The sequence below is a fragment of the Eleginops maclovinus genome, chromosome 15 (assembly GCF_036324505.1).
Source record: "Eleginops maclovinus isolate JMC-PN-2008 ecotype Puerto Natales chromosome 15, JC_Emac_rtc_rv5, whole genome shotgun sequence".
In the NCBI taxonomy this organism is placed as follows: Eukaryota; Metazoa; Chordata; class Actinopteri; order Perciformes; family Eleginopidae; genus Eleginops; species Eleginops maclovinus.
This window is the reverse complement of record NC_086363.1, coordinates 19,686,367-19,758,455: the sequence shown is the minus strand read 5'-3', so window position 1 is coordinate 19,758,455 and position 72,089 is coordinate 19,686,367. Positions and strand designations below refer to the sequence as shown.

Here is a 72,089-nt window from a genome sequence, read left to right as displayed (position 1 = left end):
CAAGATTTTATTCATTCATGGCAGATTTCCACTGCTTGATACGGCACAGCTCTAATCAACTTTTTGTTTACATGTTACAACTACAGTACGACCGAGGATGTATAGGAGCTGACGCAATACCAGAAGGTAGAGAGCTTCAACACTTCATAACAGAGAATAGTCAGTAATGCAATGCACGACATCCTCCACAATCATTCAAACAATCACTTTTTTTAAATGTTGGCCAGTTGCTGTTGTGCCACATGTATCATTCACATGTATGTTTACTTTTTTTGTTTGTTTTACACCATGTCAACATACCTTGGCAAAACTATGTTTTTGATATGGTCATGCCAATGAAGCTCCTTTGAAATTCAGTGACAATGTTGAAGTGTGGGGGGCGGGTAAGACCACAGCACAGGCTCAAATCAGCAAGGACTGAGCACCCAGCAGGTGGGCCCTACCCACTGCAGGGACTGGGCTATGTAATGTCTTGTCTGGTGACACGGTTTAAGGGATCTGACCTCATTGGACTGAATATAATTCCGCTCTGGAAGACCTGTGCTCTAAACATAGTCTGTAGAGGTAAGAGATCCACACAGTGACACAATTCTCTGTCACCTGGTGCTGATTTGACCATCAATACTGCACTATCCAATATGAGCAGCGCCCCCTCTCACAGCAGGAGGTAAATTGAATTTGTTTAATCTGGTAGGAAATCAATGTAAAAGCCAACGTGGCATTAAGGGTGCCGGTGTTGCTGTACTGAGTTTGATTTAATAAGGGAATTACGATGGTGATTGAGGTCATCTTACTCGTCCTCTTCTTTGAAACCTGCTCTGACATCCAAGTGCAATCCCAATCCCACACACTAATGCTGACATCTTCATTTGCTTCTGCAGTGCAGGTTTAGTGCTCTGAAATCCTTTCCAAGAGGATTATGCACATGCCTATTTTATTCAAATCCAATTCCAATAGAAATATTTTAGCTAGTGGCAAAAAAGAGAACTCTTATTTCTTTGAGTTTACCTCCCACATAAGGTGTGCTCATCCTTGAAAATAGAGACCAGACACAGGGGAGAGCTTCCTGATAATTGCTTTTTTTACACATTTATTTTCCTGCGCCGTATTTACACGCAGGCTAAAGGAAAGAGAAAAGGAATCCACAAGTGAAGTTATTACACACAGGTCACAGCCGCTGCCTTCTAACTATGACAGGAACTCTGCCTCATCATTCTTTTTATTCATCTGCATGCCGCTCCTGCTTTCTGCAGACGCACTGAGCCGGCAAGTTACTGCTGCACCGGAGCATTCGTAAGGTGAAGTACCTGACTGCTCTCCGGCGGGGGGGGGGCATGATTGAGCAACTTTCCGAGTTCTCTAAAACAACAAGCGCTGGAGCGAGGATGTGCCGGACTCTCAACTCCTGTCTCATCACAAAGAGAGGCTGCTCCAAAAGTGATGAGCGAGCGTTCCTGGCTCATTATTTTTTCAGCTAGACACAGGTTGTCACTTTGGCTCTGCAGAGTCAAAAATAAAATTCCACACTTTTTTTCCTCCAGACTCTCATAGTTTGAGCTCTCACCAGACATCTTTATTACCTTTCCAGTGTCGGCTTTGCTGCACACACTGTTCCTGTTTTGGACAGTCGAAAGACATCTTTGTTATTCTGTGTGAATAGGGACAACAGAAACCATCGCAAGGATCCAACATTTAATCGTTGAATTAAGCTGATTAAACATGTTGAGGTCCATTGTTGTGTCAGGATAGGTCATTGATGTCATTGTAAAAGACACCTATCATCCCCTATATACAGTGGGCGAGCTGAATCCCCTCCGCAGCACCTCTGTGTGTCTGTGTGTTCAGCAGGATGTCTGCAGGAGGGACTTAGAGTTGTTGTTTATATAATACATATAATGTCTCTGTTCTAGTGGTAAACCCTGAGAAGTGTTTCAGAAATAATGCTGGATGTGGTTTGGAACATCATATGGCGTTTAATCACGGCAGCGTTTAGCTGAGTTTCTCCCGGTAGAAAACTCTCTTTAGAGGAGAGATCATGACGCTCCAAAGGGGTGTGGCCAGCAGCAGCTCCAAAGGGGCGTGGCCAGAAGCAGCTCTTCAGGAACAGGGCTGAAATAGAGGGGGATGAGGCATGCTACAATGGGGGATCTGTTTGTTATTTTGAGCAAAACACTTCAGACATGTTTTGTATAGATATGAGACCTAAAATATATTGTTGAAATTTAGTGTAATAGGAGACCTTTAATATCAGACCCAATTAAACCCATGATTAAATAGTAGTATCATATCTTAGTACAAAGCATCTCTAGTATGGCAGAAAATAATTTAACAAACATATCTATCCCTTAATTAGCCACCCAGAGGCGAGGATTAGACACCTGGCAGTTGAGTTGAGTTGAGTTGAGTTGAGTTGAGTTGAGTTGAGTTGAGTTGTACCCATTTAACTTGAATTGCAGACCAGCATGAAAGTAGTAGACTGGAATAACTGAAATAAACCCATATTTTAACCGCAGCAGCACAGTGGTGGGTCGAATACGCTTCCCTTGTTAATTGCATGAGTGCTGTGTAAATGTCTCTGAATTTACCATGTGAACTACGTGAGAGTGTACAGCTTGGTGTTTTTCACCCTGATTCTGCCATTATTTGTCCAGACACCCTGTTTATATCCAAAGCTCAAAGTTAATGCTACTTATTCTGCAAAGTATCTATATTTTTTTATACAACTACGACAGAGGATTTAGGGGAGCTGAGGGGAGAGAGCTTCAACACTGCAGACCAGGGATTGGTCAGAGAGAACCTTCAGTAATGCTATGCAGGACATCCTCCGCAATCACACTCTTTAAAAAAAGTCAGGGTTTTGTCAGTGCAAACTGCAATGCTTTATTCACTTAACCCCAATGTTGAGTAATAGCAGCCCGCAAAACCATCAGGGCAAACACAGAGTTGCCAAATTCCAAAAACTTAGATTTTCTCTTTATCGTGTTGGATGCACACGTTTAAAAGAACAGGGTTTTTTTTTATTATACTGATCATTTTTAAAGCTTTTTTGGGCCAGTTGCGGTTGTGCCACATATATAATTCACATGTATGTTTACTTTTATTTGTTCTGTTTTGTGTTTCAAAGAATTCCAAACCTTTAATGAAGACCAAATTGTAGGGGAGGCATCCAACCTTCATCAAAGGTCTACTGAAAGTAAATTACAGCATCAAAGCAGGTTATTTCTATCCAAAATGCATCTCGATCAGTCCACTATTACTTCATCTTGCAGGCTTTCAGCGTTTTACTAGCATACCCTAGTTAAAGGGTCATTTCAGAAATATTTTTTATTTAGTGCCTATACTGGGACATGTCTCCATGCTTTAATGTTTAAAAAGCTCTTTATTTTTCTCATACTGCCTGTGCTTCAGCACCTCTTTTCACCCTCTGTCTGAAACCAGAGACCAGTCCGCTCTTATTGGTTAGAGATCCGGCTCTGTTGTGATTCGGCAACCGCTTGGAGATGTCCCGCCCCTATTACGTACAATGTGTAGATGCGCTAGTCAATACTGCAAATGTTACATAGTGATTATGTTATTTACAGTGCAATACAGCACTGGCATCTGTTATTAATAATAACAGAAACATAACCTTAGCATAGTCCAATAATATCAATATATGCAAACCATGCAAAAGTCTTCCCAACATAAACATTTTCCGAGACATACTGTAGTTATGTGCTTAAGTGGCTCTCGTATTACCCATTAACAAAGTGTACGAGGCCCTGCTCTTCTAATTAGCCTTTCAATAAGATGCTATCTACTGGAATTGGTGCTTTTTGCAGGTGAGCAAGCTCAGGGAGGATCTCCATTAGGTCTCTTGACAGAAGAGATATTTTAATTAGCATTTCATGCAGTGTGGGTCACCAACATAGAAATCCATCTGAGACTGTTCAATATTTAATTAAATGGCTCTTGCTTTACACCTTTGTTCACCTCAGATCACAATTCCCTGCAACACCTTTTATTCAGCCTCCCAATTAATCACTGCAAAACACTTAATGAGAAACAGCTGTCACAGCAAACACTCAATAAATCCCGCTAGCATCAGTTTGCTGTCCTCTTAAGTAATGTTGGCTATTTCAAGTGATTTACGGAGGCTTTGGAGATTTGATATTATTTTGCACTGAAAAGAATTAGCGTTGTCAAATGCTGAAGTTTGCAGTTGTGCAAAAGGGGGGAGGGGTTACCTCATTACTATCTCCCATAAGCTAATTTATTATCCCACAAAATAGATGCAGGTCGTGTTCTCTCAGGAAGTAAGTAACACAACTATCTAAACCCATTCTTTTTAGATGTTTAGTGCAACGGCAAGGTATTATAGCAAAACAATCTGCTACAGGTGTCTGTGTGGTTTTTTTTTGGGGGGGGGGGGCATATTGGATATATTGGACAGGTCAAACAAATACAGCTCTTCATGCAGGGGACCAGCGCTCATGTCCCTGCGAATTCAAAAGTTGAGTCATTTTACTGAGGATGTTGTTCATTATTGTAATCGTAGCCATGATCTTATTTCTATCCCTAACATTCCACAACCTTAATGCAACTGTTTCACAACGTTTATCAGATGTTACAACATAAACCTTGTATGAAGCATCTGCCTACGATACACTTAATTTTTTCTTTGTGGGGGTGGCTCAGGTGCTTAATGAGTGTCTACCTATCAGAGGGTCAGTGGATCAATCCCCATCCCCTGCAGCGAACATGCAAACTGTCCATGAGCAAGATACTTAACCACAAATTACTCATAGGAATGTCTAAGGTATTGAAGTGCATGTAAATTGCTCTCAATAAAAGCAATGTGTGACTTTATTGAACAAAATATGATTTCATCATAAGAATCATGTTCAGTTTAGAGTGATGCAGGAATGGGACCAGAAATTAGTTAGCATTTTATCATTGGCGGTTCCCTTGTCTCCCCTTCCCTTGATAAACACTAACAAATTAACACAAAATGTCAAGTTGTTGTTCGACATACAATATGTCAATAAATATCCCACTTGTAAAAAGTCGGGAGCTTTGATGTGTCATAAAAATTGCTGTTGCTAACAAGTGTCTTAATGAGACTGCTAGCGTCATCATGCCAAACATTAGCCGTCCTTAGCTGAGCGGTGGGGATGCACAGACATTTCACCGTGATGCAGTTTCATTATAGCCTAACATTAGCTATTAACTTCCTTATTTATGCCTTAAAAATCATAAAAAGTGGTGTTAATGTGGAGATAATCTTCCTGATCAAAACGAATCATGAACATTTGTTTGCCACAGAGATTTATTTTCTGCAATATTCCAAATTCCAGGGAGAAATCCCATTTATTTATATCGAGGCAGCCTTGCTAACTTCCAGGTCGGCCTACAAAAGCATCTCAATCATTCCAAATGTTTTGTGTCTCTTTGTTTAGTTTGATCTCAGTGTGTCCTCTCGCCTGTTTGATTGCAGGGATTATATGAAGGTTTACTCTTTTAAGTCCCGTTTCATTTTGCCCGTCTATCTTGTTAGCATTTAAATGGCTTTTTGTAATTTATCGGCAAAGCTTATTTTCTCTCTTCATTCCCTCCTTGTTGTTAACCTTCATTCAGTCTTGATAAACAGAAACAGAAAATCCTCAGCATCCCTGTCAGGAATTTGCTTCACTTCAGAATTCTTTGCAAAAGAAAACCCTTTGAATTTTATTTGCCCCCTATATGGAGGATACATTCACCAATTATTCACACATGCTGCTAGTGAGCTCGCAGAGCAGATCTTTGAACATGTCTCTGTGTGTGCGTGTGTGTACATGTTTGTGAGGACAGTATAAGGATGCCTCAGATGTCCTGCGGTTAAAGTCCTTATCTTGCTTTTACACATAATGACTTCTGGCAGGGCATGACTTCATGTTTAATCTTTAGCCTCTATCCCAATATGATTAAATCCAAAACAGGGACCTATAGAAGGAAGTGTGGCCAGAACATCCAGCAGCTCTCCACAGATACACTTCACTCGAGGGAAGATCAAAATCAAAGCTAAAGCAGAACCCACTCTAACCCTGAAATTAAAAAAAACTTAGTTTAGTGGCACTTGGTCCGTTGGGAATCATTTTGAAGAATAAATATACAATAGCCACATAAGTATCATTATCTAATGATACGTAGACGTGCACTGAAACACATTGATTTTAATGAAATACATTATGTCAACACATTACACATAACTATATTAGGTTAGTCGAAAGCAATAATATACATTTTAAGTAAAAATGATACAACTTAATATTATTGCTTTCAACTAATCTAATAATATTTTATGAATGTGTTGACATAATACATTTAACTCAAATGACAAAAAAGTCAACGTTCCAGGTATTTCAGTGCACATACCTATTGAGAACACTTTGCTGCAAGTAGGAACATTTCTTTTTAAATGCAAGATATTTTCATAAACTGTCCCAGTCGTGATAAGTCAGTGGATTAATGTAGAATCAAGCACTTAAAAAAAACATGTCTGCATCCAACTGATAAGCAGGCAGCATGAAAATAAAGTTATATCATTAATGCAGCTTCTACCATTGGGAGGGAAAGATTTGTGACAGAATTGATAAAACATTAAAGAGAAAATACGTATAAAAATGTGGCTCAGACAGCTGAGATTACATGTAATGTGATTAGAGATGTGATTACGATGCTAACACATGGGAACATCAACACAGTTAATGCGAGTGGAGCATAAAAAAGGCTTATAAACAAATGTATTGATTCCTCTGAAGGTGGTGAATTGCAGCAGTGAGGCATGAACATGATAACAACACAAGAAATTAAAGGGAATACTTAAGAAACCAAGTAGAAATGAGGTTGACCTATCCAGATGTTCCATTGTCTGATGCATTATAGTCAACGCATCTATCCACCTTTTCACTGTGTAAAAACAGGACGATGCACAATTCTGTGTCTGCTATATGAGTGGTTTGATTTATCTAGTGTGCATGGAAGGAAAGCAGCAGCTACCAGAATACTTTTGGCTTTTTAAACATGCTAATTATTTTTCGTCACTCAGCTGTTTGGCTCTACTTGTCAGTGAACTTTGGTTAACTTCAAACAGAACCACCTGAGCAGGTCTGTAATGAGCGACTCTGCCTCCAGGTGCGGATAATAGAAGGTTGATGAATCAGCGCTGTCATGGAGGTGTTAAAAAAGGTCTCCATCACTTACCACCTGTGGGCACGAACTATTATTACCATGCAGCTGATTTACATTTCTGCAGTTTATTATGAAATGATAATTAACAAACTACACAAATGACTGTTCTCTGTTTGGCCAGAGCTGGTAACTGGATGGTGTTTTTTTGGCACTGAGATGTAAAATAGAGGTAGTTGAGTCAGATTTAAATCACAAAGCTAAAGTCATACAGAATAAATACCGTTATGTAAACGACTTGGTCTTAGCTATGTCAAAACATAAATGTTTTAACATTTGAATGGTCCCTCAGCATTCAACAAGACTGGAGGCCTGAATATTTGTGAGTTGACTTGAAGAAGTTGACTTAGAAAGACTTGACTGGAACATGTCACAGTTAACCTTAAGTCGCCTTTACATTGTACGCAGTAAAACGGCTCTGTGCTAGCGTTCCTGTTGTGTTTCCATGGAGTGAACGGTGCTGCCCGATTTGATGGAAGCACTACCCTAGGCATCAAACAGCGTTAAAAGGATTTCAACTTTTACCTAGTTAATGCTGCCATTCAACGCACAACCAATCAGATGACAGCTGTATGTAGCGGTGCAAGCTAGCAGATGAGGTTACCATAAAAAGGAAACTTAACTGGATATTTTCACAGCAAGGCTCTGTGCCCAACATCGCAGTGAGTAAAGAGCAATCTGTTCATGTCTCAAGCTGCATTCATGTGGATTATACACGGTTCAGTGTGTAGTGAAATGCTATTTTGCCTAGCTATGCCTGAGACATGACTTTGAGTTTTCTGGATTTATTTACTTGGGTAAGACTTTTTGAGTTCTTGAGACAGTCTTTAGTCTCAGTTGACTCAAGACGTGTGCTAATGGACTTTAGGCAGATCTCAAAGATGTCATGATTTAGGATTGATCTGAATTTTTCTTGATTTGACATGAGATTCGATTTGAAATGTTTCTGATTGAGTTGAGATTCAACTTGGTCTTGTCTCATTTAACTTAACACCATAGAACGTATATAAGTAGTGGACGATGTGATCCTGACGGGAGGAATGAAGGGTTGTAGGGATGGAGGGAAATTGGGATTTAGTGATGAAGGGATGAGGGAGAGGAGATATGAAGAAATGTCGGGATGCCTGTATAGAGGTGAAGGATAAGACATGTTGGCAGGAAGGGGTGAGGGAAGGGAGGGATGTAGGAATGAAGGGATTGGTGAATGACGGGATGTAAGGATTGAGGGATGTATGGATGTAGGGAGGAATCGAAGAAGGGGGTCAATGGGTGGAGGGATGAAGGTGTTTGGCTAAGTATGAGGTAGGAAAGGATAAGTTAAAAAGAAAGGAGAGGGAGGGTTGGTTGAGAGAATGGATACAATCGATGGCTGGATGTGTTTAGAGATGGGGTTTAGGCATGGCCATACTGAACCTAAGTTAACAAATTAACTTAATTTCTCTGCTTTTTGTACATTCTAACTTATTTTTGCAACCAGTGGTGTCTCCACTCTTGGCCATGTGAAGAATGCAGGAGTTAGGCACTTTTGCATTGGATTCCCTTTTCAGACCCTTTAACTTGACCTTGTCTGTACTGACATAGGTTTATGGCATGTCTTTGACTCAACAGACAGAAGATATAGTTTGAACTTGATACGACTCAGTAAAGACTTGTTTAGATCGACTTGATGTTTGACTGTAATGCACAAATGTTGATTACTCTGATCATTAGTGTTCCAGCTGGGTTCCACCCTTATACAGTCACAACTCAGAAATACTATAATTAATGATTGTGCTCCATAAAAAAGAAGAATTCAAAATGTGTGGAAGTGGAGAGCTATGCAAGGAGTTCATTATCACTGTTATCATCTCTACAAGGAGACTGTATGAAACCGTAGGCCTCAGTGGATTTAATCAATCTCATGCCTACATTTTTTACAACTATTACCATCAAATTAATCCAGCCTGTCCTCATTTGATAATTCCCCAAGTGACTCACTATATGTTGCCTGTCTGTAGCATTGTCTGGGTCTCTCTCCCGAGCAGTTCACTCACCTCCCAGTGAATTAAATAGTTCCAAATAAAGAGCTGCCAGCAGCTATTCACTGAGTGCACTCCTCCTCCTCCTCCTCCTCCTCCTCTCCTCCTCCTCCTCCTCCCTCCCTCTTCAACATCTCTAACAAAACACAAAGGTGACCTATGAGCCTTGTGTTTACCTCCAATCAAACGGAACTGCAAGAAAAAAAAACCTGTCAAGGACTTTCGCTGATGTTTCAAGTATCCTATGTTTGGATAAAATGAAAAAATAAAAAAAACTGCTCTCTGGTTCTTTATGATTTATTATCACTATCATACTGTCAGAGCTTAATTGTTGAAGGCTGCTGGTTACAAATAATGACATTGACTTTGTATTCATCACTGAAATTACTGAGTATGATCATAATACATGTGATTAAGCAACATGGCTGGTAACCACAGTGAGCCAATGAGACTCTTGGTGTTTGAATGGGCTGAGGTTACAAAATGGAATCTGATAAAATATTAACTGCTCAACAGTTATGAGACGGGAATAAATGGTCAAATACATATTCTCTGGACAATATATTGGTGCAACAAAAACACTGAATATATTTCAGTACTTATTCACAACTGACTAGCTTGTATGTGTCACATCCAACTGTGGTCATGTTTGGCAGCTAATGACCTCACTTGTCGATTAGAAAATGTAGTACAGGATCAAGTCAATCTATTTGCATTCACTCAAGGCTGATAATATGAAAGGGCCCTTACCATCCGCTCATTTAGCCTTTTTCAACAAAAAAGCTTCAATAAGAATCAAATTAGAACCAGATATTTTCTCAGAACATTGTGAGTCTAAAACAAGAGAATCCTATATAATAATGTAGAAACAAAAACACTCCAAATGTAAACATTTACCTGCTTGTTAAGTACAGTTTGCTAACATGTTTGACAAATCAAGTTCTTTAACCATAATGTGTCCAATTCATCAATGAGAAGTACCTATTGAGATAAATAAAGTTAATTCTCATTATAACAATTGTACCCTATATCTCTACTCCAAATAGTTGAAATGATTTTACTTTGAAGTGTGATGAGTTAAAGAGGCCCTATTACGCTACTGTCATGTGGTCTTTGTGTCTTATGATCCCTGAGTTTCTCTCCCACAACAAAATACAATTATAAAACCTGAAAATGAACATAATAGGACTCCTTTAAGTATTTTTAATCACACTAGATATAACACTTGGCTAAAAGCTAAATAGTAAGATATTTCTAGCATGGAAAAAAATTAATGCAGATTTAAATCCTGTGGTTGAAATGTGTGTGTGACTATAGCTCCTTTTGTAGGAAAATAAGACATCAGTAATCACTGGGGCATCCTTCGTGTTGCTTTCAGAGTAACTGTCTTTTTCTAATAAACAACCGTTATTTAGATATTTTCAAATAATACAGAAGTTGTCACGATCGGTCTGGGGTTGCGGTTGAATAGTCAGTTTAGCTTAGGTAGGTTCCTAACAGAGCGAAATGACCCGGAAGTACCTCAGTGGCCGTCATGATAAGAGCTGTTCGAATTTTCTAGATCAGGGGTCTTCAACGTTTTTCAGGCCAGGGACCCCCAAACTGATGGAGAGTTGGAGCAGGGACCCCCTACTATTAATATGGCATACAATTGTGTTTTATATTAAACGGGGCCTAGTGCAGTGTGTAAACATAGATACTGTTATTGTACATTCAATACTAAGCTATTCAAATAATACACAGGTTAATATATTCATGTTTTTATTTTAAACAAGTGCAAGGTACAGTGTGGCCGTACCACTGCCATTTATGAACATATATCTTGCACACAACACAGGGCTATTAAAATAAATCACAATAAAAGTTTGAACTTTAAACAAGTGCAAGGTGCAGAGTGGCTGTGCCACTGTCATTTATAAACAAACACTGAGCTATGAGATTTTAACACTAAACATGCATGTAGATGGGACAATGAATCCTCAAACCATCTGTGGATGGCACACGTACTCTCACATCAGTGAGATGTCTGACCCTGATGAGCAGCACACAGCTGATCCAGCCTTGGACGGATGGAGGTTGTCAGGCAGAGGGTCATATCAGCCTCAGGCTGCAGCCTTGACCTGTATTTGTTTTTCAAGTAAGTCAGTGAGGAAAATCCACTTTCGCAAAGATAGGTTGTGGCAAAGGGCAAAAGGCTCATCGTGGCTTTTCCTGCCAATTGCGGAAAGTCTTTCTGGCAAGAGATCCAGAACTGGGTGAGTGGTTTTGTGTCATATATGTGTCTGAACGTACTGTCAGTGGATAGTTCGATTAGCTGATCCTCCTCCGTCACTGTCAGGTGTGTGCCGTCTGCTGCGTTGTCTGTGAATGGAAACAGTATCCATGTCTTGTCCCTGCGCCAGGAGTCAGCCTCAGAAAAGTAGTGCCCAAATTGTCCCTCGAGCGCCTCCAAATGCGCAAGAATTGCGCGTGTAATGGGGGGCGAGAGCACAGCAGAATCTCCCAGCTCATCCACTGATGGAAACATGGAAAATATTTCCTCCCCGATGCGCTCCCTCCACCTTTTGATTTTTTTTAGAAAGCCTTCCATTTTGTCATACAGTTGAATGGCATGGGTATTGCGGCCTTGCATTGAACTGTTCAGTTTGTTCAGCTCAGCGAAAACATCAGCAAGATAGGCAAGTTTGGTGACCCAAACATTGTCACTGAAAGGTGCAGCCAGCTCTGTGCGCTTTTGGAGAAGTAAAAACTCCCGAATAGACTTGCGCAATTCCAGCACACGTGACAACACTGTTCCACGTGAAAGCCACCGAACCTCGGAATGGTAGAGTAGCGCAGTGTGTTCTTCTCCCTCAGCAGCACAGAGATTCGAGAAGAGACGTGTTTGCAATGCGCTCTTCTTGACTAGGTTGACTACTTTCACTACCGAGTCCATGACATCTGCCAATTCAGCGCTCATATCTTTGGCAACAAGTGACTCCCTGTGTAGCATGCAGTGCGTCCAAATCACTTGCGGAGACACATCCCTTACAAGCGCGATTAGTCCACTTTTTAAACCAGCCATGGCTCTTGCACCGTCAGTGCACAGCGCAATACATTTTGTCCACGGAATGTTATTCTCTCTGAAAAAAACATCGATCACTTTGAAGATTTCAGAACTAGTTGTGCGTTGAGGGAGGCACTTACAAAACAAAAATTCCTCCTGCATTTCCTTATCATCGACAAAGCGCACAAACGCCAGAAGCTGGGCGTCCTTCGACACATCTGTTGACTCGTCTAATTGTAACGCAAATGCATCTGCCAACCTCAGCTTCTCTATCAGTTGCATCCTCACATCAGATGCCATCTCGTCTATACGGCGAGCTATGGTTGTGTCCGGCACTGGAATGGTTTTCAGTTTATTAATGTCAATATCATTTCCATACATGGTTTTACACATATCGGTTGCTGAAGGCAATATTAAATCCTCTGCAAGTGTGTATGGCTGTTTCTTCTGGGCAATCCGAAGAGCAATTTGATAAGAGCATTTCAAAGCTAGCTCCCCAACTTTGGCTGATTTTCTGATCAATGTCTGTTGACCTTGGAGGGATTTGAGGCTAGCTTGGAAGTATTCAACAGGTTTGTCTTTTAAGTGGCTGTGTGTTGTCTCCAAGTGACGCTGCAGCTTTGATGGCTTCATAGATTCATTTGAAAGAACAGTAGAGCAAATGACACACATTGGAAACTCAATGCCATCTGTTTCCTTAAAGGTAAACCCGAACTTCAGATAATGATCTGAATATTTTCGTGTCTTCTCCCTTTTGCGCTTACCCTTATTAGCTGCAACATCTGCAGGCGCAGCAGGTTCTGCCTCGTCACTTGCATGTTCACTGGTGGATGGTATCTCGCTTGTGCTTGTTGATTTTTTCGCTCGAGTTACAAAACGATCCATTTTATATGTATGGTCTTCTCAATAATGTCGCTGCGTGCATCCCTGTGTCTGGGTCTTCAGTAAACTGGGGCCTGAATAGGCTCTCGTCCAATCACGGGGAACCTGACAGAGCCAGCGCATAGACATAATATTATGTCTATGAGCCAGCGTGTGTCACACGGCCTCGTGATTGGCACATCTGCCTCCATTTTTCCGTTCGCTATAATATTTTGGATTTGTGTTGTGCATTTAAAGACATTGCAATTTGTGGGAAAAAACGGTTTGTAAAAAAAATATATATATATAAAAAATTGTCTAATCAACCAAAGATTTCGCGACCCCCCTGCAGTACCTCTGCGGACCCCCTGGGGGTCGCGACCCCCCTGTTGAAGACCTCTGTTCTAGATGATAGGAAAGGAGCTTTGAAACTTTCTTCATAACCTCCTTTAGTTTAGGAAACACTGGACCTTCCTTTACGAAAGGAAAGGAGAGAATGCTGTCCCACAATGCATTGCGGCCGCAACATTTTCCATGACACAACATTCGGCTGTTCAAGGAAACAGCCGATAGTGACGGAGAAATGCGTTTCATGAAAGTTACGGTGCTCATTAAGCAGTTTAAAACGTCTGCCGTAACTTGCTTAAGTGATATTTTTTTAACATTCAGCTCTTTATTAATCAAAAGGACAAATATGAACATTACCTTTTTATTGAAATGATCAAATGAAGTCCACATTTCAGTGTTTACTGAGCTGTGTGGGGTTTCTTAAACGTTTTAAAACATGTTTGAATTGTGATATTCAAAGTGATAGGTTAAGGCATAAAAAGTTTATAATAAATACATTTGTTTTTATTATGAAATATTTCATATAATCGTACGTATTGGGATTCATGTGTGACGTTTCACGCCAAGGTCAAGGAATAGTAGATAGGAATAGACAATAGGAGCTGATTGTTTGACATTTCGACCGTACCCTGGGTTTTGTCTGGGTTTTATTTTGAAAGGTGCTCACCCCCCGTCTTGAATTTCCTTCCTGTGCGGGGTGACAATACCCTTTTTTAGTTAGCTTACCACCCAATAACTGCCTATTAAAGAAGGACCTATTTTGCTCATTTCCAGGTTCATTTACTGTATGTATGTTGTGCCTCCACTGGGACATGAAACCAGAGCCCAGTCTGCTTTGATTGGTTAGCTGACTGACTCTGCTGTGATTGGTGAACTGTTAAGAGATGCCCGTAACCTATCACGTACAATGTGTTGGAGCCAATAGAAGTTTGAATGTTTCTTAGTGTGGGAGAGAAACTCCCTCTGGAGCGAACACAGGGATTTTAGTCTTTGCAGACCATTGACATGAACTAAAACCTATACAACATACTACAGGAAAGAGAAAAACCCAAATAGCATAATAAGGATTCTTAAATCAATAATATTAACAATCAGAAAATAGTCAACATAGTTTTTCCTGACAGTTCCACTAGTGATGTTGCAGCTGGTCGTACAGCGGGACCGGGCCCTTCAGCTTTCTCCTATGCAAGGACGTCCTTCAGTATTTGCAGTGGAATGCTCCCAGACTGCTGCATGCTACAAGTTAGGCCAAAAAGGAGTGACAGCGACAAGGAGAGAAGTGTTGTCGCCTCATACTCAATCACTGTGAATTCATTTGGGGGCAATGGAGGAAGTCTAATCAGTCTCGCAGGATCACCCGTGGATCCTGTTCTATTCACATCAGCGGCATCTGCTCCAGCTGCATGAAGCATGGCACTCTGCAGCGGCGCTCACGCTCTCAGGGCGGAATGACGAACGCTATCCGTGTCCTCTTTTCCTCTCACTCCTGTCAAAACACGATGTAATTATGTTGAAATTTCAAATTTAAGGGAAGAGGCCCATTCTTTCTCTCTCTCAAGTCCCAGCTGCTCTCTGCTAATGCCTCGTAAAACTTGTGAATTACAACCACAAATAAATCTTTAAATGAGGCTTTACAAAGCACAATAGACTGAACCTTTAACAACGGATGTAGACTCATGTCCAGTTTGGTCTCTAATAGGAAATGTTCTTTGAGAGATTTGCGTTTATCATATTATGTATTTCATTTTTTGTTTCCTTCTCGTTCTGTCATCTCTGATATTCAAGGTCAAAATAAAATATTTTGGCATTTTCTACATATAAATCTTTGCAGAAAGAGTGGTGGAAGTGGAATGCAACCTCTTGTATAATAAAGCATCATGGTATGTGTTGTCATTTATTAAAATATGAATTTGAAAAGTAAATTGTAACAATAAATGTATAAAAAAAACACCACTTGGAGCAGAACTTTGGCAGAACTTATGTGTACTGTGGCTTTATGTTGATTTGAATGCTAAAGGACTGTTGCTGTTCAGTCCACATCCAGCAGACACCGAGCCACATTCACATTTCTTGTGTTGGCTATCTGAGGAATGTAAGTCTAGTATTTACTCATCTTTTAGCTGTGTTAGTTCTCCTAGGAAGAACAACTTGCTCTTTAGCTCCACTTGACCAGCTAGCTCACAAACAACAACTGAACTCGAAACAACAATGACAGGAGAGATGAGAACAAACCAACGCAGTAAAGGTTCAGTGTGTTAACCAAAACAATGATCTAAAAGAGGATAAAACGCTCTGAGCTGAGGGGGACTGCAGAGTGATCATTCTGTGTGGGTTCAACACTTCAAGGTCACACGCAGTCTTTTTTAAATTATATTAATTAGTGCATCTTAAAGTTAGTCTAATTTGGTGAAGGCCACAAAAAAAATGAAGCATCATTTAAAAGGCCTAACTGAGAAAGTCGGAACAACATATTTTAAAAAGCGTACTACTCCCCTCACAGATATTTAAGGAAAGCTCTTGTATTGTATTACATTTCAATCTGGAATTAATTTCTTTTTTTTGGTATAAATATATTGATGCAGAGGTGTGAAGTAGCATGCTCTTGTAATGCACAGGTAAATACTTTAGAACTGCATTATAGTACAGTTATAAGTAAATGCACCTAAATAACTTTCCCCCACTCTTCAGAAAATGTTGTGTGCTAAATTAAAGCCAAAGTCATAACCTGGACCCTATTTGCTGATGTGCAGTAGTCATTGAGGCACAAAGCTTTGTACACACAAATAAAAAAAAAAACACTCATATCAGAAAAGTATTACCCGTTGTAATATACACGACTGAAGCGTTCCTTTTCTGCACCTCGTCTAAAAAAAGTTATTTCAAGTTGTTTTCTGGGAAATGGATGTAAGGAGAAACTTCCTCAGTCTGCCTCAAACCGCCAAGTTGGGTGAGTAGATTTCTGCCAGAAAAAAAATGGCAATCATCTGGTGTGTGCCCATGTTATTTTTCACAGAGATAGTGTTTTGATTGCCTGGGGGGAAGAAATGGTATTATTTACTCCAAAATTGCCTTGCTTGATCCGCATTGGGTGAACTAGCAAGCTGAGACTAAATATGTCTTATCTCCTCTGCGTCTCACAGGCTGCCTTTCTGCCGAGCTGAGGAGTGAGACGGCAGTCTTAACAGCTGAAGAAGTGAAGTCTTCCAGTTTTCAGCGAGATGCCTGTGTCAAAGGGCTGAGTGGAAATACTTGAACGCAGCATGGCCCACACAACATGTCTCCTCAAATGAGTTTTCTCCAGGATGAGATGGATTTCAGTGGTTTAATGCCTCTTGTGAGTGACCACCAATAAGAAAAAGAAGAACAAATCTGTCTACTTAGATCCTCTCCTCCATGGTATTCACCAGCAAGAAAAAAGGGATGCTGTTTTGATCAAACGCCTGCGCTCCTCACTGGCACCAACAGGCGGCTGTGCTCGTGTCTAAATGTGGGCTAAGTGTAAAAAAAGATTCAGTCGGATAGCAGGTGCGAGATGAATCACGCCGGGTTTTAAAGGCATTGAGGGAATAAAATGAACGTATTACACATTTCCTGGAATGGATCATTTGGCATATGCAGCAGTCTGGAGGATAAACCTAAAACAGAAAAGGCCTCACTGAAAAAACTGACTTTAATTAAATGTATTATGCCAACAGATTTCACATAACTACAAGGTTATTCAATGACATTAAGTTGAACAAATTTGTTGACATTATACATTTAATTAAAGTCAGCGTTTCAATTTGTTCATTCCTTGAAGCTAGTTCTTGTGTCATCGCAGCAACCATGGCAAAAATATCCCAAGAATGGATACAACTTGCTGTATTTTATTTTGATTTCAACTGAATTTCACTTAAAGTGTCATCCTCATGGGAGTGAGACATCATAATTCAGCAACAGAGCACGCTCCATGAGGCGGTGGAGCCACCTCCGTCAGCTCAATCACTGTGGTAATCAATGGCAATAAGCTGGGGGCATAGCGGGAACAACCCTCCTCATTTACACTTAACCTTACATATCAAATGGCAATTAATTTCTAATATGCGTCAGAAATTGTCTAATTACCACATATGCCCGATACTCTGAGTCGCCATTTGGTTGAAAGGGGATGAGTGAGCTGTTAATGATGCTCCGCTCAGAGCGTGCTCTCCACAGTCTGCTGCGACCCAGACTCTGCTCCTAATTACAGCCATACTGTACACGCCTTCATCATTACTGCTGCAGGGTGAGGAGCGCCGCCATCGTCAGGTCTGTACTTTCCGTACACTGCATCCAATTTTTATAATTGTATTTTACACTCCAAAATATGATTTGCATTATGTGTCATATTGACAGAGCTGGGTTAACCTGCTGGGGTCTCTGGCGCAAAGATGATCAATTGGATGTTGCTACCATGACTTTTACTATTTGGTTAACAGAGCAGTTCTCTCTGAACCAGAAGTGACATAAGCGGTCCAGTTTTATATATCCAAAGGCTGAAAAATACATTTTAAAGGGGCCCAATTGTTGAAACGTTCACTTAAAGGTCTCCTATTATGCTCTGTTATGGCCTATGTTATAGGTCTCATATATATGAAAAAAACATGTCTCTGATGTTTTGCTCAAAATACCAAACAGATCATGCATTTTAGCATGTCCGCTATCCCTCTGTTTCAGGCCCGTTTTTGAAAGTGCTGATTCTGTGACTTTCCCTTTCATGCAAATGAGCTGAAGCTGGCCACGCCACTTTGGAGCACAGCTCTCTGTCTGAACAGAGAAGTTTCTAACTCAGCTAAACGCTGCCGTGATTAAACGCCATATGATGTTCCAAACCACATGCAGCATTATTTCTGAAACACTTCTCAGTGTTTACCACTAGAACAGAGACATTATATATTATATAAACAACAACTCTAAGTCCCTCCTGCAGACATCCTGCACAGAGTAACAGAGGTGCACGAGGGGATTCAGCTCGCGACTGTATATTGCGGCCGATAGGTTGGGACGCGTCACATGTGGGGGACATTGCCAGGAGTTCAATGTAAAGCCAGCCCACATTTCCGATATGACGTCATAGCCAAAGCAAATCTGGATCAGCTCGTTTGTACCCCTGTTTTTAGAGATGTGGGTAAGGAGGAAAAGAGAGAGGGTTGTATTTTCTGACACTTGGTGAGTCTCCTTACACACTGGGGACACATATTTATATAAAGACACCAAAAAGTGCATTTTGCATAATAGGGGACCTTTAATGAACTTTTCAGTAGCATGAACCCATCAACTATCATTTAAAGATTTGATAAATGGGCAAGAATGACATTCGTTGGTCTCGGAGGAAGCACAGTCCAGGCAGAGGGAGACTTAGAGGTTACAGGTTCCGTCTCCCGTCCCATTTCCAATCGAGTGGATTTTTGGGTCCCCCAGACATACCTAGTGAGACAAGAGAGGAGTATGCACAAGTTGAAAAGGAAGGGATGATAGGAAATGGGTAAAGAGGATGAAGGGATGATGGGATATAGGGATGGAAGGATGTGCGATGTAAGGATACATGGTTCATTGGGTGGAGGGATTGAGGGATGTAGATAAGGATGAAAGGAATTGGACCTCTTTTTACAACCTGTGGTGTCAAGATAAAGTTTATAAATCACAAGGACTCAGATAAGATAAGAGGTACTTTATTAATCCCAAACTGGGAAATGTTTGCATTGCAGCAGCATAAAACCAAACAAGGCATTCCACATAATTTGAAATGGAAAGAGTAAATAAACAGTTCTAAAAATATATAAACATCGCCAAATAAAAAAAAGGAATAAAGCAGCATTAGAGAGTAAAAAATATTATATACGTTTGAGTGCAAGGAGTGGAATATTAAATGAAATATAAATGTAAAACGTACAGTTAGAAGTTATAAGTCCAGTAAACAAAGGGAAACTATGGAGCTCTTTGTTTACTGGACTTATCTCAGTGTACATTTTACATAGAAATTAGAATTTTACTAGAGTTTTAAGATTCAAGAATCCGTCATAAAAACATCCTCCATCTTTAAAGGACTGAATCTCACTGACAACAGGAGGTGATAAGCACTTAATATTATTTTATTCATGAGGATTTGCTCCCTTGTGATATAATTTCTGTCAGGGTTCGGGAAATAGGACCCAAGTGAAGTAAATCAAGGGGAGGCAGGTAAGGGTCCAAACAAAAAGCGAGCTTTATTCAACACGAATCAAGGGGAACACAGGACATGAAAAACACATAGCTTCAGACATGAAGGGCGACAGGAACAGGCATGTATCATGGACAAGATCAGGGAAGAAATGACGACGACCAAACAAGAGACAAAAGAGAAACAGGGACTAAATACACATGGGTAATCACAAGACAAGAGACAGCTGGAAGGGGGAGGAGAAACACAGGGGCAACAGGTGAACACAATGACACAATCAGGCACAGGAGGGAAACGCAGACAGGAAGTGAAGCTTAACGAGTGACACAAGAGGGAAACATTTCAAAATAAAACACAACACAAGGACATGAAAGACACACACAAGGATCATGACAGAACCCCCCTCTCAAAGGGCGGATTCCAGACATCCCAACAAAGACCAAAAAAATCCAACAGGGTGGGTGGAGGAGGGACACATGACCAAGGCCAAAAGAGTGGGTGGAGGGGGTCCGGAGGCGGGATTCGGGAAGGCAGCCCGGGGGCAAGACAGAGGACGAGGAGGGTTTTTCGGGCGGACGACCCGGGGGAAAGGCAGAGGACGAGAAGGGTGTCTCGGCAGACGATCCGGGGGCAAGGCAAAGGATGAGACAGAACATGGACAGGGCCTGTGGCAGGGGAACTCCGGGGGCCTGAGACAGGGGCGTAGACCATGGCGAGGGAATTCCGGAGGCTGGAGACAGGGGCGGGGACATGGGCGGAGGTAGGGGCGTAGACCGTGGCGAAGGAACTCTGGAAGGCGACCTGGAGGACAGTGGAATAGCTCCGGAGGACGACCTGGAGGACGGTGGAATAGCTCCGGAGGGCGGCGAGACAGTTTCGGAGGACTACGAGAGAGCTCCGGGGGCGGCCTGGAAGTCGGCGAGATGCCTCTGGAGGACGGGCTGTAGGACGGACTTGAGGACGACGAGACGCCTCTGGACTACAGGCTGTAGGATGGCGTGACGCCTCTGAAGGACGGGCTGTAGGACGGCGAGACGCCTCTGAAGGACGGGCTGTAGGACGGCGAGACGCCTCTGAAGGACGGGCTGGAGGCCGGCGGGACCGCTCCGGAGGAAAGTAAGGAGCACCTGGAGCAGGAGGCGGCAGGGCCATCGAGGAGATAGGAGCACCAGTCGGCGGGACCCCCCGACGGGACATGAGCTGTTGTCGGCGGGACCCCAGTTGGTACTGGCATCTGTGGGACCCCCGAATAGGCAGAAGATGGCGTCGGCGGGACCCCTGAAGAGGCAGGTGCAGGGACTGGCAGCACCACCAACGCGACATGAACTAGAGTCGGCGGGACATGAGCTTGAGTCGGCGGGGCCCCCGACTGGACAGGGACATGGATTGGTGGGACCACCAACCGAACAGGTGTCGGAGGGACCACCGACTTGACTGGGTGAGGAGTTGGCGGGACCCCCGGCGGAACAGGTGACGGCGGGACCCCAAACGAAGCAGGTGTTGGCGGGACCCCAATCGGAACAGGAACAGATGTTGGCGGGACCCCCATCGGAACAGTTGACGGCAGGACCCCCAACAGAGCAGGTGCAAGTGTTGGCGGGACCCCCCTCGGAGCAGGTGCAGCCGGGACCCCCATTGGAACAGGTGTCTGGAGTCGGGACTGGAGTCGGGGCTGGAGTCGAGGCTGGAGTCGACTGGACAGGCGAGGCTGGAGTCGACTGGACAGGCGAGACTGGAAAGGCGGGACTGGAGTAGCTGGAGTGGGCCCGACTGCAGCTGGGAGCATGGCGGCCAGGGCTTGGCCGGGAACGCGGCTGCTAGGGCTAAAACTTGAACCGGAAGCGGACAGGGTGCAGGCTTTCTGGGGAAGTGACAAATGTCCTTAAATAGTCCGGCAGTGAGCTCTCGAACAAAGGCTTATCTGCCAACTCCCGGCGTGCATTAAGGAGAGCTGCATCCTGAGCCTCTTTAGAATCTGCTCTCCTCCACTCTCCATAGATACATAAAATGTGGTAGGAAAATTCCACAAGAGCATCCTCAAGAAGTACTGCTGGGTCCATCGGTGGTTTGGTCGTTCTCTCAGGGTTGGGGAAACAGGACTCAAATGCAGTAAATCAAGGGGAGGAAGGTAAGGGTCCAAACAAAAAGCAAACTTTATTCAAAAGCTGTTGACGAAAACACAAAGCAAGGGGAACACAGGACATGAAAAACACTTAGCTTCAGGCATGAAGGGCGACAGGAACAGGCAGGTATCATCAATAAGATCAGGGAAGAAATGACGACGACCGAACAACAGACAAAAGGGAAACAGGGACTAAATACACATGGGTAATCACAAGACGAGAGACAGCTGGAAGGGGGAGGAGAAACACAGGGGCAACAGGTGAACACAATGACACAATCAGGCACAGGAGGGAAACGCAGACAGGAAGTGAAGCTAAACGAGTGACACAAGAGGGGAAAACATTTCAAAATAAAACACAACATAAAGACATGACAGACACGAAACAAGGATCATGACAATTTCCACTCATCATTTATGAGAAAGAAAAGCTTAATTTCCTTCCAGAACACCGGCCAAAGATTACTTTGAAATGTGGCCCTACCAGGGGGGTTTCCTCAGCGCTGTCACTCACTGATGTTCTCATTAAAATGAAAATGGATTTTGAGCGAGACATTGCATGCAGGTCGCATCATAGGGCCGTTTCAAGTGAGTGTGAGGTCATGTTTGTGTTCCTTTCATGTCCTGATACCAGAGGAGAACACTCTGTCTCTGTCCCACTGCTCTCCTGTCACTACCTTTGTAGCTGCATAATGAAAAGTCTCTTCTCACTGGGAAATTTGAAACGTTACACACAAAATCTCTTTTCCTGGTGCTGTTTCTGCCAGCTGAAAGGCAAAACAAAGGATGCATTACCTTTCTGACAACTATTTAAACAGCAGTGCTCTCAGTTATTTTATGTAATCCTTTGTTTGAGTTTCTGTCTCGGTCACAGGAAAGCAATTCTTTTTAGGCAAACAGTAAGATGCTCTGATTTTATCTAGCCATTCTGTGGATCATCTAATGCATTCTTCTTTCTGAGTGGATAACTTTTGAGAAAATGATTAATGGTTCTGTGGATGGACTTAACCGACAATAAGAATGCTTTCATATTTACACTGGAAAAACTGAAAGTTGACTTTAATTAACTGTATTAGGTTAGTTGAAAGCAATACTATTAGTTTTAAATATGTTCAACTTAGTATTATTGCTGTCAACTAACCTAATACAGTTATATTACATTTGTTTACATAATACCTTTAATCAAAGTCAACGTTTCAGTTTTTCAGTGTCTTCAATGACAATCACTCCCCTGTGAGTCCCTCTGTGTTTGCTACACACTCTGCATGCATCCATTTTGGACCGCAAATTTAATACAATCTGAAGACATGAAGAATCCCAAGGACAGATTGATTTATTTTAACCTGCAAATACATTCCCAGTGTGAAGCGGAGAGATGAATGAAATGAGTCTGAGGTTCAAAGTTTTCGCTCAGGCTTGTCGCATGCTAAGGCACCAGTGGGAGATCTCTGCTATTGCTTATCAGTGAAGGAATCACAATTCCTTTCCAGCGATATGCTGTTTATTATATTCCAGCACAGGAGAGGTATGTGTTTATGGCATGTTAAGAGGAAAGATAAGCGCTTGTTGGTCATGCCTATCTGCGCTCATGATCATGTTATCAAGAAAATACACACGCTGACACGATGTGCTCACTTCCATTCTGAGTCTAGGAGGCAGAAGGCCTATAGAGACTGTGTCGTCAAACAGGCAGAAACCCCTCCATCCTTGTAGAAAACACAGATACAACAGCAAATCAGCATACACATGCAGTATGTTACATTCAGGGAATTGCGAAACACAAGCCCTGTAATAATTAGAGCAAATATTTTCCGTGCACACACATCTTTACAGCTCCTTGAAAACACAAGTGCTGCTGCCTGGAATCGCACATGCAAGAAGGAAAATTTGATGCAGCTAGCAGGGAATTGATGTGCAAATATGTAGAGTTTTAGTTACTTGTATATACTAATGGTTCTTTGTGCCTTGAACATATTCTACACAGTGTGATCAGGCTCCAGATGATATGGTTCACAACAACATATTAGGATAAGTGGAATGTGTTGTTCCACTGACCAGAGCCTTTTTTGTTATCTAATTCATGTTATATACGTTATATGTTATATAAGTAATACGCTATATAAACATTATGATAATTGTTTTAATATTAATATCAATCTCGTGTTAAAGCTGCGTTAACAACATATTGTTTGGGTAAAATCTCAAAACTAGCCTGTCAGCACATTGTGATTCAAGTGATTGGAGAGAGTATACTAAATCTTCGCTCAGCTCAGTTCATCTTTGGAAAAGCTATCCTATGACTGGAGACTTTGGGCAGGTTATTTTAGAGAAAGCGTTTAGTACTGGCTGTTCCAAAATTTCGAGGCAAATCCCTCCTGTGGTGAATGTCTTGCAGGAAAGTTACTTCTCAAGCATTGGCAAACAACTGTCCACATGGATAAAGCAACCTAAAACAAAAGGGGAGGATAGACCTATCAAAACCGAGTTGGACAATAACAGTGAAGTCTTTTTGGAATGTAAAGGTAATGCTCACAGCTGTGGTTAGTAGTCATGAGCTCACATTGGCCACAAGGTTTAGATAATGTCACTATGTCTGAACGGTAAGCAGAAAGCTAAACTTAGCAAAATGTTCTCTTTAGAGTTTTCTGTATTAGTAGCCTTCTTTGTGACCTCACCGCTGCAGCACACCATGACAGCTGAGTGGCTATAGGCTAAAGGACAGCAACATGTTCTCTATATCTCTGAAACGCTTTGCAGATATTGTAGCAAGCCTTGAATCACAGTACGTAATCTCAAGAAGCTTAACAGGCCAATATGTTTGCAAAAAACAACAGATAACTAGTTTACCATGTGATCGATGATATATGACATAAAAGACTAGTACTCGTGAAGGTCAATGTAGGAATGCTTGCCTGGATGGAGGAGCTGAAGACAGAGAGGAAAGCTGCAGGAGCAGAGGATCTGTTTCAAACTGGCAGTTTTTGGCCATTTTCAGAGAACAAAATACATTGGATTCACTTGAGTTACAATATGCTAACAGGTTATGATGGAATTTCTGCCAAATAATGCCAAGAATTGCTCAGTTTGTTTTGTTGATAAATTATCATCATCTGGTATAGTTAGAACATCCAACATACAAAAACTGTATCTTAAAAATGTGGCTAAATATTGGATGAAAGTACATTCATGAGACCGATGCACAAAAGAGGTGAGGAGTACCAGAGTGTAAAAATACTCTGTTACAGTAAAAGTCCTATATTCAAAGGGTTTCTCAAGTAAAAGTACAAAAGTATTAGCATCAAAATGTACTCAAAGTATCAAAAGTTAAACTACTCATGTGCAGATTGGTCCATTTCAGAATCATACAGTACAGGACTTGAGTAAATCTACTTAGTTGTTTCCCACCTCTGGGTTTAAACCGTTTTCTTCCAATATCTGGTATTATGTAAGCACAGACGTTAATAACTAGATAATTCATATCTAGTTTGTTTTTGTTATATTAACACAGACAAGTTACACATTATATCTTCAACTACAGAGCTTAAGATGCTTGCCAATTTTGAAATATACATATATATAAATATACATATATACACATATATATATATATATATATATATATATATATATATGTATTTAAGCCAAGCACAGCACTTTATTGTTTCTTGTACAGTGCTCAGCCACTCCCGTTGCATACTGTAGTAGATTATTGTTTTCAATAATACAGTAAAACTGCTTTTTCTTGCAAAATATTCACATTATGAAAGAAAATTGGAATTTGTTCTCTAGATCACTTGAAAGTTGTCCAGGTTCATCTATGTGATTGAATCAGGTGAAATGAAAAATCGATTAAAGCTGTGGAGAATTTAGGTATAGTGTAAGGCAAAAGTTTTCATTTCATTTTTCATACTAGCTAGACATGCAGGAAATGAAAAAGGAGAATGAAAATGCTGACTCAAACATCGGAGGGAAATACAAAGGAAAACTGTAACTCGCTTATGTTCTTCCTTTGGAGTATAAAATATATATTGACTTAATCAGAGCAATCATATGAGGCCGACTGTGGCACCAAACGGAGACGTGGATAAAAAACAATGATAGTTGTGCCCAATGATCCAAGAGGAGTCACTCTGAAGAGTAAATTAAGCCTCGTTCAGCTCATCAGGGAGGAGAGGATGGAGCGTTGGGGTTTTGGAAATTACTTTCGAAAAATCTGTAAATTACCAAATGACTAAAAACTTCACTTGAAAAACACATTGTTACTTCTCCCAGGGCAGTACAATTTTTCAAAGTAACACTGCTTTAAAAAGCTAATTAAGCTGCCTCCTTGGTGGGGAAGGGGTGTTAAAGGGTCATAAACGGTATTATAGCTTTCACCTTCCTTCAGTACAGCAAAAAGTCCTGGACACAGCTGATTGATGGTGGGATTGCTGCAGTGTAAGCCTATTAAAACCCAATGAGCCTATAGGGTGTATGACATATACTCAACTGCTTGGTCTTTGGTATAAACACGGCCGTTGTAAACAACAGATTGGTGTAATGACCTGAATGGTAAGCACACAAAAAGTGAGATGGCACTGAATGAATATAGTAGAATAAAAGTTTAAAAAATGTGCGTTGACTGGATCATGAGTAATCATAGACTGAAATAATGGCCATGGAGACAATAGTATGTTCCTGCAATAGCTGAGGCTGCGGTTTCAGGACCCCAACCGTAGGAGCTCATCGCTACGACCCTACTTTTTTGCAACATCGCCGTCTAGGGAATTGGATGCCCGCAAAAGTACAACCAGCGAGTATTGAGTGTACTATACAGCGAGTCTGTTTAGACATTGAGATGCTTGTTATTATCCATCTAAAAATGCATGTTCTAATAATTATTCTTTAGATCTGTTATGAAGCGTGGCAGACCATAAGCCATCTCAGCATCACTCTGAAGAAGAATATAAAGGTGTTGGAGTCATGGTTGCATCAATCTGAACTTTAAGTAAATTAGAATAGTAAGCACAGTCCAGACGCAGTCAGCCATTGGTATTGTTGTGAGGGATATTCGAGCTAACGTTCCCGAAAAGCAGTCCTGGCGGGACTCCTCTATGGTTTTTAATTGATTAGCTTGTTGAACCAACTAAGATCCAAACTACTGTAGCATCAGCATGGAACTAGAATGAAAGTATTTCAGTGGAAAATGGGTATTTCTTGCTAGGTTAGGGACTTTTTGAGCTAGTGCTGCTAGCTACCTTCATTGGAAAAGCGATGACACTGGGAATATTTTTCGGTTGGGTAATTAAAAAAGCTGGTTACTCTTGCTGGCAACTGTTTAAATATGTATAAACTATGTTCATTCAACTGAACAACGTTTACCTTGTTGTTCTAATATCTTGTTTTAACAGTACTTTTTTTATGTTATTATCCTTATGTGAACTCCTATCTGTACTGCCCTGTATTTCCCTCCTACTATGATGCTGCTTTAACTCCTGATTTCCCTAGGGGGATCAATAAATGTCCATCTTACCTTATCCTACTCCAGTGTTCCCCACCAAAGCTTTAGGCAGACATAGAAAGTAACAGTATGAAAAGCTACAGGATTAATCAATTACAACACATAAATACTGTCCATTCTGTACATGTGAAGAAACAACTTCTTTTTTGAGGCATACAAAAGTGATTGATGTCTTGCCCAACATCAGAGGGATGATTCTATGTGTGGCCGTTCAGTTCTTTCACTAAACTCAATAGCAGCAAGCCCTGACCAGCTCTGTTAAAAGCGCTGATCTATTGCTTTTTCATAGGAAGAGATGTCTGTTGCTGGCCACAAAGAACACCTCTTCCTGTTGGAGCTGAAAATAAGCAATTTTCTACTTGGCTTAGGGCCCCCTCATAGGATGCATAAAGTACGTGACCTCTGTTTGACAGTTTTGCTGATGTGCCTGCTGAGGCCGGCATGTATAAATGAATCTCAATTTCCTTTATTAATTTCAAACGTCACTATACATTTGCCTCTAAGTGGATCTGACCTAAGATTTCAGCTCACTACGACACAAAAGGTAGGTGACTCCCATCAAAGCCACACACACTACATTTTGCAGATGACATTGAAAGTCACCTTTGACCTCCTTCTAGTTGAATAAAGAATGCATAGGAAAATATGCGATTAACTGTAATTGTCACTACGCACAGCAGAGGGGCTGTAAGGCTAAGCATTTACATACGTCTAGGGCTTGGAGATACATGATTTCATCTTATTTATAAAGCACATTTCATACAAACAAAGAAAATATAGTATGCTTTATCTCAAAATGTAGAATGAACCCTGAATCAGGCTTCTATTCAAGTCACCCAGTGGTGGAAATAAGGATCAGATCTTTACTTAATGTGAAAATACTGGAACACAAGTAAGTATTATAAGCAAGAAATTCTAAAGTGACCGTACAACTTTTTTTATATTAATGTATTTCCACAAAGCCTAAATTAATTTAGCTGTTAGCTCGTTAGGGGGATTTTTGTTTGTTAAATATTGAATATAATATCATTATGCCTATTTGGGCCTTTAATATTCTTTAAACCACTCCATCCTGAAAGACCAGGGACATGTCCTGTCCATAGAGAAACCTACCAACTCATAAAACACATGAAACATGGCAAGGGATCCCATACTGTTTTTTACAGTGTTGTCAACAAAGAGGTTGAAACAGGAAGTAGCATAAAAAAGAAATACTCAGTTAGTCAAGCGCAATAACCTTACAAGTATACTTAAGTCGAGTTCTGTATGACAGTGAAGTGCCGTCAGGGCAACATTTCTGAGATGAGAGTTAATGTTCGATGCACAGAATGCTGCTGAGTTGCCCTTGTATGGCCGTGAATCTGTGTCGTGATTCTGCTCTCCTTGGCTCAGCTGTTTCCAGGAAACCAAGTCATGATGTACTTTTTTCCTGACTTGCCTCACTATAGTGCATTAATGCAGTAAAATACAAAATTGGCGTACGAATTGAGGTGTTCTCTTATTACAGAAAAGTTGTTTATTGCTAAGTTTTATACAGATGGATACATTAATGATGTACTGATTAAAAACATTATTAGAGTGAGCTTTAACATAGCAGACTAACCTTTAAACCAGTGGGAAATGTAGCTTTTCAATTAAGGCTAACAAAACTCCAGCCAAGACTGATTCCCATTGTTGTCTGAATCAACACAATCTGGCTTTCAATCTGACGTTGGCCTGATTCATCACCGGGCAGTGGGCCAAGGCAAGACTGAAGGCCAGATTCTGCATTGCATTTTCTGTGATGCTATATGTGTAGAGGCACATTTTCACACGTGTAGGTAGGGCCAAGATATTTGCTTCTACCCCTCTGCTTAGACAGAAATAATCTCAGAATAACCCACCATGTGACAGCCCCCGGCACATGGAGCCTGCCAGAGCTGCTCCGGCCCCGGCAGAGCAGGGGAATAACTTTATCTGAAATATGATGGCATCTGTCTCTCAAGCAACAGACTCCTCATTACAGGCAGTTTCTTTGACTGGTTGTTCAGACATCAGCTGTCACTGTTCATCAGCCATGCCAAGGTAGGGGCAAAATAAGCAGCTGCCACAAGTCTCCTCTGCTGCAAAGGAGCCATGTGGAGATAAATGCGGGGCCACAGAGCTCTGGAAATACTCCAAACTTTCAGTCACTCTGATGTCTGTGAAGTCCAACACACCATTTCATTTGAATTCACGTCTGCAAATTGGCTTTTTCACACATAACACAGTTACAGGAAAGTGCAGAGTGCAAATGCAGGTGCTGTAAAACACAAAAAGACAATGACTAAAATGTAAGAAGACGATTTTAGTAATAATAATACAAAATAAATACAAAAATGTACCTTGAAAGTTCTCGTCACGTAATCTTTGATCTTTTGTACTTATTCATATTCTCTTATTTTTGTGATTACAATAATTAACACTGAAGGTCAGACCCTAAACTAAAAGTAGTCTTGCATGTTTAATTATTACCTTATCAGTTTCCAAACATCTGGCAAAAGGCTGAAAAATAGCCAACTTACAGATGTGTTGATTTAAGTGTGTCGTGATAAGGCCTCTTCAATAGTACAATTGAGAGAAACGTACCTTCTTCTGTGCAGAAAGTGAATTTTCTCCTGCATACCTGTCGCATGAACTCTCCCGGGTGAGCACAGATGCTGGGGTCGGGAAAGTCAGTGGTCAGGCAGAGAGATACTGCTGGGCTACCCATAATCCCCCTGAATCCCTGAAGGTTGTACACCTGACCCAGTGGCACTGACAAGAGATGAGTTCCTCACACTCTAACCATTTCTTATGTGGCTTCTGGGTTGAGAAGGAGTTGCTTTAAAATGCTGTCCACTTTTTCCTGCTGTTTTTCATCCTCCTTCAGAAGCAGTCCTGCACATACTCGGAGGAATAATCACAAATAACAAGAATGCCCTTGATCCCTGTCTGACCCCCCCGCCCCCCCTCTGGAGACTACCACACTCTGCTCCTCTGTGTTCCCGCCTTGACACTCCGCATGCTCAAGGGTACGGACATTACCTTATCCCACTCCTCCAGGCGTTTTGATGCACAACAGTGATGTGATGCTGCCCTGGCCTCTCCTTGGCAAAGGGATCTGTCTTTATCACAGCTGCAGACTCTTGACTCTGAGTAGCAAAGGGGAAGATGCAAGGAATAACTGATTGTATTAACTTGTCTCTGAAGTGGAAAGCAGCTGTATGTGTAGAATAAAAAGAGCTGAAGAACAAATCTTATCTTTCAACACTCCCTTTTGGATGAACTGCAGAGAACAAAGCCAGGTGAAGCAGAGTTGATAAATGTGTTTTCTGTGTGAGCACTAGTAACTTCATTTCATGACTTGGCTAGCAGACAATCTTTGAGAGGATGTCACGAGCTATACGAGCCCTGTGATAACCCTGTGTGTTTGCAACAAAAACACCAAGCTTCTAAATGAGTGTAAACCACTTCAGCTCTGAACCACTGTGTCCCAGTGATTTGTTTCCATAATCATAGCCTCCAAAGCTAAAACAAATCTGCAGACAGGCCTGTCAGGCTGGTGGCTCCGCATGAAATGTAGTGTTTACTGAGATGGATCCCATGGGAGCTCTTTGCAGAACTAATCTACAACTCTTGATACCATCCAACAGTTTTGCAATTTGTTTAAATATGATTGATTCCCTTGGAAAATATATAGTGGTGCACTGAGCTAAATGTAAAAAACAAACAAAACCTTTTAAGGAGGAAATTGGCTGATGGCACAATGTGCTCACATTCTTCAGCTTCAGACACATATGAAACTGAATGCTAGACATTTAGAAAGCTTATTTAAGCTGTTTGTTTGATAGCAGTCTGGGTGGATGGAGCATAAAAGTCCCTGAGAAAGTAAATATAAGTTAACTGTTTTTGTTTTGAAAGCTACTAAATTGAACATAATTTAAATGTCTGGAACAATATTCCAAAATAAATGACATCCAAAGACTTAGTTGCTTAAAACCAACTAAACGTATATAATATGGTACGATTCGGCAACACTCCAAAATAATGTCAAGATTTTTCATGCCCACTACCAGGGTTGGAAGAAGTACTCAGATCCTTTACCCAAGTTAAAAGTGCAAATACCATTGTCTTAAATACTCAATTATAGGTAAAACTCCTGATTTTAAATTGTTACAAAATTAAAAGTACACTGGAGAAACTGCATTTGCATAACTGTATCAGGTTAGATGAAAGCAATAATATTAAGTTTAAATAAGTTCAACTTAATATTATTGCTTTCATCTAACCTGATACAGTTATTTGAAATCTGTTGACATAATACATTTGATTAAAGTCAACGTTTCAGTTTTTCCAGTGTACAAAATTACTAGCATCAACATCCACATGTACTTATTCTGCAAAATGGCCCCTTTCAGAATAATATAAAGAACAGAAGTGTTATCAACTGAATGTACTTTAAGTTTTGAAAGTACTCATCATGCAGAATGAATATTCTTCTTCACAGTATTACATTATTATGGTTATGATGTGATCCTGTTTTTATCCCTCACATAGAAGAGCATTTTAGTACTGTACTGTGGACCAAATTGATATACTAGAAATACTGTGTAGAGTACTGCATTATACCATATCAGCATGTCATGTGATTTTATATAAAGTAAGTGTGAGTGTTAAATAAATGTAGTGGAGTAAAATGTACATATTTGCTTCTGAAATGCCTTATTGTAGAAGTACAAATTAGCATAAATGGGAATACTTAAATAAACATGTCAAAAAAGTGGTATACATGGGTAAATGTACTTTTTGCTTTCCACCACTGCTAAGGTGTTTACGGTAAGGAAAAGTTTGAGAAAGTCAGATGCTAAATGAACACTGTCAAAACTGAAATGTTGCCTTTAATTAAATGTATTATGTATAAGGTCTTGAATGCAAACTCTGCATGAACGTTGAAGATGCAAAACCCTTCAGACATATAGGCAAGCAAAAAACAATAACACCTCTAGCAGCACATCCACTGTGTCACAGAAACAGCTGCATTAAATATGTACCCTTATGAAACAGGAAACAACATCAAATAAAATGTAAACAGATTACCTTTCATGACTTTATTTCAGCACTGATATTATTTTCCTACAATCTAATATGGTCGGTTCTCTTGCGGAATGAAGGAAGTTTAGACTGTGTGTTGCCACTGATGCTATGATTGACAGTTGAGTAGAGTAATGTCACTGTGCAGATTGTCATGTAGTGTGTCCAGGGCCTTCAGAACATCATTCAGGGTGGGGGGAAATGTCACTGAGGCTCAACTTTGTGTGCATCAGGTTTCCTTATCTGGTCCTTGGCTGGAGTTAAGTGGCTGTTCCAATCCGTCCGTTCATTTTATTCCTCATGTTAACTTTGTGACAAACAGTTGTTTCACTGTTATTTAAACTTTATATACCTCTGCTACGCTGCTGTGAGCAGTGACAGAGAGTGAGGGATACGGAATCTGTCAGAATCTCAGCCACCTGGCAGGTGTTTTGTCCAACGAGAAGGCTCAAAAATCATCCTAAAGGTAGTATTAGTTTTGAAAATGAAAAGGTCAGTCACCCCTCAGTGGATAAATAAACCCACATGAGCAACAGGGAAGGGTTCATCACACAGGCTTAGTGGGATGGGATTGTAGGAGAGGGGAAAGCTGACAGCAGCGTGGACCCCAGCACCCTCCACACTTATCAACACGCTGATGCATTCCAGTCTTGGTGGAACAATACGGAAAGGTCACTCTCGGTCGGTACACCTCCACACCCCCGCCAAGCATTCAGCCCGTACAGCCACCTCCAGCTGTGATGGACTGGAGCTGCTTTGTCACTTGGTGAGCAGGAGGAGAGGAAGGTTGGGGGGGGGGCAATCTGATTCAAATCAGCTCTTCAAGTGAGAACAGAGAGGCAAATAATGGCTTCATTTCTACATGGGCTTTGAACCTGCCTCGGCTGTAATAGTCCCAGCGCTGCAGTCTTTGCAAAGCCTTCTGTAGGATTTAAGCCACTCTTTCAGGTGCAGCTCATTGATTCCCGCTGTGACTCTATTGGGTATTCAGCCGTGTGCATGCTGCAGAAACACTTCCTCAGACTAATACTAATTAGCCTATGGGATTATTTTTCAGGTGATGTATTTCCTCTGTCCAATAAATTCAGTGTAAGTGAACGGGGCATTTAGATAAAGTAAAAATGATTTTGCAAAATGACTGCAGAGGTTCCCAGTGTCTGCGGTGTTTACTTATCGGTGTGCAGCGGTGGGAGTTGCTCCACTTATACAAAATGATTTGGGTGAATATTTGCAAACAGTGGTCTTTTTTACCTCCACTCTAATTAAACAATGTAAGTGTTATCGGGGACAGGGATATCCATAACGCCAACCTGGAGCGCTTGTGCCACTTAAAAGCCATAAACACAAGACAAATGTTCATCAGCTGCATGAGTGAACCATGATCAATCATAGGACTTAGTGCAGGAAACAGATTATTTCCTGGGAAGGGGAGTGCTGATGCTGACATAGGAATATAAATGATCGCATTCTAAATGTGAGAAATTCTGTGTATAGCGCTACACTAACAGATGAGAAATACTGCTCTTATGTAAGGAGAGAAAAAGAGGGAGCTGTGATTGATCAATATCAGACGCTGAAGAGGAGGACAGCTGTTGGAAGAACAACAGCAGCACCCTGTGGCCAGAACGCTCACCACATCGACGAGAAATTAGGGGATTTACAGGAGGAACAATTAAATGGCATCTACTAACATTTAACTCGTTTTATAATGAATGAATGAATTAGTACTGTTACTTATAAAAAGTCATCAAACTTAGCACTGACCAGCTGCCCAATTATAATGTCCAGCAGTGGCTCAGTAAGTAGGGCCTTGGACTGGGAATCGTAGGGTTGCCGGTTCAAGTCCCCGAACAGATTTGAAAAAATATGGAAAGTGGACTGCTACTTGGAGAGTTCCCAGTTCACCTCCTAGGCCCTGCTGTGGTGCCCTTGAGCAAGACACCCCCATTGCTGCACAATAGCTGCCCACTGCTCCTAGTACTAGGATGGTTTAAATGCAGAGGATAAATTTCACTGTGTGTGCTCTGCTGTGTGTATATGACTAATAAAGAGGGTTTCATCCTCCGATTCTAGGGTGTTTCACATTAGTGGATCACGATTTATAATCCTATGCTATATTATATATATTATCAGAAAATGTCCATTCTGCATGATGAGAACTGTTAGTCTTGGTACATTTTTCTGCTGATAATTTTCTACTTTAACTAAAGTAACATTTTGAGTGGCAGACTTTCACTTTTAACAGAGTATTTATTCACTGGGGTTTTATAACTTTTACTTAAGAAAAAGATTGGAGAAATGTTTTCACCGCTGAGTAGAAATCAGTTTATAAAACACCTTACTCATGCAGAAATATTGATTGAAAAAAAAACATGATAAAGCAAAGGCAAGTCTCAAAATCTGGATCCTGATCCGCTTTTTAAATCCTATCACCTCAAAACTATGTATGTATTGTAGGCCTGCAGTATTTTAGTATTGCATATGGTAAGAATTTGACATGAGGAAGCATTGTTATACACTGTGAATAATTACATTTAAAAAAACACTCCTGACCAAGGTTAATGTACTGCAGTTTAAAATGTCCGACCTCTTTGTAGTTTTATTTTCGATTTCATCTTAGTTCGACCTACTTTGATATTAACATTAGACCTGAGCTGAAGAATTTTGTTAGAAGACGTTTGATCTTATACTCAATATTTAATCAGGTGAGGTAATTTTGACAAAATGCCACGGAATGTCAAGTCCTTTTACTTTCTGAGGTGAGTGTCACCAAGAATGATGGAAATGAATGCTGTCTATTTTTCAGTTCTGATCTTAGTAAAAATTTGAACTTTTTTTATTTAATCAGGAAATATTGGGTCATTTTATGACACAATATTTCACTGCTTATTTTAGTTTTGATTTAGTTTTAGTTTAAAATAATAACCCTTCCCCCTGACAAAGAGGGATATCGAACTCTGTTTCGCCCTCAATTACCCAGTATCAATTGAAAATAGAAGATTAACCTTTATTGGGCTACAATATGAACTTCGAACATATCTTTTTCAGAACACAGTGGCCCAGAGTGAAACTGAGCCAAAAGTAGAGTACAGGAAATCATTGTGCATCCACATACAGTATCTCCTGAATGTATTGTGATGACAGATGTATTTTTTCCTCTATGAGCTCACATTAAACTCCATCCCCAGCCAGTTGTTACTTCAGGATATGAGTCAATGTACTCATTTTAGTCTAGTTCCAGCATAGTAAACCCGGAAATGTTCAGTACCCCCAAAATGTTATGTAAGAAAGGTATCCAGGTATTACTGTATGGGTTAATTAGCATTTTAAATAATACAAAAATAAAATGGTTTTAACCAGAAAGTGGCAATATTTGTACTCTCTCCGGCTGATTTTTTCTACCATTGGATATAGAGAGCACAAGATTAACATTATTATCTCTACTGTGGACAATTATTTTTCAAATAACAGTCCCCTATATCTTCCAAATCAACCCCAATGAATCAGAATCAGCCCACAGAGAGTCCAATATTGGTATTGTTCATTTAAAACAGCAAGTTTTGATCCTCAAAATGTCAGAAATATAATCAACATCCTCAATAACCCCTAAATTGTCCAAATCTGCCATTCCATTTTTCAACTATTGTCCACATAGGCTATAATGCTAATTAATGCAACTTGTGCTAATATGCGAATTGCCCAGCATATAAGTTAGTATCCGGCAGTTTCTATGTACTGGGGACCCATACTATACATTTCTAACATAAAACTTTGGTGTACTCAACATTTTACTGGCATCTACACTATTTTGTCACATGATGATCCTTAGCTAGCAGTGATATTAACCTGTCCAGAAGGAGAGAAGTCTCTCTTCAAAGATTTTAGGCAGCTGAGAGTAACAAACAACTTCCTCTTGGCCGCAGGTCCCAAACCATATGCCGGTGTAGGTACTGAGGTCCCATAAAAACTGCCAGGTGAGAGCATTTTAATCATCGTAGAAATTAACAATTAGAATAATTATTTTGCGGGGAGAGGGATGGCTCCTGCTATTAACAACTCTCTATTCAATATCACAACAAATGAGTTCACGCTCATTAGTATGAGTTGTGCTTGCCTAGTGGTTTGGAAAGCCTCCATCGGGAGCTTGTTTTATTACTCCCTGTGAGTGGAGCATGTAATTAGCATTCATCAAGTGTTGTGTTTATATAATATCCCTCCTCACAAATGTAATTTTGACATTACACTAGTGTTTCTTGCCTGATTGAGGAGGGTCTTGCTTGCAAGGCTAAATTGTTACATCAAACTTCAGTAGAACTCAAACTGTGTAGAGAAAGGAGAGATGCTCCTGGCAACCAATAAGTTGTATTTCACACAAAGTCAATTGTCAAGTCAATAGTCAAGTCAATTGGCTTTTGATTTGCATGAATAACATATTTAAGGGCCCACTCAGACATGCAACAATGTTAAATGAGCTAGTGCAGGAGATCTGCAGTAATCAAAAATATTAGCACAAAAGGAAAAAAAGAAAGGGGAAAGCGAATTCAATGGGAGAGCTTTCCCACGAGGGTTAGGAGCAGGGCAGTAGCACGGTCAAAGGATTGGATAAATGAGTAGGAACACAAAATGCAATAACTGAAATACAATAAAACAGTTGAAAAGCAGTATTGAGATTGTTTTTCACAAGTACTCATTAGACATTAGAAAGTCCCTTGCCAGTTAGATATGTATTTATTAACATGTAGTATTGCACTACATTTGATTTAGCTGATGCCTTTATCCAAAGCAACTTATAATCACCATTCAAACATGAATTAATTCTGAATGGATGTAAAATAATGGATTTAAATGTTGTTGAATTAGAGTGGTTGAATATAACTAAATATATGCAAATACTGTAAGCACCACTTTTAGGTAGGCATATACTTGTACTTCAGTCAGACATCTTATTGCCCTTCCCCCCATGTGCTTCCACCTATAAGATACCCACACAACATCCCTGCTTCTCCAGTTCAAACACCAAGATTAAAACATCCCAACCAACCATATAAATCCTAACCATTCTCTCAACATCAAGCCTTACATCCAACCAAAGACTTAAAAACGTTAAAACATCAACTCTTTCAATACATAGGTTCTCCATACAGTATATATTTAGTCATTTTTTTTGTTTCACTTCAAAAAGTTATAACGTCCAAGAAAATATTTCCTTTGTATGTAGCTACAGTATAGGCTGAAATCAGTTTTCTTTTAAAAATAATTTCAACTTTATTGAATAAGTATTTCAATACATAGAAAAAGGCACAAAACATCAGAAAAGGGCAGATAACATCAGAGGGCATTATAAACAGAAACAGAAAAGAAAAAACAAACAAAAACAAACAAAACACAATTGGTCACTGTCAATGTGTTTAGACATTTGTTAAATAGTTGAGCTTTTTTACTTTTGCACAATTTACCCAGAGGTGGGAAGTAACTAATTACATTTACTAAAGTAAACTTACGTACAATTTTGACATACAGTACTTGTACTTTACTTGAGTATTTCCATGTCATGCTACTTAGTACTTCTACCCCATACAATTCTGAGGTAAATGATGTACTTTTGCTCCACTACATGTATTTAATACCTTTAGTTACTTTACACTTCAGTTACGTTACAGGTTTGGATTAATGATGGTAAATATAATCTTTAGTTCACCTGGAGTAAATCCAGCAGCTACCCTGCAGTATACAATGCCATTAAAACTAGCTGCACCTTTACCAGCTCTGAGAACACTTTAATGATCAATAATTATAAAACATATCAGAGATATTATTCTGAAATGGACCAATCAAACAATGACTGCTTTAGTTTTGGTACTTTCAGTATATGTTGATGCTAATACTTTTGCACTTTTACTTGAGTAACATTTTGAATGCAGGACTTTTACTTCTAACAGAGTACTCTTTCGCTCTAGTACTTTTACTTAGTTTCCCACCTCTGAATTTACCTAATGTTTCGTATAATTTCATGTAATTAAAGGAAAGCAGTAACTACTGGGAAATGTGGAAAATGGCGACATTTGTGCAAAAAATATTTTGCTAAAATAATCACATGATTAATTCCAAAGCTGGAAGGAGGTGTGCTGTTCAGAGTGTGTTGGGGACACATTTGCAGTGCGCACACACTTCCTGCTGGAGCTGCTCCTGCGGAGAATAAAAATACACTCCTAGCAAGCCAGCTACACGAGTTGTTAAAAAGTTATGTCTGGCTGTCAAGTGGATAGAGATAGACTGGTTTTAAACATGGACGTTACTCCTCGCTTTTCCGTACATTAATAACAGAAACCACCCCCATGTCCAGAGAGCCGGCACTGGTGACAAGTCAACTGCGAATGGTCGGATTGTTTAAGCTAATAAGTCCCGGTAGCTAGCGTTAGCAAAGGCCAGCCAGCTTTAGCAAGCTGGCTTTAGCAAGCTGGTTGGGCCACTAGGCACTGTAGGCCTTGAGTAGCTTGTTTTTACTTGCGATTCTGGCATGGTAATGATAAAGTTTGGTTTATAAAGATATTGTAGTCGTGTATTACGTAAGACAAAAGCTAACGTTGATAAATCAGTGACGGTTCTGCTAGTGCAGCTACAGTTCGCTCTGCTAGCAGTTGGTTGGCTGCATCACACTAAGTTAACTGACAGCAGGCTAAAGCCGACGAGTTGTCTGCGACAGCATTATGTTACGAACCGAGATATCCTTTTTAAGTTAAGCTAGATAACGTTTTTCATTATGTTACCTAGCATGTCCCTGGCTAACTACACTTTAGTCGTTCAGTTTTGTTGTTGTGTGCTGTCTTGAAGCTGGTCTGCACATCCTTTGACAGAATAGACGCTAACATTGGGTTTTGATTTGTTTTCTTTCAGTAAGTTACTAGCTGTCACTAGCTAGTAATGTCTCTAACGTTACCATCGGCCGATATACTTGAAACACCTCCTGGATATCCGTTTGAAGAAATCAACTATGAGGATATTGAAGTTGAGGAGGTAGGTTGTGTTTATTTGTACTCTAAGGAGGTGCAGACTATTACCTTGGACTAACTGTTATCTTAATTGTCTGTTTCCAGGTGGTGGGAAGAGGAGCTTTCGGGGTTGTGTGCAAAGCCAAATGGAAAGGCAAAGATGTGGCCATCAAGACCATCGAGAGTGAATCAGAGAGGAAAGCCTTTATTGTTGAGGTATTGTTTTAATTGCTGATACTTGTTCTCATTACTGCAACATGTTTAGTTGACAAACATTGTCCCTATCCAATTACAGTTAAATTGCTTCACTTCATGACAGTGATATCAGTAGTCGCTCGGCAGAGTACTTGTAATGACAGACTTGGTGATACATATTTGTGAACTTAAAGTATTGAATAGCACGCATGGCATTGTGTGAAACCTTTCCTCTTTGTCTCTAGCTCCGGCAGCTTTCACGTGTGAATCATCCCAACATTGTGAAGTTGTATGGCTCATGCAATAATCCAGTAAGTTTAATGGAGTGTTATTATGTGCTATATGATATCTATCCTCACACCATAATGCTGTGTCAAAATACACTTGTGTTTACTTGATGTTTCTGATGGTATTCTCTCCTGCTCAGGTCTGCCTGGTGATGGAATATGCTGAAGGCGGCTCATTGTACAATGGTGAGTGAACAATACTTTATATTACACATGTCAGCACTGGTTTTGCCTTAGTAGTAGTTAAGGGAACACAGCTTGGCACACACATACAGTCAAAAGCAGCACTGTTCAGTTGACCCCCCCACTGTTTGCATGTTCAGTCATCTGTCCAATCTGTTTGCACAGTGACATGCAGCATATGCTTGTTTGTTCTGTAGAAAATATCAACATGGACCTAGGAAATAGCGAGGAAACAAACAACAATGCGTTATGTCATACTCAGTGTTATTTAAGACTGATTAGTCCCAGTGTTTTAGCAAAAGTATGCGTCAAAAATGTTACCTTGTGTTTAATAAGTAGGACATTAGTCTGAATAGTGGATATGGACCACTATTGGCTTAATTGACAGTTTATAAAATAGTACGCCCTTCACTGGTTCCAGTTAAATGATACCTATTTTTAGGTCATGATTATTTAGCTTTGACCATTATTTTATCATTATAATAAAATTGCATTTCCAAAATGTATTGTTGAAATCTTAGGATTGCAAAAACAGTCCCACAGGGTCAAGAATTATGAGCAATCAGATGATGGACAGGTTTGTTTAACCTTTTATACATAGGTGTGTGGTAAATTAACACCAAAACTAGCAGCCAACTGATTTAACTTTGACCAGAAATGCATGAATGCTGGTTGGCTGATGGTTAACATTTACTCAGTTTATAGTTTTTGCCACATTGGACTTTGATGCAGCAGTTTTGAATTGATGGCCAAAACAAAGAAAGAACAATGTGTTAGTAACCTGGGAGTTATTGATGTATGCATGAGTGTTTCATACTGTCTCTAGCTATTATCTGCTTTCCCAAACTTCAATGTTTGGAAAATATTTTAATCCCAAGAGGTTTTAAATGTGAAGCCCACAATATGAAACTCTCTGCTGGGCTTTACACCTGACAATCACCTCTCTCCCCCACTCACCAAATCTTTATCAAAGTTAATCCTATGGCACCATAACTTTGATGTCATTCAGTTGAGTTTTACAAACTGTTTTTGAATGACTAAATATTTCCATCTGGATTAACCTTGTTGAAATACTTAGAAAAAGGTAGCCAGCCCTTTTTATGTACGTGTACGTGTATGTGTGTCTGACAGCGTCCTGATGTTTAGCCTGGTTCCCTTTAGGTGTATTGTGTGTGACTGTACTCTCTTGTCCACAGTGCTGCATGGTGCTGAACCCCTCCCCTATTACACTGCTTCCCATGCCATGAGCTGGTGTTTTCAGTGTTCCCAGGGCGTGGCCTACCTCCACGGCATGAAACCAAAGGCTCTCATTCACAGGGACCTCAAGCCACCCAAGTATGCTCCTCCTCCTCACCTCACACACTCTTGTCTCCTCTTTAGTTAATGAGGTTCAACAAATACTGTATTTTCAAATGGTCAGACTGTCTTTATGTTGCGTGCCTAAAGTGTTCATGTTTTTCTAAAGCTACACAGTAATGCAAATCACTCAAATGATGTGTACTTCCTCAGGTGTTGTCATGCAAGCTCTTTATATCTGGACATATGGGGTTATTTTGTCTAGAACCGTGTGCTGAGGTTTCTAAGTAGGCACGGTCTGAACCTATGTTTCCTTGTTTATTCACAACTGGAGCAACCACGTTCCCTTGTTTTGCAACACCTTATTTTTTGATGCAAAGTCATAGTATTTTATAGTTTTTATACTATGAAATTACTTTAATACTCTTCCTATGCGGGTTCTTTCTATATTCAATTTGTAAACTCAAAAGCCATCACGTATTATTCTATTTAGACACTTTAATGTTTTTTAGATGTGTAAATGGTTGCATTTACACCTCTGAGAATATGCACAATTTCAATTTACACCTCTGAGAATATGCACAATTTCGTCTCATTTGCTATTGACGAATAAGAAGACTTATTGGACAAAGATATTTGTTTCAGAACAACAAATACGCCTTAAAGCTGGTTTACACTAAAATTATCACCGTCTCAAATACCAAGGGAAGACACCAAGCTGCCAGACACCTTTGACCATTCCCGCCTGTCACTCAAAGCAGCCCACCCTACACTCATTTATTAAAGTAAAAAAAGAATTGTATAACAATTCCCATTCATCACATACATTAACATTGTGAACAGTAGCTACATTGTGTGCACAATTCTTCGGCAAGTTGTATTTTTGAAGATTACTTTCATTCTTATTTTATGATAAACAACCACAGCCCTCTCACTCAATCCTAAATGTTAATTTTTTCCCATTTCACTTACTTATTTCCATTTGTTAAAGTGAGAATAATGAATCAACGAAATCAAAATATACAAATAAAACATTTCTGACATTTCAAAGAAAAGACCAGATGCCAATATAAACACACTTCTTCTTAATAACAGTCACAAGCCTTCCATTCCTGGAGTCTGTCAGTTTCTGGATCTGTTGACCATCAACTTTTGTGCAGCAGCAGCCACTGCCTCCCAGACTCTGCTCAGAGAGGTGCACTGTCATCATTCACCCTAAATCTCCCGCTTAAGAAGGGCACACTCTGGTTCTCAATAGGATTATGGTCAGGTGAGGAAGGGGGCCATGTCATTATTCTTTCATCTTTAAGGCCTTTACTGGCTCGCCACTCAGAGGAGTGTCTTGATTTGTGCGATCGAGCATTGTCCTGGTGATCCTGGTCTTCTTAAAGAAGCAGACTTCTTCCTGTACCACTGATTGAAGAAAGTAGGTTTGGGAGTTGATTTTGAGTCCATCTTCAACCAGGAAAGGTCCAACTAGCTCATCTTTAATAATACCAGCCCGGCCGTCGTATCAGTGGGTAGAGCAGGCAGCCATATACAGGGGTTTGAACCCTATGCGGTGGACCCAGGTTTGAATCCGGCCTGAGTCCCTTTGCCGCGCGTCTTCCCCTCTGTCTCCCCGTTTCTGAACTGCACTATATTAAAGGAACTGGTTGCCCAAAAAATTCAAAAAATAAAATAATAATAATAATACCAGCTCAAACCAGAACCCCACCTCCACCTTTCTAGTGTCGAAGTGGAGCTCTTCATTTGCGTCTTTTTTCTCCACATGCAACCCTGTTGATTATTTGTGACAAAACGTTTAAAGGTTCTGTGATCACACCCCAATATCTTAGCAATTTCTAGAGTGCTGCATCACTGGGTGTTGATCTCCTTAGGCCACACCCTCCCTCTTTACAAAAATACACAATGCCTGATAATCACTTAAATCCAATATGCATTCAAGTTGTTGCATAACAATGATGATATGGTCAAAATACTCACTTGCACACAGTGTATAGACACAAAAACACATGTTCTTACCAGGCTAAAATCATTTTTATTTCTGCAGTAAAGTTGGGCATTTTAGGAATTGATTTAGGAAAAAACTGGATACAGCGTTGGAGGCGGGTCCCTTTTTTTTTTTTTTTTTTCCATAAAGGTTGCTTAGTGGCACATGAAGCCAAAATGTTTCTAATACAGATTGATATAATTTTCTGGATGATCAAGTGATCTTCTGGCTCATGGTCATTTGGCCCTGCTTTTTTGGCCGTGCTCTGTTTAGCCATGTGAACAGAGGAGGAAAAATAACTGTGACTATGGCTATTAGCTATTTTTAACTTTTAGAATGTTATTATATAGAAAAGGGCTTCTCAGATGTTTGTACTGGGAGCGAGAGCCCAATATCTTTGCCTAAAAAAACAACTAGTTCTTGGTTTCCAAGTATCCCTGAGCCAAAACTCTGAAGTGTTTTCACGCTTGTTTAAGTGCTACAGTGAACACCTATGAAAAACATACCGTTTGTATCTAAATTCTTTGGGTTTGATTCTTAACGTGGAGGCCATTCAAGGAATGGTACCTCCCTATGGGCTCCACTGATTTGCCCTGGAGTTCTCCGCTTGGTTTGAACCCCAGTGTCATGCTGGGACTGAAGGATGTTTGGATCCCAGAGGAGACTGGTGGAAAGAAGGCTCTTGGCAGGACTCTCCGGGAACAACCAGCTGGTCTGTTTCCTAGAGTGCTGCGGAGTTTCTAGGAATTAAAAGGTCTCGCATTGTGACAAATGGTCAACAAGGGTTTACAGTCCAATCATTTATTTATATGCTCCTTTTAATGATCTCCCCAGATTTACTACCTGTCCTACGCTTACATTTCCATCTCCTGTGATGAGATCAACTGTCAACAAGCTGATATATTTTGCCATTTAAAGTACAGCGATGGCACCGTTAAGCTATTAATGATGTGTAATCACAGCATTATGTTATCTTATCTCACCAATTAAGGCATAAACCATTCTCAAGAGCTTCCAAAATGACAAAAAAAAGTGTAAAGAAACCACCGGTATAACCAGTATGTTGTACCTAGCTGGTTATTACACTGTTTTAACATTTCAGAAAGTGTTACTTTTATTGTTAATCATTTCAAGTTTTGGGTGTTTTCAGTGTCTAATGAGGTGTATTTCCTGTTTGTTTTTTTCTTGCAGTCTGCTTCTGGTGGCAGGTGGCACTGTGCTGAAGATTTGTGACTTTGGAACTGCATGCGACATTCAGACCCACATGACCAACAACAAAGGAAGTGCAGCGTGGATGGCCCCAGAGGTATTCGAAGGCAAGTATAAGAGTCAGTCCAAGTTCTTTGGATACCTGCCCCGTTATCTGTTGCTTTCTATAAACGCTCACTGAATCCTTCAAAGTCAAATAACCAGCTCACCTACAGTATTCCTTTGTCAGAGATGGGAAGCAACTCAGTACATTTACTCAAGTACTGTTTTTAAGTACAGTTGTGAGTTACTTGTACTCTATTTGAGTATATCCATTTAATGCTACTTTATACTTCTACTCCACAACATTTAAAAGGGAAATAATGTAATTTTACTCCAGTACGTTATTAAACATATACTTTAACTAACAATACATTTAACAAAACGCATCTCTAAAATTAAACTAGTGGACTATCTCTTTAAGTAACAAAATTATTGAAATATTTTACAAAAAGTCAATCAGAACTTTGTTTGTCTACAGCAGTAAAATGGTACTTGATGCAACAATATAATATAGAAATGTAAGATATATGAATATAGTTATATACAGACTAAAATGCCATTTTTCTGCACAATGACTACTTTTTTTCCTACTTTTTTCCTGCTAATATTTTGTACTTTTACTTTAGTGAAATTTTGAATGCAGGACTTAACTTGTAATGTAGTATTTTGACAATAATGTGTAAGTACTTTTACTCAAGTGAAGCCTCTGAATACTCACACACACCTTTGTTTTGTTACTATTCACCTTAATGTCAGTGCTCCCAGAATAGAGGGATAAATTCTTGATCCATCATCTGCATCTCACTTTCCTCTTTTATTGATGGTGGTCTCCTAAGCACAGTGAGGAGATGGATGGCGGGATGCCGGTGGCTTTATTTCCCCCGGGATAGGACGGTGTACAAATTGTGTTCTCATTCAGCCAGGAGCCTAACGTATTTCTACATGATGAGGCGAGGGGGCAAGGAGGAAAGATGAATTTAGCCCTTACCGTTATCTTGTTTTTTTGGAGGCAAGGTACAAGACAAGCAATTAAACGCCTCACATTTGCCCTCACCGTGAACTCTTCACAACTAATTAGCATCAGTGTGTGCAGCGCAGCTACTCTAAGAGAGGTGTGTGATGTGCACTTTAATTTTGCCATAATATACCCAGTAATTAGGCAACACAGGAGCTTTTCCTTGTTAAAATTGCTCCCTTATTTCCATCCTCATCCCCTCCTGGACGCATCCTGGCTCTCTTCTCGATTGTGCCATGGAGAATTGCCTTGCCTATTGCCTATCAGTCAGTCAGCTATGTGAAACGGAGCGTGTTCTCCCTGTTTGAAAAAGACCTAAGTGTTGCTGTGGGTTCTTCTCTCCTTGCAGGCAGCAATTACAGCGAGAAGTGTGACGTGTTCAGCTGGGGGATCATCCTCTGGGAAGTGATCACTCGCAGGAAGCCCTTCGATGAAATTGGAGGACCAGCTTTCCGCATTATGTGGGCCGTGCACAATGGTGAGTCACCGTGTGTGTGTGTGTGTAGCTGGATGATGCAAAGGTCATATCCAGCTGTTAGCAAAAGGGATGGGTACCTGATCCCGGTGTTATACGATATGCTGTGATATACAGATTTCAGATGCATTATGGTACATAAACGTTTTCTTGTACACTTTATCTAACCATCTCCGTTTTTGAAATGTCATTACAAAATTCCTCTTGGATGAATTTTGTAATGACATTGCATTTCGCTATAAGAAATCTCTCGCGCTGCAGCGCCGTACACTCAGAGATCTGCCGGTAACGATGGCAGAGAGAACAGAGCGTTCAAGAGTATAGTTACACTCTACAAGACTCAGTGTAGAGTCTTAGACAGTGCTAATTTGTCATAAGTGCTTGGAAACACGAGCAATCTGTCCAAACAGCTGATCAAAAGGCTCCATATTCAGACGGACAAATGCACCGTTTTCCACTGCCATAAATCGGAAACTCTGTCGCCCATATTACGAATATCGTTACTACGTCAGGTGTGTAACGTATGCTAGCAGCCCAGAGCCAACACAGAGTTTAAACTGAATTATACAAACATGGGTTGATTATTACAGGTAACCATTTATTCTTTTGCTCTAAATAATAATTTATTTTATTAGTTTTGCATTTCCATCATCACATTAGTCTATAATGATTTCTTACACAAATATATGTGTTATTTAATTGACATAAAATAAAGCAATGTCAATGGTTGTTTCCACTTGTTTTCCCTGAATAAACAACAAAAATAACCAATAGAAATACAGAATCTTAACCATAACCATCCGTAATTAGCCACTGAGGGTCCTCAGACCACTAGGCCTGCTGGAATACTGAATATAAATAGTGAAGCTAAAAGGCATGTTCACCTGTGCAGCACACCCTGCTAATGATTCCAGTACAGAGACGGATGAAGGAGAATACTAATGGGACACTAACAATACCTGGGGACAAGTTAATATTTTCCCCTTCTGAATCTGCCTGAGTATTTATAGTTTTTGCAGCAGGAGATGGGGGATTTAGCAAACATTTGCAGCCTTTCTCTGCTTGTCTGCTGTGATCCTAAACGTAATCTGTTCATGTGACTGTGCCTGAGCAGTTCCCCTGCTTCATTTTTAACATCCAGGCACAAGACCTCCTTTAATCAAAAACTTGCCCAAGCCCATTGAGAGCCTGATGACTCGCTGCTGGTCTAAAGACCCCTCCCAGCGGCCTTCCATGGAGGAGATAGTGAAGATCATGACTCATCTAATGAAGGTAATCTGTCCTCACACATGGCTTTCCCTCTCTGCTTTCATTGAACTGGAGGGAATGATTCAGTATCCCTGAGCAAATAGTTCCATCTCAGAGAGCAGCATGTAACATGACAGGAATAGTTTAGGAACATATTTCGGTTACAATCAAGATATAATTAGGAAATCCACCTCCCCCTGACCTTCTATATAAGGTCAATGCCCCAAACCAGTACTCACACCCAACTACCATCCATGGGTTTCTGCTGTTGTAATTATTATTATGACTATTATTACTTTATATTTTACAGATTATTATTTTTATGTATTATGTATATTTAGAATAAATTGCCATTATATTTTTAGTCCTATTATAATGTTTTTAGTCATCTTTTTTTCTAAAACATGCACATCTGGAAAAAGAAGTTTTATTTCTCATGTGTTTTCTGGTCTCCATCTGTATTTTGTCATTTGTTATTGGTCTTTGCTCGTGTGTATTCATGACACTGTACTTGTATGCACTTGTCCTGTAATCACAAAAACAATTCAAAAATGTAAATAACAAAAAGAAATGCAATTGCAAACATCAAATATTTTGCACACCCAAAAAAGCATATATTTAGGATGGACAGTGCAAGAGAGACACAGAAAATTGAAATGCAATTCCTCTTGCCAATGAGTGACTAAATGAGACTGCTAAACATCATCATCACACCGAACATAAGCCGCCGTTAGCTTAGTGGTGGTGATGTGACCGTGCTATAGTTTGTTTATAGCCTAACCTTAGATTTTTACTTCTGCATTTACATTTCAAGAAACACAGAAGTGTTAATATGTGGAGATTATCATGCTGACTAAAATGTGCAAGTATCATAAACTTGTGTTTGCCACATCCTATTTTCTGAACTCTTACGATGCTAACGTCCTGTTGGGCCTAGAAAATACGTCATCACTCCACTATTGTATGGCAGTCATTTTACCTTGATGCACCTGATAAACTGGGAACTGAACTTATTATTATGGATTATGCTTGAGTGAACTCTTTCATTCACATCTTTGGTAGAAAGATGTTAAATCCAACCAAGCTCACTCGTTCTTGTATTTATTTTCTGTTGGCAGTACTTCCCTGGATATGATGAACCGCTGCAGTATCCATACCAGTATTCAGATGACGGACAGAGCAACTCTGCTACCAGTACAGGTACAAGAGTCCTCCTCAAACCCTTGCAGGATGTTGGTGTTAAAGCCAGCATTTATCAGCACAGAAGGAAACATTATATTTCACTCATTAATTTTTAAGTAAGGGATTTACCGGAGCTAGTCTCCTGGAAAGCATCATTATAAAAATACATTTTTGGATTTCCTGCCAGCACCAAAGAATTGTATCATGTCTGAAATGATTTTATGTTGAGGACTTTGGTTAGCTTTGATATCGATACAGCACTATAGTCTATATAGCGCCTTTAGTGCTGTGTCATTAGTTTGATCTGAGTTTATCCAATGTTTCTAGTGTTCTTAACCATCAAAGAAATGCATTGGAAATCTTTGATGAAAGACACCAACTTTCAGAAAGTATGAAATATTTCTCCTGTCCTGTTTCCTGGGAAACAACAGGATCATATGCGGACTACACTGGCACCAGCAACAAAAGTGACGCAAACATGGAGCACAGTGATTCTCAAGGCAGTAACGACACTATCAAGATCACGCCTCAGTTCGCACCTTACTTCAAGCCAAAGGTAAACCAATACCACACCTAATATCTTTATTATTCTTTAAGTTGTATCTGTGATTTAGCAAATATTGTCCAAACAAGCTTCTGCAGTGAGACATTTCTATTGTTCTCTTAGGCCGACCCGTTGAGGTCTCTGCCTCTGTCGAGGGGGGGCAGCGTGGAGAGTCTGCCTGCACGGACACAGTGCCTGCCATCATCAGACAGCAAGAGAATGAGCGCTGACCTGTCGGAGCTGGAGCCCAAGCTGCCATTTGCACCTGCAGGTAATGCCTGACATCACACAGCAGGATAAAGAGTGCGTCAGGGAAAATAAGCATGCTTTTAGGAGGTTTTTAAATAAGTAAAAGTGCTCAGGAAAGGCATGCTGCAGGACTGTCAGTGCAAGTCCTATTTGAATGAGGCCTCTCCAAGTCCACCAGAAGCTCCTCCCCTTTCAGGGTTATTCTTATCAATTGGAGGTGGAGATGGAGCATAGAAACACAGATATTACCCTGTACACTGAGGGCCATCAGACCCATCTGTCAGCCATCTCCTGACAGAAACAGCAGTGCTGTTCTGTGCTGCTGAAAACCTCAGGAGCTTCTAGCATGGAGTTTGATTTAAGCATACAGAAATGGTCAGTGTAGGGACAAACTAGAAAGGAAAAGTCCCAAGTCTAGAACACGGGACATTGTGGTCACATGGCATGCGCTGAACCACTCTGCTACAATGGCACTGGCAATTTTTATTTTTTGTTGCCTTTTTTATTTTTCTGCTTCACTGTAACTTAATAGTCTAGTTGACAGCTCATAGCGTCCTATTGTGAACCCGGAAAAGCTGATTAGACCAAAGCTAGAAATGAATGGTACGTGTCCCCAGCACAAAGAAATTGCCGGATGTTAAATTGCATATGTTGGACAGTTTGCACAATTATCTTAAGTTGCATTTATTTGCATATGCAGACAATAGAAAAACAAGATTTCTGGGGGACTCATTACTTCCATCTCTGATCCTGAAATTGTCAGAAATTGATTCAAATTCCCTAATAACCTTTTGTCTGCATATGCTAGTTAATGCAACTAATTGTGCAAATTGTCCAACATATGCAAGTTAGCATCCGGCAGTTTCTAAGTGCTGGGGACCCGTAATAAACATTTCTAACATAAAACCTTGGTGTACTCAACATATCTGGGTTCACGACAGGACTGTATGAGCTGGAGACTGGACCATAAATGAATAGAGTTACTGTATTTCCACCATCAACACTCGCAGTCCTTAAATCGCCGTGTTGAACTTTGAACCCAAACGGCAGCAGAGCTTTAAGCCTGCTGCCGTTTGTGCTCAGAAAAGTAATGTGGTGGCTGCTGGCGCTGTAAGCAGTAATACTCCAAGGCGTCGGGAAGGGACGGAGTGCATGCTGCCCCTGCAAGTACAATGTATGCTCTGCATGAGCGGGGCCCACATGTCCGGTCCTGTGGGCTCCCAGTCTGTGTCAGTCTGCATGCTGGTTTTGTTCGCAGCTGTGTGTGTATGTGTGTTTTCCGCAGCACGTCCGCCGTATAAACGAGGCCATCGTAAAACGGCATCATACGGCACCATTCTGGATGTCCCCAAGATCGTCGTCACAGGTATCACTGGACCCCCGGGTTTCCATGGTGACCGGGTGCTGCTGGCTCTGCTTGGCTGGTTTTGGGCTGCTGTGCTCTGACATGGAGCTCTCCTGTGTGTCACTCCATAGGATGCCAAACACAACATGTTTATATTCTACATACATGAATCAGGGTTGGGAGGGTTACACTAACTAGTCACACGTCAATTTTAACCAATTTTAGTCAATGTAACCTGATTACTTTCCATCACTTTTGGATTAAGGCAAACCAAATGCAATGCAAATAGAATAGGAGAACTGTAATAACAATAAGAAGTTCTTTCCTTGAAATGAATGAAACCTTGGAAAAGCCGAAACCAAGATATTTAAGATAATAGAAAATATATTTCCTCAAATGCATAGGATGTACTTTTGTTTAATAAAGCCGCTATCCACCTACTGCATGCAATTATAAATGAATTAAAGTAGCCTAAATGGTTTTTTTTAACGTAATTGTTATCAGAAACATTTACCTTTTTTGTACCCTGATTACGTAATCTCGTCACATGTAACCCTGAATACAAATGAGCTGGTCCTGGAGTAACACACACGTGAGTGGCTCTGTGTCTCTGTGTCTGTGTTTATAGAAGGCAGAAGCAGAACATGAGTTAATATCACATCTGGTGAGGAAATCAGAACGTTTTCTCTAGTGTTGATGTGTTTCCATCATCTGTGTCACCTGTCAATCAGTGCATCTGATCAGGTGACACAGATGAGCTGCCCCTCTAACTCATGGCTCTGTCTTCTCCTCCCTCTCTGGCTTTGCAGTGCACCAGTTCTTCTGAATTTCAGCTTGTCCTTGCCTTTCATGCATAAAGGACTTTGAGAAAGCTTGGCTTTTTTTTTTCTCCCCCTATTGCTGTTTTTACATCCATTAACTTTGACAAAGTCACATTTCTTTCACATGAGGGTCAAAGCTATTATTACAAGCAGATACGGATGAGAGGAATGGGGACAGCTGTGGATGTCCTGAAAAAAGCTTATTTGGAGCTGGGTGAGACACATTACCTGTGGAGAAGTTGATCCACTGCTAAGGAAGTCAAATGATGCATGTTTTTAAAGGTAGGGAATATCATCGCACGGGTACCCCTGGACCTTTACCAGGCAGATACATCATTGGTGGTCATAGAGGAGGGGTGTAATGGTATATAAAAAATCACAGTTCTAAGGTATAAACAACAATTCCAGAAGATCAACTATTTTAAATGTAAAGATGAATTGATAATTATATTTATTTCTCCTGTGCCACATTGCCTTTATAGTTTCAGAGACTGTCCACTTGTCACCTGCGAATGTAAAGCAAAAGTAAAGAGGAATTTTCACAGTATTTTGACAGCTTACAGCAACAATACTGCAGGGACAATGTCTATATGTTAAAGCCGTGAAAGAAATTGTAATATTAACTGTTTCCATTTCAACAGAAAAGTCTTCCAGGGTTTTTCTTTGTAATTTAGAACTTTTAACACAAGATATTTGTCAACATTTGTGTTGTTGTGAAAGAACAGAGACTTGCACAGTTTGATAAATGAATATATAGCCAGCATTATGAAAAGCAAGTTTATTCAGTAAAGAAAGAGCTGGCAGTAAAGCAGCGCTGCCTGAGAGACGAGGCAAGAGTGATGAAATGAAGTCCAACATTCACAAAACACATATGCTGTCCCCGTGCCAGAGCTTCCAAGAAGAGTTCTCTCTTAAAAATATGTTCCTCATACATTAGGCTTAGACTAAAGAACAATACAGCTCTTGAAAAAATTAAGAGACCACTGCAGCATTATCGGTATCTCTGGTTTGACTATTTATAGGTATTTATTTTATTGTATTCTTTAAACGACTGACAACATTTCTCTGTGTTGGAATTCAGCAGACCGGAATGGCTGCCATACATGTAGAGATTGAGATTTAAGAACCATGTGGAGTGGTCTCTTAATTTTTTCAGGAGCTGTGTATAAGGGATGCACCAAACTGAAGAAAGCCACATATTGAGAATACATCCTGTACTGATGCTGGATTAGTGCATGTACCGTTACACCCCTTTCACTGAGCAACAACTGGAAACGTGGCTGTGAGGTTAGAAAAAAGTAAATCAGAGAATAAACTAATGAAAAAATGAATTCCAGTAGAGAGTTCTGCTCAGTCCTTTGTGTTTGTTTGTGTGTTGGTATGTGTTGTTTCCTTTAGAAAGAGCCTGTCTAGCCTAGAGCAGATGCACTCAGTCCTCTGTGTTCGTTCTGAAGTGTCAGTGGAATTCACTTCATGAATTCTAGGTCATATAGAGGTCGGGAAATAGGAAAAAAGTGCAATACACATGACTTTATGTTGAACATTGCTGTAATATAGGAACTATGTATGCCAACTTATTTGTGTTTGGGCTTCAGTTGAACATATGTATACTGTAGATTAAGAAATAAGCGCAATTCAACCCAAAAATGCAGCTGGGCATGAGCACATTTAAAGACTTTTAAGGAACTTTAAAGACAGATAGAGCAGGGAAAAATAAATAAATAAAAAAGACAGTAAAATAATTGCTTCCAGATACAGTTTTTACAAATTGGTTCACATACAGCCGACTCACAGAAACAGGTTTCACAGGGCTGAATGACAAGTCAATGGTTGTGTGTCATGCAATCATATGCACATAAAATACAAACAACTGCACAAAAATAGACTTTTGCAATCAAGCAAAAACTATATATATTTACCTGCCCTAAATATGATGCTGTTTAGTAACATCGACTTCTATTTTCAGCGGCCAGACAAAGAAATAATCAATAGTGATACAATTGATGTGATGTCATGACATATTCTCTTGGATGCATCTAGTGGGGCCCGTCAAGTGTGTATGATGCAGGACACTGTCAGTGGGGCGGGATGCTTTTAGCGCTGTGGTCATGTTGTAGCCATGCCACAGCACATGTTGACAGGCCAGGACCTACAGGGTTAAATCAGTGCAGCTGTCCCCCTCCCACGCCCGGGTGAGCCTGGATCTCTGTTGAGCAAACACGGGCACCAATCTCCAGCCATCACTATCTGCCATCACCACTGCTCATTTTCTGTCCTCTGTTCATCCTGTCCACAGCCACATGCGAGCCTCAGAGACGCCGGTCAGTGCAGGACCTGCCCGGCATCTGCTCAGAGTCCAGCCAGGTAAGACTCAGACACACTCAGAACGGCGAGGCATTGCTAAGACAAGTCGGTCTCTGTGTTTTTAATGTTTATGTCCTTGACTTGACTTGACTTATATAGTGCAGAGTTATTCTCTAGAGAGGCATTTTAACATTCTTCTACTGGAAAAAGGGATGTACATGAAAATCTAAGATGTGTACGTTCCCAGCCAAGCTAGATTCGTTTTGTCACAAATGTGAAAGTAAAATGCCGTCTAGTTACGGAGGTGGGAGAAGTACTCTGATTGTGTACTTGAGTAAAAGTAGAAGTACTCAGATTGTGTACTTTAGTAAAAGTAGAAGTACCAGAGTGTAGGAATACTCTTTTGCAGTGACTACTAAAAGTAGTCATTGTTTGTTTGGTCCATTTCAGAATAATATATCTGATGTGTTTTATAATGATTGATCATTAAAGTGTTCTCAGAGCTGGTAAAGGTGCAGCTAGTTTGAATGGCTTTGTATACTGCAGGGTAGCTGCTGGATTTACTGCAGGTGAACTAAAGTCTGATTTAAGGGCTGATTATATTTACCATCATTAATCCAGATCTGTAAAGTAACTAAAGGGATTAAATACATGAAGTGCAATAAAAGTACACCATTTAGCTCTGAAGTGTAGTGGAGTAGAAGTACAAGTCCCTGAAAACTGTATTTAAATACAGTTCTTGAGTAAATGTACTTATTTAGGGTCTTAAAGATAGTTAGCATTAGCATAGTGAAAGTCAAACATGGTAGAGTGCAGGTTCTGGATGTAAACCTGAACTGGAGCTTCTTTCCACTAAACCTATCAATCCCACTGTGGACTTATTGTGTGTTGTACAGTCCACTAACCCCTTGTCAGTCCCTGGAAGTGAACGCTGAAAGAGTACACTTTTAATTCTGCTATTGGTTGTTTTGGGTTGCACAACAGATGAGTCATCTATATGAAACACGTATTACCGGATCTCAACTTTGTTTCCTTCATAAAATTGACCAGTGGTTGAAACTATTGCATAAAATTGCAATTGTAGCTCTGCACCACACCACCATCTGTTGTGCAGTTTTTACCTTTTTTTTTTTGAAAGCAATGTAAAGCAAATATTAATCATAGCAGAGGGTTTTTAATAATTTAAAACAGGTCTGGAAGAAAGCTTTTTGTAATGCAATTGCTTCCTTTACGCTTACAATGAAAGAAAACACAGTGAACATAAGACAAAGATAAGAATGACTTTATTAATCCCAAACTGGGAACTTTTTGTTTTGCAGCAGCATAATACAATACAAGGCATAGAAAATAATTAGAAATAAAAAGAAGAAATAAACAATGCTAAAGTTTAGACCTCTCAAAGAAGAAATATAAATAAAAATGAACTGGCATTAGAGAAAAGATATATATACATACAGTGGGGCAAAAAAGTATTTAGTCAGCCACCAATTGTGCAAGTTCTCCCATTTAAAAAGATGAGAGAGGCCTGTAATTTTCATCATAGGTATACCTCAACTATGAGAGACAGAATGGGGGAAACAATCCAGGAAATCACATTGTAGGATTTTTAATGAATTGATTTTCAAATGATTGTGGAAAATAAGTATTTGGTCAATAACAAAAGTTCATCTCAATACTTTGTTATATACCCTTTGTTGGCAATGACAGAGGTCAAACGTTTTCTGTAAGTCTTCACAAGGTTTTCACACACTGTTGCTGGTATTTTGGCCCATTCCTCCATGCAGATCTCCTCTAAAGCAGTGATGTTTTGGGGCTGTCGCTGGGCAACACGGACTTTCAACTCCCTCCAAAGATTTTCTATGGGGTTGAGATCTGGAGACTGGCTAGGCCACTCCAGGACCTTGAAATGCTTCTTACGAAGCCACTCCTTCGTTGCCCTGGCGGTGTGTTTGGGATCATTGTCATGCTGAAAGACCCAGCCACGCTTCATCTTCAGTGCCCTTGCTGATGGAAGGAGGTTTTCACTCAAAATCTCACGATACATGGCCCCATTCATTCTTTCCTTTACACGGATCAGTCGTCCTGGTCCCTTTGTAGAAAAACAGCCCCAAAGCATGATGTTTCCACCCCCATGCTTCACAGTAGGTATGGTGTTCTTTGGATGCAACTCTGCATTCTTTCTCCTCCAAACACGACGAGTTGAGTTTTTACCAAAAAGTTCTATTTTGGTTTCATCTGACCATATGACATTCTCCCAATCCTCTTCTGGATCATCCAAATGCCCTCTAGCAAACTTCAGACGGGCCTGGACATGTACTGGCTTAAGCAGTGGGACACGTCTGGAACTGCAGGATTTAAGTCCCTGGCGGCGTAGTGTGTTACTGATGGTAGCCTCTGTTACTTCGGTCCCAGCTCTCTGCAGGTCATTCACTAGGTCCCCCCGTGTGGTTCTGGGATTTTTGCTCACCGTTCTTGTGATCATTTTGACCCCACGGGGTGAGATCTTGCGTGGAGCCCCAGATCGAGGGAGATTAGCAGTGGTCTTGTATGTCTCCCATTTTCTAATAATTGCTCCCACAGTTGATTTCTTCACACCAAGCTGCTTACCTATTGCAGATTCAGTTTTCCCAGCCTGGTGCAGGTCTACAATTTAGTCTCTGGTCTCCTTTGACAGCTCTTTGGTCTTGGCCATAGTGGAGTTTGGAGTATGACTGTTTGAGGTTGTGGACAGGTGTCTTTTATACTGATAACGAGTTCAAAAAGGTGCCATTAATACAGGTAACGAGTGGAGGACAGAGGAGCCTCTTAAAGAAGAAGTTACAGGTCTGTGAGAGCCAGAAATCTTGCTTGTTTGTAGGTGACCAAATACTTATTTTACCGAGGAATTTACCAATTAATTCATTAAAAATCCTACAATGTGATTTCCTGGATTGTTTCCCACATTCTGTCTCTCATAGTTGAGGCATACCTATGATGAAAATTACAGGCCTCTCTCATCTTTTTAAATGGGAGAACTTGCACAATTGGTGGCTGACTAAATACTTTTTTGCCCCACTGTATGTGTATATGTATGTCTATGTATATACAGTTGACTATGAAGTTAAATAATCTAACATTTGACAGTAGTCACAGTAGTTGTATGAGTCAGGGTGGGGTCCTCTGTAGTTCTTTTCACAATTAAGTAAAAAAGGGAAACCAGTAACTGGAAAATATAGCTAACCACGAGATTTAATAGATCTTTCTAGTGTTGTAGTATTTTATCAACGTGTTTAATCCCCCGCTTAATGAAACAACAGAGTAGGTATCAATTGCAGCTGTTTTTGCTTTCAAGCTAGCAATCTAGAATGAAAATGTCTTGCTACACTTGATCTTTGTGAAGGAAATAACAAACAAAATCCACTATAGGAAGAATGCACTGCTAACAGACTAGCTCTCCTATTGGCCAGTTAGCTGTAGCTCAGTGAGCAGCTCAAAGACAGACAACATGTCAACATGGGTCAGTTTAGAAGTCAAACAGCTGTCAATCAAAGGTCACCATGAAAACTTAAGTACTTTTTTCCAATCAATTTAGAATCAATTGAATTCTAGACATGATTAATGGTGATTTCATTTGGACTTGAATATAATTTAACCTATTTAATACCAATGATTCAGAGCTGGCTCATGTTTTCCGCTGAAATGTCAACCTTTGTGTCATTAAAAATATAAAGCTGAACTCCAGCAGCACCCAGTCAGGGGTTTATTTTATCTTCATCATCACTCCTGCTGTCTTGTGGGTTCTTGACTGATGCCTTTTTTTAAAAGATGTGATGCATTCTTTGTCAAGAAAGAGAAATCCTGTGGGGGAAATAAAGTTCCACAGTATGACATTTGTTTGATATGTCAGCTCCAAGAAGATGAAGACATCAGTGCGCTCTCCTCAAACACACGCAGCCTCAAATATGATCCCTGCTTCAGAGTATTCCTCCTGCTTTCCCAAACATTAGGCTCCATTTGTTTAGGAGTACACTCACACCTCTGCATTCAAAAGTTCATTTGGAGTTCAGCGTAAAGACTTTGTACAGAGATCCTGTTTCTAAAGGAGATAGATTGTTATTTTCTGCCTGTGGGATTCCCAGTGCTCTGACAGCTCCATTGATCATGGAGTGTGAATTTGCTTTGTTATCATTTCACTTCTCTTCCCATATGGAGAGACACTCTGAATCACTGTGAGCTGGTGACAGATTAATCTCAGATTGAATACTGGTGTTGTAGTTTCTCTGTATACAAAAGAATCCAACTTTAGAATGTTCATGTTTAGTTTGTCATTATTTTACCAGACATATTTCAATCATCTTTTGTATGCATTACATTTGGAAAATTGAATTATTTTGTGAGGTATGTAAAATCCAACATGGTGTACATTCCACAAGTTAGTGTTGCAGATGTGGTTTGCCACCTGCAGGCTCTGAGCTTTACATGCTTTTTGTGAGAGCCAGCACCTTTTTTCAATTGTGAGTGCCGTTCCATGCCCCCGCCTCGAGAAAAAGTGCTGCATCCAGACTCCTTTTCCTGAGCGCTCTGTGCGGCCGATCACATCAAGATAAAAATGTTGGAACTTTGCTTAAAATCACCACTGACGTAACTGTAGAAGTTAAAGGAGAAATTAGTTTTTGCCGATGTCTGTCAGACCAAGAGTCCTAACAAAGACCCAAAAGCCTTTTTATTCGTTTGAGCAGATTGTCCGATGTTGCTGCCAGTGAGTGTGGTATTTCTATTGACGGCCAAGTGTTGCTCTCCTCTCTTTACGACTCTGACTGAGCAGTAAAGCTAATTCATGCAAAGTCTGAGAGCAGACAGAAGTGCAGTCAGTGAAAAAACAAATATATAGAAGCACAAATGGAAAATAAGACGTGGGGAGAAGCTAGTTTGTCTGACATCCTTGACATGAATACATTAAACAGAAAGTGCTGGCAGTGTTCTTTTGAGAAATGTAGATGTGCAATCAGTGGCAATCAACAGTCAGCTATGGAATGAAAGCTCATTTTAAAAGAGGAAGTTCAGCTATTACACAACTCATTGAAATGTTCAGGACCAGTTTGGCATTGGTCCAACCTTCTCAACGTCAGTACTGTCTCTTACTGTGACATTGTGAGCCGTCACAACATCCCTGTGATGGCCCGGAGTTTGTCGTAGACATTAACTCCTCAGTGGTAATTGCGTCACAAACTCGGTCAAAGTTACATGTTCTCCTGTAAGCTTTGTTTGGCCTCCATGTGTGCGTGACAAGAAGACTGCCTTGCTTCATGTTTTTATGTTTATTCCTGTGTGTTCTCCTGCAGGGGAGCAGGAACAGCAGCCGCTCCTCCAGTCCCAGTGTGAGGATGATGCCCCCTGATAAGCCCAGCAGCAGAGGGTACTTCTCCCCTGATGACCCTACAGGTGCTCATGTGCTTTTTCACAATCACACACAATTTCACCTAAAAATGTTTTTAACAAAAGCTTAAATGTGTTTAGAGGGAGTGTTTTCCCCTTTCTCTCCATAAGTTAAGAAACGAGACAGACCTCGAGTTACAGCTTAGTTTGTAATCATTGTAAAAGCATGAAGAAAACTGACTTGATGGCTAATGCACGAGAGTTCGTAAAGCCAGCCTCATTTTTTGGGGGATGTTCCCTATGTGGGCGCCCAAAGACGCAGAGCTGCTCAGTGTGTGTTTTTTCAGAGCGCTCTTTGAAAGTCTCTGAGTTTTTTCAGAAAGGCTCTGTGGTTGTTACTGTGGCTCCTTCAGGCTACTTGGTTCTCATTGCAAAAAACACATTTCAAACCAATAGTTAAAAGCCCACATAGATAAAGAAAGCAATTAATAAGTTCAGTACAGTTTAATCCCAGATCAGACGGACATTAAAGGGTCCAGAACTCATTTTGTGTACTGGTTGCACTATAAGGTCGGATGTCTGTTCCCTTGTTTCTTGTCCTAAATATTTGTCCATGCAGAAAATAGAGCTGCATTGATGCAAGAAAGATGTCCCACTTGATCCAACAATATAGTATTTATGAAAGTAACAAAACAAGCACTTCTTTATGGAAACATTAAAAAACATATAGGCGTCACTTTATCATGAGGAACAGCTGAAATACTGGACCAGGAGTAGAACCCTAACAGCTGTGTTTAAACCTGAGCTCCTGGAAGAGCTTCTCGGGCTGCGAGTTGTTTGGTCCACAACAACACTGTTTACATCTATCATCTGGACTACTGCAATGGAGTCCTGTCCGGGGGTTCCCAGCAAAGCCCTGGAGAGGCTCCAGCATGTCCAGAACCTGCTGCCAGGGTTCTCACCCGCACCAAACCCTGGCATCACATCACCCCCACCCTCATCTACCTTCACTGGCTTCCGGTCGAGTCCCAGATCCAGTACAAAACAATCATCCTCACATTGAAATCTCTCCATGCCCTCGCCCCCAAGTACTTATCAGACCTCCTCGATCCCTACACCCCCTTCTCGGAGTCTGCGGTCCTCGGACACGTGCCTGCTCTCCATTCCCCGATACAATGAGATCCGATGCGTTCCCCACTGCTATTTAGTTAATTGATTTAATTTGTACTTTATTATTTGCCCTACTTGTTTGTTTGTTTGTTTGGTTTTTGTCTGTTCTTACACCATGTAAAGCGGCCTTGGGTCCTGTGAAAGGAGCTATTAAAATGTAATCTGTTATAATTTTTATTATTATCACAGCTGCATTGTGACCTTGGCCAGAGTTCTTTCAAACTGTATTGGGAGTGAAAGACCCCCACAGAAAGCTTTTTGAATCAGCATCAGAAAACCTTGATTCGTCCCACATGGGGGAAATTCAAATTGTTTCAGCAGAGGTGAAAATATAAATAAAGGGCAGGCACATAATATTTCAAATTAACAAATTAAAGTTATTCCAATTTAACCCTTTAGAGTCTTGGGGCTAATTTGGCCGATTTTAATCTCCTTTTTCTCGTTGATTTGTCTCACTAAACCCCATTAAGAAATGTTAAGCATGTCAGTGTTATCTTTTTTTTTATGACAACCTCACCTATATAACCTGATAGCTATATTTTTCATTCTTACATACTATATGAACATTTTGGACCCAGAATCACACCAAAAATGTAAAAACGTGTTTTGAAAAATATATTATTTTTCATATGGGAAACACAAACACTTTGAAAGCTGGAAATATATACAGGGGATGTTACTATGATAATGTAAAAGTTTGATTGAGGTATTATGAACCTATGTACAAGTGTCATGAAGAAAGAGTATTGTAGCTTAAAAACTCTGAATCTATCTAACTATATCTCAATTCTGAATGTTTGGCTGTCACTTTCCTTCAATTGCCGTCTCTCTTCATCTATCCAACATTAACATTCCTAATAAATGTTTCCAATTTACATATTGCACAAAAGTGTTATCGCACGTCAGCGGTGTCTTTAAAGGAGTGTGTATTGCTGTGAGTGTGGTGGTCTCCCAGGGGCTATGATGCCTTTTTCTTTAACTGTTAATGTTGAATTAAACCCCCTAAGTCCACTGATCCTGTAAGTCACCTCGGAGATTATTCCTGAGGAAAAATGTGTTGAACCCAACCCTCTTGCCTTGAAAATAACCCCCCCCCCTCTCATTCTCTTCCTTGCCTTCCTCAGACACCAATGGCTCAGACAACTCCATCCCCATGGCCTATCTGACCCTGGATCACCAGCTGCAGGTACACCACACTCAGCCTCCAGCACCACCTGAAACCCATCTGACATTTAATAACTGAAATATTGTCAGCATTGCGTCATGGCTACCCTCTTCTCTCAGAGAGGATTTGAAGGACACTGTAAATGAGTTCATTATGAAGGGATTAAACCTGAAAGTGGAGTGTGAATATTAATACACATTGGCAGCATCACTTCGCTATTGGCTGTTATTATCTGCTCAGACTATAGCTGATATAAATACACTGTGCAGCAAGTCATCCAGCAATGTGCGTGTGTGTGTGTGTGTGTGTGTCTGTGTCTGTGTCTGTGTCTGTGTCTGCAGCCTCTTGCTCCCTGTCCCAACTCCAAAGAGTCCATGGCTGTGTTTGAGCAGCACTGCAAGATGGCGCAGGAATACCTGAAGGTGCAGACGGAGATCGCCCTGCTCATCCAGAGGAAGTAGGTCCAGCAGCTCCTAGCATCCACACTGCATCTGATCCATGCCATGTTCAGTGTTCAAGCACAACCGGGGGGATGTTTCACATACAGGCGTGCCACAGGGCCAGCACAAACAACCAGGCCCCCCACCAACACACATTTTATGGTGGAAGTGTACAGCTGACCAATCACAAGCTCCAGAAATGATAGAAAGACCACTGGAAAAGGATTTGTTGTAACACTGGTTTTACATTTGATAGTTTTCTGTTTTTAAAAGAAATGAACTTTTTAGTTTTATTCTATAAACCATTAACATTTATTCCAAATACATGTTTATTTCTTTTAGATCGTTAATAATAATAATAATCCATTTAAGATAAGATAAGAAGTACTTTATTAATCCCAAACTGGGAATTTGTTGTTGCAGCAGCATAAAACAATACAAGGCATAGAAAATAATTAGAAATAAAAAGAAGAAATAAACAATGCTAAAGTTTAGATAAAAGAAGAAATAAAACTAAATAAAAACTAAACCGGCATTACAGAGAAGATATATATACAGTCGACTATGAAGATAAATAATCTATAAACTGTCAGACAAGTAAACACTATTGAAATTAAGGGAATATAAAACAGGATGTTCGATACATAATAGTATATTTTATTTATAGAGAGCTTTTCTTAAAACTCTGACACTTTACGGAGGTAGAATTCATTAAAACAGAATTAAAACACTTACAGAACGCAAAACAAGACATTAAATTACAGATTAAAAGCAGTTTTGAAAAGTTGAGTTTTGATTTGAGATTTAAACATGGTGAGATCAGGGCGGTCATGGGTGTGTTGGGGAGTGAGTTCCAGAGGGAGGGGGCAGCAAATCAAATTTGCCATAAACCTGCATTATCAGTAGTGTATAAAAACAGCATCGTCTTCATTAGTTTGACCAAGGAAAACCAGTTTCAATCCACATTCTCATCATTTAGAACCCATATCTGGTGTTCATGTGTTTGAATGCTTTTCTATTTTGAACCAACAGGAAATGACATGCTGATACATGTCAATGCAGCTTTACAAGGTTACCTAAAGTGAACTCAAAGGACAGGGCTGCTGAAAGATCCTCACTAAAGCCTTCTGATGGAAATGAAAGGGGCAAAATGCATTCATTGTTGTAGTGGCCAAATCCTTTGTGAACCGTCTCATAAACTCCCATTTCTCTGTTCCTTTTGTTGGCCACATATGACAGCTTAGGGCTGGGAAGCAGTGTTTGACTTGCAGTTCGTTTAGGTAAAAGAAAATCCAATGGTCGTTGTGAGTTCCTGATCTTTAAAGTTTATTGCAAAAAACGAAAAGAATATAAGAAAACAAAATTAACGTCAAGCTTTTCACTGTGGCAGCAGATTCCACTAATCTCTCCACGCTGCGGCTGCGGTCAATCTCTGTAGCGCTGCTGCCTGGCTGCTCCCCCCCGTAACACACCGTACCTCCAACTTAAAACTTAAGCCGCGACCTCACCACCTGAGCAAGGCGCACCTCTGGCTGAAATAGAGAAGAGGCATGAATAAGACTTGCGAATAGATCCACAGTAGAAAAAAAATACACTTAAATGTGGCTCCTATATTGTAAAGTTACAGTTAATATAATCTAGGCTGCTGCAGAACGAGTGAAATACAGGGGCTAGGTTTTATCAAAACAGATTTTTTTGCATAAATGTGCGTGCTGAGAGTGGTTTTATCTGCTCATTATCCATTCATTCTTTAATTGTAACAGTTAGACTAATACCTAAAAACATATGTTCTAGCTGTATAAAAACCCTGCAATGACTGAACGTTATACATCTGTGAGGACTAAATGAAATCCTCCGCTTTCATTTATTTTTATCTTTCAAAATGTATAATTCCATAAATGCAGCGGAGCATTTGAAGAATCAGAATGTTTTTTTATAACCAACCAGGAATTAGCTTTGGTGTAAATGGAGCATATAGAGACACAGAAAGAAGAATACGTAGGGTTTTGTTAAATAAAAAGAGCAAACTATTGTGCTGCTTTTAAAAACTATTTTAAAGACTATTGAGACAAATAAAAAAGAAAGACAATATTTACACAAAATATAAATATGTAAGAAACTGAATATAGTATTTTAATATTTCATTCAAAAAAATAAAATATTGATATCCTAATGTAGTGACAGCACCACCCTCTGTAGTTCAGGTGTAGACAAGAGAGTGGTAATATTTCTACATCTTTCCCCTGTGCAGGAAGGAGCTCATCGCTGAACTGGACCAAGACGAGAAGGACCAGCAGAACACGTCCCGTCTGGTGCAGGAGCACAAGAAGCTGCTGGAGGAGAACAAGAGTCTGTCCACGTACTTCCAGAAGTGCAAAAAACAGCTGGATCTGATCCGGGTGCAGCAACAGAAGAGACAGGGCACGTCGTGATGAGACGGGAGACAAATGAACTGCTACCCCCCTCCCGTCTCTGCCCCCTCCTCACTCCGGCACTATAACACTACCCACTCTCACACACACACTGCTCTGTCCAAGACCTCTCCTGTGTCCTGCATGTTGTAGACCCTCGCTCTGGTTTGGACATTTGCACATGACGTCCCTCTGAACATTTGCACATCCTAACTTCTGTGAGCGCAGACCAAACAATCATTGCCCCCCCCTTGCCCCTCCTCCAGCAGCTGTGTGTCCTCTGATGGCAGGGTGTGTGGCTACATGTTTGCTCCTGACAGCCCCTCCGTCCTCCACAATGTGAAAAACCAGACGAAGGCTTGTCAGTGAGTAATGTGCAGGATCACTGATATGCAAACCCCCCCCAACCCCCCACCCCTTAAATCAACATATTTATCTCCAACTTTTTTTAATAGTGAGCATGAGCCCTTCACACACCACCTCAGCTGTGTCCTTCAAGTTGTGATGTCTTCAGGTCAGAGAGGGACAAACTTCCTGTCCCTGAGAAAGGAACGCTGGGTGTGAACCTGACCTGCTCCTCATGCTTTCCAAACTACACCCTCTTCTGGATCCTCTTCCTCTTTCGACTTCAGTATTGTTTTTGCGTGTAGATGTTTTTGTCTTTTCTATCCAGTAGTACACATTGTATGATCATTTTCGCGCTAGGAAACATTTTATCTGCTGGGGAATGCCCTTGCGGACAAATAGAGGAGCGTGTTCCTCCGTACAGTATCTAGTTTGTTTTTAGTTCACATGTTGCCTTAGAAGTTGCCTGCATTTTAAGTGCTTGTTTTACGTGACATGTAGTTGGGGTAAAAGATTTAAAAAGAGGATATTTTTTAATGTAATGGACTTTGAATGAAGTTCTTGGAGGGAGGGAGAAATGTCTATGATGTCTCCCACCATCCAAAACATGTACTCTAAAAGAATGTGTTTTCTTGCTCTCATATCCCACCGATACTTTTGCACAATCAATTTAGTTTTGTCTGGTCACATTTTATTTTTGATTTAAACTTAATTTTTAATAGCAAGACTTGACGAGTCTTACTTTTAGATGTGTTTCTATGCAGGAGTAATCTTCATGGGTTCTCCTCTTCAGGTTTCTGATCATGGATTTACCACAGTATACGGCAGTGATGATGAAGGCATTATGAAATAAACTGAACGGTGAAAAGACTCGCTGTGGGTCGTTTGTCCTGCATGCTTTTACACTCTCCTTGTGTCTGTTTTAACTTTCTGCTTAACTTGACAGAGTTTCAGTATTCTGTAAGGCCATGTCATTTATGGAATTACAAGGAAGAACTGCGTGTGGATATTCGATGAAGGTTTTCAGGTGCTTGAAGGGAGTGTTGTAGTACTCGAGACCAGTCTTGAGGCCACTTTTTGAAGGTCTTGGCCTTGGAATCGACTGCATTTGTACTCAGTTTTGTCTCAATCTCAGACTAGAGATTTTATGTCAAGACCACTTCTGTGGCTGGGGATGTGATTGGATGAAAAACAACCCCTTTCAAATGCAACCAATAACGTTACTTCACTGACTTTTAAGCGCTCACTAGATCTTTTACTCATGCGCTGCAATGTTTGTTAACATGGGACTGGTCTATGATGGCTGCTACCCCCTCACCTCTCCCCACCCCGTTCACACACACGGTCCTGAAGTGAAGATGTCGGGTAATTCAACGATAATTACATTTGGCTATACAAACAAAAATGTCACTCACTTAGTGTTCTTTTTTAAAGAAAATTATCACTTTTTGAATGAGTATGGTCAAGTGGAATTGATATGTTAATGTTTGTATGTGGGCCTTTTTATGATGATGTGGATCCTGCAAATGGAATTAACTGTGGTATCTTCCACATTCACAGTAGTCTGGTTTCAGTCTTGATTCTGCCTCGCCCTGCCTTGGTCTCGGCCTCTTAAAGTCTTGGTCTTGGTTCACTCCGGTCTCAGTCATGACTTGGTATCGGTTAAGCTGATCTTGACTACAACACTACTTGACAGAAAACATCCCAACAAAATGATCATTATATATCAATTACCCGCGCATGTGAATTTATGAAGAAAATGTTTTATTTTTCTTACAGGTGATGAACTAAGAATCCAAATGTCATACACTACTGCTACTGTTTATGCAGATATCCTGAAAAGTGTAAGTGTCTTGATCTGGAAAAGTATGATTTGAAGCTTAAATACTCTCACATACACACAGCAGAGCACACAGGTAAATGTAGTCTCTTTTTAACCTACTGTAAGAAGCAGATGTTTTATTCACGGTGAAGCCAAACAAGAAACACGAGGTGACTATGTGATGGATAAATGTTCATTTTGGAGAGAAAGTACTCATTGCAGAAATAGGTTTCAATAAATATTAAAATATTTACATTTCCTCCCCAAAAAAAGCAATATAAATGCCTCCCCTCCCTCCCCCCCAGCCAGCAGATGGCGCTGAACCTCCAGCAGTGGAGCTGTTCTCCTCTCAGACAAAGAACCATACATCCTCAGCATATCAATGGCCGGGATCAAAGTGAATCCTTATTATGTAATGCCGGACCAGCACGACCTACTTTATCCATGTGTGTACCCCCGCTCCTCTGAACAGCGTGGATGTCTCTAATGTGGAAATGGATCCAGTTACATAAGCCCGTCTGGCCTCCAGCACCATGAGGATGACCTGTTTGTCAGTTAAAAAAAAGAGCACCGGCTCCTTCTGGATTACATTTCAGGTTTAAAATTATTCTAGCATTCTGCTGACAAAGGCTTCTGTTTCTCCCTGTTTTGTTTGAAGTCGATAGCTAAATGGGGAACAATGAGTCACTTCATGGTGGAGAAATGATGTCATCTTCCTGCTCCAGCCAGGTATTGTGTGTGGTGCTGCCTGCCCTCACTGAACTGCTGGAAGTAAGGAAGAGCGCGTCTTGCTGCCAGCTTTGTCTGAGCTCTTTTGTTCTCAGGAGGACATGCAGTGTGTGGCCTGCCGTGGGCTGCGAGGAAAAGGGCGATGGTGTGTTTGTCTGTGTGAGGAAGGAAGGAAAATGTCCATTTCACTGACAGCTTTTATTTTCACAAGCACTGATGAAACCACAATTTTAACTTCAGAGCTAGATCTCCTCCGCCAGTCTACAATTGAAAATATTAGATTACATCTTTAATTTAATGACTATGTATTATGTCAAATTACACATTAGTGTATTAGGTTAGTGAAAGCAATAATATAGAGTGGTGCAGGGATGACGTATTTCTGTAGGCCGACCCGGACGTAAACTGCGCATGGGTTCCCTCGACTAAAAAGCAATGCAATTTCTCCATAGGATTTTGGAATATTGTAAAATATCTGTGGGAAACGAACCTGTTTGATAAATGCATGTTTTGTTCAGCAGGATAATCTCCACATGTCTACTTTTATCATTTTTGAATCATAAATCTAATCGGCAGAAGCATAATGCTAACGGTATGCTATAAACGAACTACAGACGAGTACAGCGGGGTCGCATGACTTCAACGTCATGCCAATTTAAGATCCTTTCAACTGACTTTTGCGTGCTTGCTTTCAAGCAGAACAGGGGCAAACAAACGTAGTGGGAGCGTTTACGTGTTCGGCGTAATGACGTACAACGTCCTCGACAACTTCTGTAGTCCTATTCAGCCACTTGTGAACACCCATCTTTTTCCAGACACGACACTCTTCAAAAATCACCAGGGGGGCGGGGGGAGGTCACTGCTGATGTATTTAATGTCGCAGAACAAAACGTGAACCGTCTCTTAAATGTGTGTCAACCACAGACCTTATTTCAAGCTATTTTCCAAAATCCTATGGAGAAATCCCACTGACTCTGAGGCGAGGGAACCAGAAGTGGTAAAATGCTAACTCACTTCCGGGTTTTAGGACTTGTTCCTGCACCACTCTATTAAGTTGAACCTAATATGTTTTATTTGATCTAGATGATTTCTTTCAACTAACTTAATGCAGTTATGTGAACTATGTTGACATTATACATTAAATTAAAGTCAATGTTTCTGTTTTTCAGTGTAATCTTTAACAGTTTTTATTCTCTGGGTTTATACGTCAGAAGCACTGCAGCCTTTCACTAGAAACATGATAGTGTACTTATGTTTGACTCCCTTTCTAAGTATATACATACTTCTTTATTGAAGTGCGTAAATGAATGTTAGTCTGTGATGTCACCCCCCCCCCTTTCCCATAGCAAGGGAAAGTTGTTGCACTTGGAAACCTGTGAGTGCTTTAGATTTTATCCATAGCATGGTAGCCATGGAAACTGGGTGACATAAATAGGCTAGCAGTGGCAGAGAGACATGTTGCAGTTTTTAATAATGGACGGAATTTGGGTCATAATATCTTGCATGTTGGTCTATAAATTGTGTGGTGTGCCAGTTAGGATCCCATTAATATGCAGCAGTCCCTGGTGGTGTTCAAAGAATTCTGCACAGTCCGAGATGTTAGAGGAGCACAGAGCCCCACCCCCCACCCCCACTCTCACTTCCAATTCTTTGTTTACTACACTTCATGCATTATGTAATCACACACTGCGTTTTAGATACAATAACAGTGTAAGTATGCTAATTGGGATCATGAATTAATTTGTTATTTGGAACAGCGCGGAACTCCGTCATTTCTCCTCATTCATAATTTCACCGCGGGTATATTTAGAGGGGCACTAATGAGGCTGGGGGGGGTGGGGAGTGAGCAGCTGCTGCTTCTCTGATGCAAAACTGAGAGCAAACGCTTTGACAATTGTTATTTTCTAAAGAAAATAACAATTTTATTGGACTTGTGAAGAGAGGATTAACCCTCCTGTGATTTTGTTGGGGGAGAAAGGTCAAACCTGTGCGCAGGGGGGGGGGGGGGGGGGGGGCAGGTATGACTCAGTGATTACATCTCCACTCCACACACTGAGGGGAGGAGAACAGGGCAGGGGGGCCACCAAACACACACCAAGGGACAGATATAAAAACAATATGAACACTCTTTAAAATGACATTCCTAACCTTAAATGCCACATGTTCTCTGAGAGTGTCTCTTGATTACTTTCAAGTGTGTGTATAGACGCACGTAAAGCAGCTGGATCAGAGGAACTGAGGGGCTGATTTATAAAGGAGATACGTCTTCAAGACTATAAGCTATTAGACTGTTAAACTCCTGAGCTCTGTGAAGTGTTACGGGAGCCCCCCAGGGTTGTGTGAGCTACCCGGCCCTCTTTACACTGTACACAAACGACTGTACGAGAATCCACCCCGAGAATTATATCATCAAACTCTCTGATACAGCAATCCTTGGCTTAATGCGCAAAAGCAGCAGTTCATCGGCTTACCACTGTGAAATTGAGAGAGTTGTGCAATGGTGGGATTTTAACCATCTTGAGCTGAATGTGAAGACGACTGAGGAGATGGTGTGGGACCCAAAGGCAGTGGGTGACCCTCCAGCTGAGTGTACTATCATATGGTTACTTGACGGTGCAGTTGAAGTCACAGATTGCTCACCTGGTACAGACTGCTATGAAAATGACGGGGGTTGAAACATCCATCTCTCCAAAACATATATGAGCAGTTTTTTATTAGACAGGCACAACAAAGTGTGTCTGATCCCACCCACATTCTGCCCCCGAACTCCAGCTCCTACTTTCTGGTAGAAGATGCAGGGTTTCCAGGAGCAGGCTGAACCGCTATAAGAGGTCATTCCTGTATATCCATTACGCTTCTCAACACTCACATGTAATGTAATAAATATGTAAATGTTGGCCATGAGGGTTGTGCAGTAGGTCCCAATTGTCAGTATGTGTGTCTGTATGAGTGATGATATGTATTTCAATGTTTAATATGTTTGTATATCACCACCAGATGGTGATCAGTTGACAACTCCGCCCCTCGCTTCACACGAGTCTCCAAAACATGCGGCCTCAGGTCCGATGATCCATCCATCCATCCATCTTCTCCCGCTTTTCCGTCAGGGTCGCGGAGGTAACAGCTCCAGCAGAGAGCCCCAAACTTTCCTTTCCCTGGCCACATCAACCAGCTCTGACTGGGGGATTCCAAGGCGCTCCCAGGCCAGTGAAGAGATATAATCCCTCCACCTGGTCCTAGGTCTACCCCTCGGTCTCTTCCCAGCTGGACGTGCCTGGAACACCTCCCTAGGTAGGCGCCCAGGTGGCATCCTCACTAGGTGCCCGAACCACCTCAACTGGCTCCTTTCAACGCGAAGGAGCAGCGGTTCTACTCCGAGTCCCTCCCGGATGACTGAACTTCTCACCTTATCCCTAAGGGAGATGCCAGCCACCCTGCGGAGAAATCCCATTTCGGCCGCTTGTATCCGCGATCTCGTTCTTTCGGTCATGACCCATCCTTCATGACCATAGGTGAGGGTAGGAACGAAGATGGCCCGGTAGACAGAGAGCTTTGCCTTCTGGCTCAGCTCTCTTTTCGTCACAACAGTGCGGCAAAGCGACTGCAGTACCGCTCCCGCTGCTCCGATTCTCCGGCCCATCTCACGCTCCATTGTTCCCTCACTCGAGAACAAGACCCCGAGATACTTGAACTCCTTCACTTGGGGTAAGGCTTCATTCCCTACCTGGAGTGGACAATCCATCGGTTTCCTGCTGAGAACCATGGCCTCAGATTTGGAGGTGCTGATCCTCATCCCAGCCACTTCACACTCGGCCGCGAACCGATCCAGTGAGTGCTGAAGGTCACAGACCGATGAAGCCATTAGGACCACATCATCTGCAAAAAGCAGTGGTGCAATCCCTAGCCCACCGAACTGCAAACCCCCTCCCCCACGACTACGCCTCGAAATCCTGTCCATGAATATCTCAAACAGGATTGGTGACAAAGCGCAGCCCTGGTGGAGGCCAACCCTCACCGGAAAACGGTCCGACGTGCTGCCGAGGACCCGGACACAGCTCTCGCTTTGGGAGTACAGAGATTGGATGGCCCTGAGCAAAGACCCCCCTCACCCCATACTCCCGCAGCACCTCCCACAGTATCTCCCTGGGAACCCGGTCATACGCCTTCTCCAAATCCACAAAGCACATGTAGACCGGATGAGCGTACTCCCAGGCCCCCTCCAGGATCCTTGCGAGAGTGAAAAGCTGGTCCGTCGTTCCACGACCAGGACGAAAACCGCATTGTTCCTCTTCAATCTGAGGTTCGACAATCGGCCGGACCCTCCTTTCCAGCACCTTAGAGTAAACTTTCCCGGGGAGGCTGAGTAATGTGATGCCTCTGTAATTGGCACACACCCTCTGATCCCCCTTTTTAAAGAGAGGAACCACCACCCCGGTCTGCCACTCCTTCGGTACTGTTTCCGACTTCCACGCAATGTTGACGAGACGTGTCAACCATGACAGTCCCTCAACACCCAGAGCCTTCAGCATTTCTGGGCGGATCTCATCCACCCCCGGGGCTTTGCCACTGTGGAGCTGTTTAACTACCTCAGTGACTTCCCCCCGTGAGATTGGCATTGATCCCCCTTCATACTCCAGCTCTGCCTCTAACATAGAGTGCGGAGTTGTCGGATTCAGGAGTTCCTCAAAGTGTTCCTTCCACCGCCCTAACACACTATCAGTTGAGGTCAACAACGCCCCATCCTTACTGTACACAGCTTGGATGGTACCCTGCTTCCCCCTCCTGAGGTGTTGGACGGTTTTCCAGAACAACTTTGGTGCCGACCGAAAGTCCTTCTCCATGGCTTCTCCGAACTTCTCCCACACCCGCTGCTTTGCGTCGGCCACGGCTGAGGCTGCTGCCCTT

The 72,089-nt window shown here is 41.0% G+C and overlaps 1 protein-coding gene across 2 annotated transcripts; it reads left to right on the top strand.

Annotated features, from left to right (window-relative positions):
- Positions 1 to 38,537: 38,537 nt before the first annotated feature.
- Positions 38,538 to 65,503, top strand: map3k7 (mitogen-activated protein kinase kinase kinase 7). 2 transcript variants are annotated; one of them, XM_063901996.1, is made up of 18 exons: positions 38,538 to 38,747; positions 39,265 to 39,384; positions 39,465 to 39,575; positions 39,800 to 39,865; positions 39,982 to 40,027; positions 41,221 to 41,359; positions 44,505 to 44,633; positions 45,933 to 46,057; positions 47,196 to 47,326; positions 48,421 to 48,502; positions 48,916 to 49,040; positions 49,152 to 49,299; positions 50,563 to 50,643; positions 53,740 to 53,807; positions 59,069 to 59,168; positions 61,397 to 61,458; positions 61,779 to 61,894; positions 64,129 to 65,503. In XM_063901996.1, exons 2-18 carry the CDS (start codon positions 39,292 to 39,294, stop codon positions 64,307 to 64,309), a joined length of 1,803 nt encoding a protein of 600 aa, XP_063758066.1. In that variant the 5' UTR covers positions 38,538 to 38,747; positions 39,265 to 39,291; the 3' UTR covers positions 64,310 to 65,503. The 2 variants fall into 2 exon arrangements, with proteins under 2 accessions (XP_063758066.1, XP_063758067.1); XM_063901997.1 differs by lacking the exon at positions 50,563 to 50,643.
- Positions 65,504 to 72,089: the final 6,586 nt, after the last annotated feature.

Coding starts and splice junctions, on each gene's coding strand:
- map3k7 (XM_063901996.1), top strand. CDS start 39,292: ATGTCTCTAACGTTACCATCGGCCGATATACTTGAAACACCTCCTGGA. Junction 41,360..44,504: donor AGGGACCTCAAGCCACCCAA/GTATGCTCCTCC, acceptor TTTTTCTTGCAG/TCTGCTTCTGGTGGCAGGTG. Junction 44,634..45,932: donor CCAGAGGTATTCGAAGGCAA/GTATAAGAGTCA, acceptor CCTTGCAGGCAG/CAATTACAGCGAGAAGTGTG.